Consider the following 70,498-nt stretch of genomic DNA (forward strand, 5'->3'; position numbering starts at 1 on the left):
AAATGTTAGGGTAGTGTCAAGCCCAGGTACTGGTTATTTAACCCACAAGCTGTCACCAGTGAAGGAGCAAATGATAAAAAAAAAACGAAGAAACAAACAAACCAAAAAAACAGAAGCAGCTCATCTGCTTATTTAGTGTCTCCTGTGCTTCCTTTGTTTTAAAAGGACTTGACATTTCTGTATTGTTTTCCTTGTATCTCTATTTGAAACAGGCTTGAGTGCAGCAGACCGCCGCACTGCAGGAGCCCTTTGTTCCTGTGTGCTCTGGGCTGCTGTGTTCAGGTGAGCTGCTGAGGTCCTCAAAGTTTTCCCTGATGCAGGCACAGGTGTTCATTACAGGGAAAAGGAGCAAGGAAGCCACTAGTTAGCTTACTGCAGCTGGCTTCTGCCTTTAGGCAGTTTTATAGATGAGAAGGTAAAGGCATTTGAAGTTGAAATCCAGGCCTTATTCTGTATGGTACATTTTTTGATTAAATTCATATTATCTTACAGTAAATAAATCTTAGATATAACCACTATATCTGAAATCTACTATATGTGCATGTATATGTTATATATGAGGTTTACTGGAGAAAAACATGCAACATAAAGATATTCCTGCAGACATGTCGTGGAGTTTAAATGAAAATAAAATGTGTAATTTGATGACTGATAACTGTTACAGCTGATCATTAGAGCAATCTACATATATATAATACATACAAATACACAGACACACATAGAGTAGACACACACACACACACACACACACACACACACACTCACTCACTATGTGTGTGACTATAGAATGTATTGACCCCCTTGGAATTTGTATTTGTTTTTGTTTTCACATTTTGATATGTTACAAACTGAAATGTTGATGCATTTTCTACTTTCATTTACACAACCTACTCTTCACTTTGAAGAGGCAAGATAATTCTTATTGTGAAACAACAGTTAATGAAGTATGTGTGTTTAGAGAAGTAGACACCCCCTAGGTGTTAACCTTGGGAGTCAGTATTATGTAGACCCATGTTTGGCAGAAATTACAGCTGTGAATCTCTACCAGGTTTGCACAACTGGATTGTGCAATAGATGCCCTTTTCTTCTTCGCAAAATTGTTCAAGATCTGTCAAGGTAAATGGTGATCATTGGTTGACAGAAAATTGTAAGTATTCCCATAGATTTTCAAACAGATTCAAGTCCAGAATTTGACTGGGCCACTCTAGGACATTCATTTGCTTATTTTAAGCCACTGCAGTGTCAATTTGACTGTGTGCTCGAGGTCATTATCCTGCTGTAAGGTAAATCTCCAGCCCAATCTTAGGTCTTTTGCAGACTGAAACAGGTTTTCCTCAAGGACTTTTCTATACTTTGCTCCATTCATTTATCTTCTAGCCTGACAAGTGCCCCAGGCCCTGTTGCTGCAAAGCATCCCCATTACATGATGTTGCAACCATCATGCTTCACAGGAGGGATGGTGTTCTTTGTGTGATACACTGTATTGGGTTTGCACCATACATAAAGCTTTGCATTTACGCCAAATGGTAAATGTGTTGTTTAACTGGACCACAGAATATTTTACCACATCTGTTTGCAAAACATGGGCTTTTTTCAGATATTGCTTCCTGCTTACCACTCTTCCATACAGGCCATATTTGTACTTGGAGCTATATTTTAACACATGGGTATTTTCTCCCATCCCAGCCATGGAATGGTGTAGGTCTTTCAGAGTTGTCATTAACCTCTTTGTGGCTTCTCTGACCATTGCCATTCTTACCTTGCTGCTCATTATGAGAGGACAGCTCATACTGCAGATTTTGGGTGGTGCCGTATACTTTCCACCTTTTAATGATGGACTTGACTGTGTTCCAAGGAATACTCAATGTCTTTCAAACCTTTCTATACCCCTCCATTTGTCTGTGCCTTTCCACAACTTTATCCTATAACATTTTGTTTGAAAGCTTCTTGGTGTTGCTTCTTGGTGGGAATAGTTTTGCTTGAATGCACTACCCAACAAACCCTAAGAAACACCTCTCTGGAATCTTTACCTTGTGCACCATAGAGGGCCTGATACTGTCTTAAAGAAGGCTGATATTTATATCATTGCATGGAAGTGCTGTTGAAAAATAAAAATAAAGTCCTCTAGTCTGTTATATCAATTAACATTCCAGTATATTGAGAATATGCATATAGACTAGAACTAATGGTAAATTAGAATTAGAAGGCTTTGTTGCATACCTTATTCAGTATTTCTTTTTTTTTTCTTGGAGGAATCTGAACGTAATCTGTGATAATAAAATGAATTGAAGCAGTTTTAATTTAATTTTAAATGTATTCAGTTTAAAAGTACTTTTATGCAATGTTTTTACAACACTAGAATTAATATTATATTGATACTAGATATTTCCATATGATTAATTGCTTTTTCAGATCAGCTACTTTGCCACCTGTGCTTGTTTGAACAACAAACAGGAGTTTCCCTACTTTCAGAAAATTGTGCCCAGTGATTTTTTCCAGGTTTGAGAACTGGTCAAGCTTGTAAAACATTTTGGCTGGTCATGGGTGGGCGCCATTGCCACAGATGATGATTATGGCCTCTATGGCATTCAGGCCTTTGCACAGCAGCTGGAGAAATGTGTCTGTCCTTTTATGAAACAGTACCAAAGCATTGATAAATATTTACTGTAATAGGGGCATTGGGAAAAGGCAGAGCATTAATGAAATGGCAATGGAATGTGAGATGTCTAAATAAACACTTTATAATGAATAATTTTAGAGTAAAGGAAATATACATGAAAGAATAACAACAGCACTTTCTCATCTTCACAAGCAATGTAGTTAACATTTACAATACACTTTCATGTCCAGGGCTATACTATATCCCCATCCCACACACAATACTCATCTGGGGAGTATCTGCCATGAAAATGAAAACAAGAAGGTTCATGAAGAGAATACAGAACATATACAAACATATGTATCAATGTATATTTTATTTTAAAAGAATGAACAATCTGACAATTGTTCTAGTAACTCCTGATCAATAAAGTAATAACATGACAATTAGACAATTCCAGTAACAAAATTAAACTGTGACACATTCAGTAGGTGCAAAATGCAGAAAATGTGTAAGGACCTTTATTACAATTTAATTAGAATGTTATCGTTGGGGACATAGTTTCCATAAGCAAAGGAATGCAATGAATACAACATTACACAAAGTGAATTTATAAGTTACTTCTGAGCTGTTCTCCCCATGAGGGATTTCTTGGTGTTTTTCTCTGGATGAAGCAGAATAATGTAACACTTTGGAGCAAAGATCGCGATGAGGAGACCGAAGCTTGAAGCCAAGATGGCAAATATCTCGACAGCGTCCGAGTATTTCCCTGGAGAGCTGGCATACGCTGGAATGAAAGCGATCCAAACTGCACAGAAGATGAGCATGCTGAAAGTGATGAACTTGGCTTCATTAAAGTTATCTGGCAAATGTCTTGCTAGGAAAGCCAACAGAAAGCACACACTGGCTAGCAAGCCTATGTACCCAAGCAGGCAGCTAAATCCAGTGATGGATCCAACATTACACTCAAAAATGATTTTTGAGTTTTGATACTCTGTGTTTTTGAAAGGCACAGGGGATGCTGTGCTCAGCCATATGATACAGATCACAGCTTGGATTACTGTAAATACAAAGACAGTGCCTCTCTGTTGGGCAGCTCCAAACCATTTCATGACATTGTTATCAGGTAGTGTAGCTTTAAATGCCATTATGACAACAATAGTTTTGACGAGAATACAAGAGATACACAAAACAAAGCTGATTCCAAACATTACATGTCTCAGCATACAAGTCAAGTGCAGTGGCTGGCCAATAAAGAGCAACGAGCAAAGAAAGCAGAGAATCAATGAAAGCAGCAGGAGGAAGCTCAATTCTGAGTTGTTGGCTTTTACAACTGGGGTGTTCCTGTAGTAAATGAACACGGCTAAAACTGTAGTAGAAATACACGACCCGAACAGTGAGATTGTTGTCAGGGAAATTCCCAGAGGCTCCTCAAAGGAGAGAAACTCAATGTCCTTCAGCACACACTGGTCCCTTCTAGGGTTGGACCAGAAATCTGATGGACATTTGACACAATCAATGGAACCTGAAAGCAAGAAGAAGTTAATCAGTTATTGAGAATTCACACACTTTGAAAACAATCAAGTCAAGATCTAGAAATGAAAGAAAAACATCTGACAGAGAAACAAAAACAGAAGATAATATAAAATAGGGTTATAAGAACCAATTGTAAGCAGGGATGAAAATGAAAATGTATAAACAACAATTACAGAAAGTAGAGCTGTTTTCAGGTCACATGGAAACTTAATATTCCATATAAATCATTGAAAAGCAAGGCCTTTTTAAATATGCTGGTTTATGATTACCACAAGTAAACTTTATGAAAAAAAACCCACATCAGATTTAAATTAATCTGAAAAGATATACTGTCTTACCAGTGTGGTTGCTGATTTCTCCCTCTGCACAAGGTATACAGTCGAAACAGCAGAGTGGCTCCCCTTTCCTGGCTGCCTTTCTGGTACCAGGCAGACAGCTTTCACTGCACACAGACCTGGGAGGCTAGAGAAGTCAAAAACACACATTCCTGTGATGTTGCATAATGTAAATAAGAATTATATTTTCTCAATAAGCATTTTTTTTTGTATTTATTTTTGTCCCTGCAGTGATCTTTCTAGCATGATATAATTTTCCACTGACATCAATCGATAGAGTTGTGGGTGAAGATATCTGCATTGGATGGATATTAAATGAAAATCAGGAATATATAATTTGTCAGTTAATGTTATTAATTTCAGTTAAATGCATGACTGTGTCTGGCATGATATATATAATTTTCTACTGACATCAAGTGATACAGTTGTATGTAAAGATAAATGCATAGATTGGATATGAAATATAACATTTTCATCAGAAATTAATATCACTTAAATCCTTGACTTACAGTGTTTGAATCGAAATTCCAAAATATTTTGTCCTCATGGAGTGTAAGTTCCTGTCCAGCAGGAGCCGACTCATCGAACAGACCGATTGTTTCTATTTTCACAGAGCCGTCGTCAGCCCTTTGCCAGTTCATCACATCATAGATTGCCAGAGCGTCTCCATTCTCATCAAAGGACACCCTGTCTCCATAGTGAGTAGTGAAGTTCACTCTCTTCAGGTAGTGCAGAAGCTTTGAAATACAAATCAACAATGCAATTTAAGGGAATGTGTTGGAATAATTTAACTGAATGGAAGTGAGCATAAACAATTAGTCCTGTCATATACTGTAATATGTCATTCATTTATATATTCAAATAATTATCTTGATGCTATGTTCTTTCATATTTAATTGGAATTGCTAACATGGGAACATTTTTTCCTGAGTTATTTTTTTACCAAACTACAAAGGCATGAGCTTTGATTGCATTTACTATTAGCAGATTGCGTATTGGTTTAATTGTTATTGCAAATCACAACATGAATGTAACAATGTGTACATTATTTAGTAGTGGCCTGTTGCTTTGTAAAACATATAACAAGCTATGTATTTTCAGTTAGCTTCTTATAAACACATTGGAAGCTTAGAGTACAAATGTATTTGTTTTCTTTAAATACTAAGAAAAACTAAGCCATGAGTTATAGTAGCAGATTCAAGTGCATAATTGATATATTAAAATTCATGGAAGGATGTCAAAAATTCTTTGTGAACATAAACACTTCATAAATATGTTAGTCCATCTTCACATTTACCAATCAATGGACAGTGTTTCTCACCTGCCAGGGCTGCACACGTGTGATGTCTGCACAGGAGTTATTTTCAAAGGGCCCTTTTCCTGATTCACAAGACATCAGGTAATGAAGGGAATGTGCTAAGGCGTACACTGCTTTATAAACATTGTAAGATGTCCTCAAATCTGACACGTCACTATATGCAGTCTGTGTACTCTTGATATCCTCTGATCCTGTACATATTCTACTCCTTACCGGATCAGATGAACTGTTATTATTCATTTTCTCAGGGAATTTACAACTGAACATATCCTCCCAGAACTGGCTGACTAAATTGTTGTTGGCGTCAGTGACAGGATGGACCTGTAGGAGAAATTCTTTCAGCCCTTGGATTTCTCCTCTTCGAATGGCAATTCCTATTGTGCCACCAAATGAGCTGTATGTCTCCTCATTGAGTAAACCATTGACAGTGGTCCAGGATTCACTGGCAATCCACTGCTTGCCTCTAATGTTTTGGCGTCTAATTTCCTGAATTAAAAGAATAATTTGCTCTTCTACCAAAAACACAACAATTACTCTTGCAGTTGACTTTTTGATGGTGTTGACAATTTGCAATACTCTAGCCTTTGCATTGACACTGGGTAGAGTTTCTGAGAACGCTATGCAGCCAAACTTATTAAACTCCTCAATAAAACTCTTAATAGCATATTGACCATAGTCACTATCACTTGCTATGGCCCCCACCCATGTCCATCCATAGTGCTTGATAATTTGAATCATTGCTTTGACTTGGAAAGCATCACTTGGAACGGTCCTGAAGAAAGAAGGGAAGTCTCTTCTGTTGCTTAAACAAGAGCACGTGGCATAATAGCTGACCTGGAAATTACAAACAAACACAAACACAGAGAAAATGTGAATTATTTTTTTATAAACAAATGCGTAATCAATAAGTCATAGCTTACATAATTGTTTACTGTACCGAAGGAACATGGAAAATGCCCAGCATTCTCGATATTGCAACAGCGTTAGTTGATCCAGGATCCCCAACAATGCCTAAGACTGGGGGTGTCCCTGTACAGCTGTAGTCAGTGAAAGTGTCGCCCACTCCGCTGATCAGGGCTGTGGCTGCTCGGTACGCCACGGCCACGTTGAAACAATTGTCATAGAGCCTGTAGCCCAGAGTGATGTTAGGAAGGAGGACAAGGTCTCTGTTGATTTCCTCTATAGCAAAAACCATGGTCTGTGCCCACTGGAAAGCTGAAAAATAAAAGCTGAAATAAAATAGAGGTACCATTAGAAAATGTAGAGGAGCTTATCTGAAATAAAATACCTTGAATGTAATGCGGAATATAATGCATCAATGGACTCTATAGATAAAGGGAATATAATCTCATACGAGTTATTTAATCCTCATACCTTACTTCTTACTTCTGGTTTTAAAGTAAATTATTTAGTAGCAGTACATACCATTCAGTGATTGTAACTCACCCCTCACATTTCAGCTGGTCTGGTTTTGAAGTGAATGTCAATTCAGGATGTAATGTATTTAAATGCACTTCAAATAATCCCCCCAAAACAATATCACCTTTCTTGTACAGTGCATTCAATTGAAATTTGTCTTGAATTTCACAAATTGGCAATTCAGATGAAATAACTAAATAATCCAAACTCAGTAATAAAGAAAGAAACAGAATGATGTTCATAGTGGCTGAATACATAACCCTGCTTGTCCTAATGTAAGATATCGCTTCTATTTAGACAATCTTATCCTCAGAGAGTGCTTTGCTAAGCAATATTATCAATATGACGTTATGTGACATCCCACAGCTAAAGCAAGTAGAGAACTACTGACACTAGATGCATTTTAACATGAATGATCAGATAAGCATCTGATAAGCACAACCCCCAAATTTAGCACGCTGAGCGATTTATTTGTTATCAGATGTTTAACTTTTTGTAATTGTCTGACAATGCACTTAAGTGTTCATCATTTCTGGAGAGGCATTTCTGAATATTAGATACTGCTCAACAAAAAGAAAGCATACTCAAAAAATACTTGTTCTCAGTTTATTTTACTGTGTGTGTACAAAATCTGACCTGTGTTTATGTATTTTCTTCTATTTTGCGTACTATCTACAATAGGTGCCATATACCCATTATGCTTTCAAGAGAGTGGCAATATTAAAAATAACTAAGTATTTGTCTGCTGTAAGAAATAGTATCATTACACATAGCCAAATAGTAGGACAGAAAATATCAAGTTTTAATAATCCCTATTTCATTTTCAGAAAATAACATAATACATAATATACATGCTTTGCTATTGTGGTTCCTGTGTAAGATATCATTTCACAGCTCTTTGATATTAGGGAATGAGACATGCCATGTTAATCACTTATTAATTTATTCATTCTTTTTAGCTGTCTGACTATGCTGAACAAGTGAAAGTGTGCAGTGAATGCTTTTACCACATTTTTTTAGTTTGGGTTGAGTGGAACGCAGACAGTACAAAGCAACACAGAGAACCCAGACATTTAATTATTCTTAATTCCAAAAGACTAAAGTAGATATAGCTGAAATAATTAAATCCACATTTGTCCATACTACTCTTCCATTTTTCAAGATCACACTACACCCCCCATCCCACAGATAATGTTAACTTGTATCTTGAAAGTGAAAACAGGACAATTCATGAGTAGTATATATAGAATATATAAGAACATGGGTATATTTTATTTTAAAAAGCTGAACAATCTGACAATTAATTGACAATTAACTCCTGATCATTGAAGTGAGAGCATAACATAACAGAGAATTAAAAAAATAGAATAAACCTGTGACATATTTGCACAGTTAAGAAGATGTGTAGGGGCTTTATGACCAATGTATTAGTTGATTACACTAGTTTTATCTAAAGTAATAGCTATTAAAAGGACTTGCAAAGAAAATATGAGGATATATAGTTCAAAACAATGCAGTAAATACAAGATTAAAGAAAGTCATGTTTAAGTTACTTCTTAGGAGCTGCTCTCCCCATGAGGGCTTTCTTGGTGTTTTTTTCTGGGTGAAGCAGAATAATGTAACATTTTGGAGCAAAGATTGCGATCAGGAGACCGAAGCTTGAAGCCAAGATGGCAAATATCTCGACAGCGTCCGAGTATTTCCCTGGAGAGCTGACATACGCTGGAATGAAAGCAATCCAAACTGCACAGAAGATGAGCATGCTGAAAGTGATGAACTTGGCTTCATTAAAGTTATCTGGCAAATGTCTTGCTAGGAAAGCCATCAGAAAGCACACACTGGCTAGCAAGCCTATGTACCCAAGCAGGCAGCTAAATCCAGTGATGGATCCAACATTACACTCAAAAATGATTTTTGAGTTTTGATACTCTGTGTTTTTGAAAGGCACAGGGGATGCTGTGCTCAGCCATATGATACAGATCACAGCTTGGATTACTGTAAATACAAAGACAGTGCCTCTCTGTTGGGCAGCTCCAAACCATTTCATGACATTGTTATCAGGAAGTGTGGCATTAAATGCCATTATGACAACAATAGTTTTGACGAGAATACAAGAGATACACAAAACAAAGCTGATCCCAAACACAACATGTCTCAGCATACAAGTCAAGTGCAGTGGCTGGCCAATAAAGAGCAACGAGCAAAGAAAGCAGAGAATCAATGAAAGCAGCAGGAGGAAGCTCAATTCTGAGTTGTTGGCTTTTACAACTGGGGTGTTCCTGTAGTAAATGAACACGGCTAAAACTGCAGCTGAAACACACGCCCCAAATAATGAGATTGTTGTCAAGGAAATTCCCAGAGGCTCTTCATAGGAGAGAAACTCGATGTCCTTCAGCACACACTGGTCTCTTCTTGGGTTGGACCAGAAATCTGGTGGACATTCGACACACTCAATGGAATCTGAGAGAAGAAGGAAGTTAATCAGCCACAAAATTATTGACCTCCTAAGTTTGAGTATTCATATACTTTGAAAACATGCAAATAAAAATATAGAAAAGAAAAGTGCATCTGACAGAGAATCAATAACAGAAGATCATTTAAAGTAGAGATATAAGAACACATTTTAGGCAGGAATTAAATAAAAATGAAAAAAGGAAGAGGAATATATATATATATATATATATATATATATATATATATATATATATATATATATATATATATATATATACAATTACAGAAAATAGAAGAGATTTGAGATATTCCATTTCAATAATTCAAAATCAAGACCTAAATATGCTGGTATATGATTACCATTTTATGAAAGAAAAAAAAAACCATCAGATTTAACTGAATTCTATCTGAACACAGCTGTCTTACCAGTGTGGTTGCTGATTTCTCCCTCTGCACAAGGCATACAGTCGAAACAGCAGAGTGGCTCCCCTTTCCTGGCTGCCTTTCTGGTACCAGGCAGACAGCTTTCACTGCACACAGACCTGGGGGGCTAGAGAAGTCAAAAACACACATTCCTGTGATATTGTATAATGTAAATAAGAATTATATTTTCTCAATAAGCATTTTTTATAATGTATTTATTTTTGTCCCTGCAGTGATCTTTCTAGCATGATATAATATTCCACTGACATCAATCAGTAGAGTTGTAGGTGAAAATACATTGGATGGATATTAAATGAAAAGAAGGAATATATAACTTGTCAATTAATTTTCTTAATTTCACTTAAATACATGACTGTATGTGTGTGGCATGATATACATAATTATCTACTGATATCAAGTTATACAGTTGTAGGTAAAGATAAATGCATAGATTGGATATTAAATATACAATTTTCATCAGAAACTAATATCACTTAAATGCTTGACTTACAGTGTTTGAATTGAAATTCCAAAAGATCTTGTCCTCTTGGAGTGTAAGTTCCTGTCCAGCAGGAGCCGACTCATCGAACAGACCGATTGTTTCTATTTTCACAGAGCCGTCGTCGGCCCTCTGCCAGTTCATCACATCATAGATTGCCAGAGCATCTCCATTCTCATCAAAGGACACCCTGTCTCCATACTGAGTAGTGAAGTTCACTCTCTTCAGGAAATGCAGGAGCTTTAGATAAAACTGAACAGTGCAATTTAAGAGAATATGGAATAATTTAACTGAATGGAAGTGAGTGTTTGAAAGCAATTAGTACTGTTTGTACTATAATTAAACAGTATTTTTTTTTTACTCTATATTTTCAAGTTATTATGATTGTATGGACTTTTTTCTTCTGCAATTTGAACTAACATTAAATTGAGCATGTGAAAACAATTAGTCCTGTTTATATAACAATTATACAAAAATATGTGAATAATGTACTTTATATATCCAATTATAATGGTTTTAATGGATCTTTCTTTTCTGTTTTCTAAAACCATTAATATTTAATAGGAATTTTTCTTGTAAATCTCAACATGAACGTAAACATAAACACTTAATACACATTAGTCTGTGTTTCTCACCTGCCAGGGCTCCACACTTGTGATTTCCACACAGGAGTTATTTTCAAAGGGCCCTTTTCCTGATTCACAGGACATCAGATCATGAAGGGAATGTGCCAAAGCGTACACTGCTTTATAAACATTGTATGTTGTCCTCAAATCTGACACGTCACTATATGCAGTCTGTGTACTCTCGATATCCTCTGATCCGGTACATATTTTGCTCCTTACCAGAACAGAAGAGCTCTTAGTATGAAATTTCTCTGGGAATTTGCAATTAAACATTTCTTCCCAGAACTGATTGATTAAAGTGTTGTTGGGGTCAAAGACAGGTCGAACCTGGAGTAGAAACTCTTTCAGCCCTGGGATTTCTCCTCTGCGAACAGCAATTCCTATTGTGCCACCAAATGAGCTGAACGTTTCCTCATTGAGTATTCCATTGGCAGTGGTCCAGGATTCACTGGCAATCCACTGTCTGTCTCTGATGTTTTGCCGAACAATTTCTTCAACAAATTTAATAATTTGAGCTTCTACTAAAAACACAACAATAACTCTTGCAGTTGACTTTTTGATGGTGTTGACAATTTGCAATATTCTAGCCTTTGCATTGACACTAGGTAGAGTTTCTGAGAATGAAATGCAGCCAAACTTATCTAACTCCTCAGTAAAACTCTTAATAGCATATTGTCCATAGTCATCCTCACTAGCTATGGCCCCCACCCAGGTCCATCCATAGTGCTTGATAATTTGAATCATGGCTTTGACTTGGAAAGCATCGCTTGGAACGGTCCTGAAGAAAGAAGGGAACTCTTTTCTGTTGCTTAAACAAGAGCATGTGGCATAATAGCTGACCTGGAAATAAAACACAAACACACACACACAGAAAATGCTAATAAAAAAGTAAAATAGCATAATCAATAGGAAAAGTAGCATACATAAATATTTACTGTACCAGAGACATCTGGAAAATGCCAAGCATTCTTGATATGGCAATAGAATTAGTTGACCCAGGATCCCCAACAATGCCTAAGACTGGGGGTGTCCCTGTACAGCTGTAGTCAGTGAAAGTGTTACCCACTCCGCTGATCAGGGCTGTGGCTGCACGAAATGCCACAGCCAGGTTGACACAGTTGTCATACAGCCTGTAGCCCAGAGTGATGTTAGGAAGAAGGGCAGGGTCTCTGTTTATTTCTTCTATTGCAAAAACCATGGTTTGAGCCCACTGGAATCCTACAAAATTAAAACTTTCAGAGGACAATCAAATATTAGTAAAATATGATGAAGATAATTATAAATCAGTTGCCTTTCAACAAAGAAAGAGATCACCCTCTCTATTACATTAATATTAAACTTAGCAGTTGTATGAGCAATTTGCCATTGAGTTCTACAGTTTTCTTCAGTACTCACCTCTCACACTGCCATTGTGCTGGTTTGGAAGTAAAAGGCAGGTCTGGAAATATTGTACTAAAGTGTATTGGAACTATCCCTCCTAAAATAATATCCCCGTATTTATATAAACCATCCAGTACAAATATGTCTTGAATCTTACATTTAGGTTCTTCTTCTGCGATAATGTTTAAAACTAAACTTAGTAATATTACATTCAGAATAAGTTTCATGTTTGCAGAATAGAAAACCTCACATATACTGAAGTCTAAGAAAATGCTTCAATATATACAATGTGTAAGTCCTTGGAGATTCCTCCGTACAGTGACATGTCATTATTGCTGCAGATGTATCCTGGCAAAAAATGTATGAAACAAATGAAAGGAGTCTGATATCTGTAAGATTGTATTGTAAGAGCAAATTTAATTGATTATGATAATGATTATTCCCCGTTTTCCACTGAACCAAATAGGCTTGTATTATCCAGCCAACAATAAAGATACTTTAAGCTGTAGAGATGTGTATGGTACATATAGTAAGGCATAGTTCACTACTGATTAACATTCACTTAATTTTCAACTCTTTTCTAAAATGTGAATTTTCAAGTACTTGCATTCAGCACAACTTATAATAAATGTACAGTAAAACAACCTTCATGAGTAAGAGGAATAATTAGACAATCATGCCCTAACAAAACCACACTGCCCTATTTCAGATTTCTTTCCCCAGAAATATCCAATTTTGTTTAATAAAATAAAAATAAGTTTAACTTAAACATGAAATAAACAGGAATACGTAATCACCGACTATGTCACCCACTGTCAGGACTGTCCTTGCTTGAACTACATATATCAGCACATTAAATGTACTAGGGAAAAAGGCACTCTGTCTATCACTAACATATTTAACATAAAATACAATCTGTTCACTGACTTTTGATTCCCAGGCTTTTTCGTAAATGTGATATCCTCGTTGTCACGGTTACCTCGTGGGAGGACCGTAAAGCTGTTAGAGACAGGACCCAAGCGCAGAGCTACTGCAATGAGCAGACAGGAACCAAGGAGAATCCAAAGGCGAGGTCGAGGTCACAGGCAAAAGGTCGAAATCCAGGAGGTCAAGAGAAACAGATACAGAACAGAAAGAGAGAGAGATAGAGATAGAGACAAGGACAGGGCATAAAGCGAAAAAGGAAGGACAAGGAGCGAGAGAGAGAGAGAGAGAGACAGGGTTAAAGGGCAAGGAACAAGGAACCAGGAGAACAAGGAACCAGGAGAACAAGGAACCAGAGGCAGTGCCATGGAAGCATCAGGCGGCAGAGCCGTAGACACAGGCTCCTGGACTGTCGAGGGCGGAGCCGGCGACTGCTCGGGCTTGGCGGCAGCGGTGGCGAAGGTGGCGACCGCTGGGCACTCGGGCTGGGCGGCGACGGTGAAGGCGGCGACCGCTGGGCACTCGGGCTGGGCGGCGGCGGCCGGGATCGGGACCGGAACCATTTGTTCAGCGGCGGCCGGGATCGGGACCTGGACCTGGATCGGGATCTCTGGTGCGGCGGCGGTGGCGGCCGGGTTCGAGACCTGGATCAGGACCTCTAGTTCGGCGGCGGCGGCGGCCGGGTTCAGGATCAGGATCGGGACGTCTGGTTCGTCGGCGGCGGCCGGGTTCGGGACCTGGATCTGGACCTCTGGTTCGGCGGCGGTGGTCGGGTTCGGGACCGGGATCTGGACCTCTGGTTCGGCGGCGACGGCCGGGTTCGGGATCTGGATTGGGACCTCTGGTTTGGCGGCGGCGACTGCTCGGGCTTGGCGGCAGCGGTGGCGAAGGTGGCGACCGCTGGGCACTCGGGCTGGGCGGCGACGGTGAAGGCGGCGACCGCTGGGCACTCGGGCTGGGCGGCGGCGGCCGGGATCGGGACCGGAACCATTTGTTCAGCGGCGGCCGGGATCGGGACCTGGACCTGGATCGGGATCTCTGGTGCGGCGGCGGTGGCGGCCGGGTTCGAGACCTGGATCAGGACCTCTAGTTCGGCGGCGGCGGCGGCCGGGTTCAGGATCAGGATCGGGACGTCTGGTTCGTCGGCGGCGGCCGGGTTCGGGACCTGGATCTGGACCTCTGGTTCGGCGGCGGTGGTCGGGTTCGGGACCGGGATCTGGACCTCTGGTTCGGCGGCGACGGCCGGGTTCGGGATCTGGATTGGGACCTCTGGTTTGGCGGCGGCGACTGCTCGGGCTTGGCGGCAGCGGTGGCGAAGGTGGCGACCGCTGGGCACTCGGGCTGGGCGGCGACGGTGAAGGCGGCGACCGCTGGGCACTCGGGCTGGGCGGCGGCGGCCGGGATCGGGACCGGAACCATTTGTTCAGCGGCGGCCGGGATCGGGACCTGGACCTGGATCGGGATCTCTGGTGCGGCGGCGGTGGCGGCCGGGTTCGAGACCTGGATCAGGACCTCTAGTTCGGCGGCGGCGGCGGCCGGGTTCAGGATCAGGATCGGGACGTCTGGTTCGTCGGCGGCGGCCGGGTTCGGGACCTGGATCTGGACCTCTGGTTCGGCGGCGGTGGTCGGGTTCGGGACCGGGATCTGGACCTCTGGTTCGGCGGCGACGGCCGGGTTCGGGATCTGGATTGGGACCTCTGGTTTGGCGGCGGCGACTGCTCGGGCTTGGCGGCAGCGGTGGCGAAGGTGGCGACCGCTGGGCACTCGGGCTGGGCGGCGACGGTGAAGGCGGCGACCGCTGGGCACTCGGGCTGGGCGGCGGCGGCCGGGATCGGGACCGGAACCATTTGTTCAGCGGCGGCCGGGATCGGGACCTGGACCTGGATCGGGATCTCTGGTGCGGCGGCGGTGGCGGCCGGGTTCGAGACCTGGATCAGGACCTCTAGTTCGGCGGCGGCGGCGGCCGGGTTCAGGATCAGGATCGGGACGTCTGGTTCGTCGGCGGCGGCCGGGTTCGGGACCTGGATCTGGACCTCTGGTTCGGCGGCGGTGGTCGGGTTCGGGACCGGGATCTGGACCTCTGGTTCGGCGGCGACGGCCGGGTTCGGGATCTGGATTGGGACCTCTGGTTTGGCGGCGGCGACTGCTCGGGCTTGGCGGCAGCATAAGAACAGAAGTAATAAATATAACCAAGGACCAGTCACGTCTACCACAAGGGATCTGGTTGGGTTTGGACTTGTTAAGTCCAAAACAAAAAATGTCCCTTAGAGCGACCTCATCAAAAGGCGTCTGGTTGGCTAGAACGCAGAATTCCTTAATATATTCCACTAAGAAACGGTCTCCCTGGTGTAACCCAAGGAGGAGCTCTGCTGGGTCCATGTTTGGCAAAGTGTTCTGTCACGGTTACCTCGTGGGAGGACCGTAAAGCTGTTAGAGACAGGACCCAAGTGCAGAGCTACTGCAATGAGCAGACAGGAACCAAGGAGAATCCAAAGGCGAGGTCGAGGTCACAGGCAAAAGGTCGAAATCCAGGAGGTCAAGAGAAACAGATACAGAACAGAAAGAGAGAGAGATAGAGATAGAGACAAGGACAGGGCATAAAGCGAAAGAGGAAGGACAAGGAGGATTTTCCGGTATAACAAGGTCAAGGATGAATGCACATGTGTCGTATTTTCATGATCGGAAAAAGTTGGAAGGTTTCAGAGAACGGACCTATATTGTCATAACATTAAAATGACAAAATATACATTAATGTGTCAAAATGATGTCATTGTGGGACAATTTTGATTTTTGTGGATTATGAATTTACTAGATGCACATGCAAAGGGTCTTGTCTTCGCGCATTGCACGTCTATTAGGAAAAATACAATATATGATTAAAACATATTTTTAGAGGAGATTGTTCTGTATTTCACTGCTGGTATAATTGTGTTCTTATATAATTTACTTGCGTTGTACCTTGTCCTTTAGACATATTATGATGCTTAAACTCAGGACAGTTCTTTCAGTCTTCTGAGGAACAGAGAAGAAGACTAAGTAGATATGTAACATGTGAGTGCCTGTTTCTTGCACTATACTCACAATAATGTTCATAGGAAAATCATTCCCTCATTTCATTAATGTGTTTCGGAATATCCAAAATATATTTATTCTGGTTAGTTACATCTGTAAACCCTTCTGCTGTATGTATGTATGTATGCAGTAATAAATAATTGGCAACACAAACTTAGCAGACTGCCTGTGGTCGGCACAACAAAATGCTAGTTTGCGAATGCAATCCCGGTTATTTGAAAAAGGAAGCACTGCCCAAGGGGGAGGGGTTTCTGTGCACTTCCGTATGAACCCAATCGAAAACATCGCTCGCATTAGAAAGGTACCATGAAATGTCCCTGCCAGGACTCAGACATCAATTCATTTTGAATGGCCATGAGGAATTGAATTACGATTGGCTCTCTATTCCCACCCTGCTATTGGCTGCTGGAATCACCTTCTGTTTTAAATGTTTTTGGTGGATTCTGCTACATCATTTGACTGCTAGTGGGTTGACAAAGATTATAAATGGCCATTTTAGACAAAAGTAGTTAATTATATACATTTGTAATCATGCCAAAATCAATAATCAATCATTATCCTTCATTAAACTACATTGAATATAACAGTTAGTTAATTTTAATAACTGATCAGTACATGTGTGTGGTTGGCATTACCGAACTTTCAAGGCTATCACCACTATATTACCTGTAGTAGTAACTAAAATTATTTTAATTTAATCTAATTTAATCAGTTTTGTGATACAATGCTTAAGTTGGATATGGCTCAGACAGTAACGTCACTGCACTAGGCCACAGAAGACCTGGGTTTGAGTCCCACCATGGCCAGAACTGAGAAGTATGTTAAACATGATATATCCCTACAGATGTGTTTTTTTAGGCAGCACTGTGTAGTAGTGGTTAGGGCTCTGGACTCATAACTGGAAGGTTGTGGCTTCAAATCCCAGGTACAGTGATGTTGTACACTTGAGCAAGGTACTTCACTTAGATTGCTCCAGTAAAATGGCCAGCTGTATAAATAGGTACAAATGTAGGTTGCCCTGGATAAGAGTGTCTGCTAAATGACAAATAATGTAATTTAACTGTAATAGCTATATTTAACATATAGTAAATAATAATAACTATATATTAATAGGATCAAAAATCATTAACTATAACTGACAGAAAACCCATGTCTAAAAAATAAACACTATTTGAGTTTATGTAATTGAGTTGTTTATTTCAGTATTGTTTTTGTTTTTTAGTTTCAAAATGAAATTTTCATATAGCCTATGATTTAATCTGTTGTAATGTGAATGTTGATAAGTTTATATAAGTTGATAAGACTTTATGTGTGCATCTTCCTGTTTTTTATGAAAAGTTTAATGGAAACAAGTTTCAATATTAATTTTTTTTAACCCCTCGCAGTGTGCATCTGTTTTAGTGTGTATGTACAGATGTGCACAATAAGTAAATGTTCTTACATGCTTCGTTCATAGCAGGCAGAGTGAATTTGAGCTGCTGTAGGAGTGAGGGAGGTGCTCTGGTGTTGTGCGTTCAGGAGAGCACCATCCTCAGGGGCTGCAGTGATCCAGGCCCAGGTGTCAGTCACATGGAAAGGGAACCAACAGAGAAACCTGTTGCATGTACCATTGAAATAGTGCAGTGACTACTTTTACCAGGTTCTTTACTCTGGTGTGAGAAGATTGATGATTTACAGAGAAATGGAGAATTCACATTTTGAAATAAGATTTTTTAAATTTAATTTACAAAGCAGTAAAGTTAATAGAAATAACAGCAAATGCACTTTCACAAATTGTCTGGCTGACCTTTATAATATACTGGAAATTCCAATATCACATGACTTTCCTAATCAGACACAAAATGCTCTCCTGGGCAATCTTTCATTTCTTGGAAAATTAAAAAAAGCTAACAAGTTGAAACAGTGTAGAAGCAACTCACTATCAGTGAAGTAGCAGGTAACATCAATAATAGAAAGAACCCTGCACAAAATTAACATGTACAAGATTTCCAAACTAGAAAAAGGTATAAATGGATGGATAGTTCCCTGCATTATTCTACATTTTAGGTAATCGATAAAGGGCCTTTTTCTGTAATCAATGCATGAGGAGAGATCACATTATATAACCTGTTATAGAACATCCAACAAAAACAATGTTATGGAAAGTGAATGTATAAGTTACTAATTAGGAGCTGTTCTCCCCATGAGGGATTTCTTGGTGTTTTTTTCTGGGTGAAGCAGAATAATGTAACATTTTGGAACAAAAATTGCAATAAGGAGGCCGAAACTTGAAGCCAAGATGGCAAATATCTCGACAGCGTCCGAGTATTTCCCCGGAGAGCTGACATACGCTGGAATGAAAGCGATCCAAACTGCACAGAAGATGAGCATGCTGAAAGTGATGAACTTGGCTTCATTAAAGTTATCTGGCAGATTTCTTGCCAGGAAAGCCATCAGAAAGCACACACTGGCTAGCAAGCCTATGTAACCAAGCAGGCAGCTAAATCCAGTGATGGATCCAACGTTACACTCAAAAATGATTTTTGAGTTTTGATATTCTGTGTTTTTGAAAGGCACAGGGGATGCTGTGCTCAGCCATATGATACAGATCACAGCTTGGATTACTGTAAATACAAAGACAGTGCCTCTCTGTTGGGCAGCTCCAAACCATTTCATGACATTGTTATCAGGAAGTGTGGCTTTAAATGCCATTATGACAACAATAGTTTTGACGAGAATACAAGAGATACACAAAACAAAGCTGATCCCAAACACAACATGTCTCAGCATACAAGTCAAGTGCAGTGGCTGGCCAATAAAGAGCAACGAGCAAAGAAAGCAGAGAATCAATGAAAGCAGCAGGAGGAAGCTCAATTCTGAGTTGTTGGCTTTAACAACTGGGGTGTTCCTGTAGTAAATGAACACGGCTAAAACTGCAGCTGAAACACACGCCCCAAATAATGAGATTGTTGTCAGGGAAATTCCCAGAGGCTCCTCATAGGAGAGAAACTCAATGTCCTTCAGCACACACTGGTCTCTTCTTGGGTTGGACCAGAAATCTGGTGGACATTCGACACACACAATAGAATCTGAGAGAAAGATGTTAATCAACCAGTAAGAAGACTGACATTTTAAGTATGAGCATTCATAAACATTTGGAGAAAAAAAAAGTATTTGATCCCCTGCTGATTTTGTACGTTTGCCCACTGACAAATAAATGATCAGTCTATAATTTTAATGGTAGGTGTATTTTAACAGTGAGAGACAGAATAACAACAAAAAAATCCAGAAAAACGCATTTCAAAAAAGTTATAAATTGATTTGCATGTAAATGAGGGAAATAAGTATTTGACCCCTTCGACTTAGTACTTGGTGGCAAAACCCTCGTTGGCAATCACAGAGGTCAGACGTTTCTTGTAGTTGTCCACCAGCTTTGCACACATCTCAGGAGGGATTTTGTCCCACTCCTCTTTGCAGATCCTCTCCAAGTCATGAAGGTTTCGAGGCTGACATTTGGCAACTCGAACCTTCAGCTCCCTCCACAGATTTTCTATGGGATTAAGGTCTGGAGACTGGCTAGGCCACTCCAGGACCCTAATGTGCTTCTTTTTGAGCCACTCCTTTGTTGCCTTGGCTGTGTGTTTTGGGTCATTGTCATGCTGGAATACCCATCCACGACCCATTTTCAATGCCCTGGCTGAGGGAAGGAGGTTCTCACCCAAGATTTGACGGTACATAGCCCCGTCCATCGTCCCTTTGATGCGGTGCAATTGTCCTGTCCCCTTAGCAGAAAAACACCCCCAAAGCATAATGTTTCCACCTCCATGTTTGACAGTGGGGATGGTGATCTTGGGGTCATTCCTCCTCCTCCAAACAGGGCGAGTTGAGTTGATGCCAAAGAGCTTGATTTTGGTCTCATCTGACCACAACACTTTCACCCAGTTCTCCTCTGAATCATTCAGATGTTCATTGGCAAACTTCAGACGGGCCTGTACATGTGCTTTCTTGAGCAGGGGGGCCTTGCGGGCGCTGCAGGATTTCACTCCTTCACGGCGTAGTGTGTTACCAATTGTTTTCTTGGTGACTATGGTCCCAGCTGCCTTGAGATCATTAACAAGATCCTCCCGTGTAGTTCAGGGCTGATTCCTCACCGTTCTCATGATCATTGAAACTCCACGAGGTGAGATCTTGCATGGAGCCCCAGACCGAGGGAGACTGACAGTTATTTTGTGTTTCTTCCATTTGCGAATAATCGCACCGACTGTTGTCACCTTCTCACCAAGCTGCTTGGCGATGGTCTTGTAGCCCATTCCAGCCTTGTGTAGGTCTACAATCTTGTCCCTGACATCCTTGGACAGCTCTTTGGTCTTGGCCATGGTGGAGAGTTTGGAATCTGATTGATTGATTGCTTCTGTGGACAGGTGTCTTTTATACATGTAATGAGCTGAGATTAGGAGCACTCCCTTTAAGAGAGTGCTCCTAATCTCAGCTCGTTACCTGTATAAAAGACACCTGGGAGCCAGAAACCTTGCTGATTGATACTATTATCACTATTAAAATACACCTACCATTAAAATTATAGACTGATCATTTATTTGTCAGTGGGCAAACGTACAAAATCAGCAGGGGATCAAATACTTTTTTCCCTCACTGTATATAAAGAAAATTAATTTCCCATTCATTTTAACTCTGTATGACAGAATATTCCATAAAAAAAATCTAAGTTTAAAGTTTTATCTGAAGTAATGTGGTCCCATCTTACCAGTGTAGTTGCTGATTTCTCCCACTGCACAAGGTATACAGTCGAAACAGCAGAGTGGCTCCCCTTTTCTGGCTGCCTTTCTGGTACCAGGCAGACAGCTTTCACTGCACACAGACCTGGGGGGCTAGAGAAAGTGCAATATACACATTTCTGTGATGTTGCATAACGTAAGTAACAGTTACATTTCTATGCATTTATTAGTGTTCCTGCAGTGAAATGTGTCTGGCATGATATACATAATTTTCAACTGACATCAAGTGATACAGTTGTAGGTAAGATACATGCATAGATTGGATTTGAAATATAATTTCTTCATCAGAAATTAATATCACTTAAATCCTTGACTTACAGTGTTTGAATCGAAATTCCAAAATATTTTGTCCTCATGGAGTGTAAGTTCCTGTCCAGCAGGAGCCGACTCATCGAACAGACCGATTGTTTCTATTTTCACAGAGCTGTCGTTGTCCCTCTGCCAGTTCATCACATCATAGATTGCTGGAGTGTCCCCATTTTCATCAAAGAACACCCTGTCTCCATACTGAGTAGTGAAGTTCACTCTCTTCAGGTAATGCAGAAGCTTGAGATACAAACCAAAAATGCAATTTAAGGGAATGTATTGGAATAATTAAACTGAATGGAAGTGAGCATAAACAATTAGTCCTGTCATATAAAGTAGTATATCATTAATTTACATATTCAAATCATTATCTTGATGCTATGTTCTTTCATATTTAATTGGAATAGCTGAAAAGGGAACATTTTTCCCCAGTTATTTTTTTACCAAACTAAAGAGAAAAGATTTTGTACTGCATTTACTACTAGCAGATTGCGTATTGGTTTAATTGTTATTGCTAATCATAACATGAATGTAACAATGTGTACATTATTTAGTAGTGGCCTGTTGACATGTTGCTTTGTAAAACATATACCAAGCTATGTATTTTCAGTTAGCTTCTTATAAACACATTTGAAGATCAGAGTACAAATGTATTTGTTTTCTTTAAATACTAAGAAAAACTAAGCCATGAGTTATAGTAGCAGATTCAAGTGCATAATTGATATATTAAAATTCATGGAAGGATGTCGAAAATTCTTTGTGAACATAAACACTTCATAAATATGTTTGTCCATCTTCACATTTACCAATCAATGGACAGTGTTTCTCACCTGCCAGGGCTGCACACGTGTGATGTCTGCACAGGAGTTATTTTCAAAGGGCCCTTTTCCTGATTCACAAGACATCAGGTAATGAAGGGAATGTGCTAAGGCGTACACTGCTTTATAAACATTGTAAGATGTCCTCAAATCTGACACGTCACTATATGCAGTCTGTGTACTCTTGATATCCTCTGATCCTGTACATATTCTACTCCTAACCGGATCAGATGAACTGTTATTATTCATTTTCTCAGGGAATTTACAACTGAACATATCCTCCCAGAACTGGCTGACTAAATTGTTGTTGGCGTCAGTGACAGGATGGACCTGTAGGAGAAATTCTTTCAGCCCTTGGATTTCTCCTCTTCGAATGGCAATTCCTATTGTGCCACCAAATGAGCTGTATGTCTCCTCATTGAGTAAACCATTGACAGTGGTCCAACATTCACTGGCAATCCACTGCTTGCCTCTAATGTTTTGGCGTCTAATTTCCTGAATGAAAAGAATAATTTGCTCTTCTACCAAAAACACAACAATTACTCTTGCAGTTGACTTTTTGATGGTGTTGACAATTTGCAATACTCTAGCCTTTGCATTGACACTGGGTAGAGTTTCTGAGAACGCTATGCAGCCAAACTTATTAAACTCCTCAATAAAACTCTTAATAGCATATTGACCATAGTCATTATCACTAGCTATGGCCCCCACCCATGTCCATCCATAGTGCTTGATAATTTGAATCATTGCTTTGACTTGGAAAACATCACTTGGAATGGTCCTGAAGAAAGAAGGGAAGTCTCTTCTGTTGCTTAAACAAGAGCACGTGGCATAATAGCTGACCTGGAAATTACAAATAAACACAAACACACAGAAAATGTGATTTTTTTTTTATAAACAAATGCGTAATCAATAAGAGTCATAGCTTACATAATTGTTTACTGTACCGAAGGAACATGGAAAATGCCCAGCATTCTTGATATTGCAACAGCGTTAGTTGATCCAGGATCCCCAACAATGCCTAAGACTGGGGGTGTCCCTGTACAGCTGTAGTCAGTGAAAGTGTCGCCCGCTCCGCTGATCAGGGCTGTGGCTGCCCGATACGCCACGGCCACGTTGAAACAATTGTCATAGAGCCTGTAGCCCAGAGTGATGTTAGGAAGGAGGACAAGGTCTCTGTTGATTTCCTCTATAGCAAAAACCATGGTCTGTGCCCACTGGAAAGCTGAAAAATAAAAGCTGAAATAAAATAGAGGTACCATTAGAAAATGTAGAGGAGCTTATCTGAAATAAAATACCTTGAATGTTAATGCGGAATATAATGCATCAATGGACTCTATAGATAAAGGGAATATAATCTCATACGAGTTATTTAATCCTCATACCTTACTTCTGGTTTTAAAGTAAATTATTTAGTAGCAGTACATACCATTCAGTGATTGTAACTCACCCCTCACATTTCAGCTGGTCTGGTTTTGAAGTGAATGTCAATTCAGGATGTAATGTATTTAAATGCACTTCAAATAATCCCCCCAAAACAATATCACCTTTCTTGTACAGTGCATTCAATTGAAATTTGTCTTGAATTTCACAAATTGACAATTCAAATGAAATAACTAAATAATCCAAACTCAGTAATAAAGAAAGACACAGAATGATGTTCATAGTGGCTGAATACATAACCCTGCTTGTTCTAATGTAAGATTTCGCTGCTATATAGACAATCTTATCCTCAGAGAGTGCTTTGCTAAGCAATATTGTCAATATGACGCTTTGTGACATCCCACAGCTAAAGCAAGTAGAGAACTACTGACACTAGATGCATTTTAACATGAATGATCAGATAAGCATCTGATAAGCACAACCCCCAAATTTAGCACGCTGAGCGATTTATTTGTTATCAGATGTTTAACTTTTTGTCATTGTCTGACAATGCACTTAAGTTAAGATACTGCTCAACAAAAGGAAATACTTGTTATTAGTTTATTTTACTGTGTGTGTACAAAATCTGACCTGTGTTTTTGTATTTTATTCTATTTTGCATACTATCTACAATAGGTGCCATATACCCATTACACCATGTAACACATTTTTTTTTTTTTTTTGGTTCCTGGGTAGTAAGTGTTATTTCCTATTTGCTTATGCCTCAAATGTATAGAAAATGGCTATTATTCCCCACAAACTATGCTTTTGTGACCAGGACAGTGATATTTTGAAATTTACCTATTTTCCAGAACATTCCAGATAGATTCAGTGCTGAGTAAACCTGGAGTAGCTTCTAGAACTTTTCAGTAATATAAATAGTAGTATAAATGCAGGGGCCTTAAGCCCACCAGTTCAGTTTAGTTCCAGCTGCCTAAGTGGATACATATCTGCATTTTTCTGAGATGGAATCAAGAGGCTGCAAGCATTAAGCAGATGCATTTTGCTATGTATGTGGACAAGAGCTAAGATGTGTGAGGCCTACAAGGCATATTTTGGCATGCCTGTCGGGATCATGACAAACCCTGGGCACCTCATTTCATCTGCGAGCACTTCAAAAAAACTCTGGAAGGTAAGATGGACAATTGTTGCTCGGAATTTTATGTTATCAAATTTGTTAATTTTTTTTTAATTGTAAAAGTTTTTAATTTTAAAATGCTTTACAATTTTCAATGTTATTGAAAAAATGTATATCATATGAAAAATGTTGCGAGAATCTCTTACACATTAGTCATGGGTGAAATAAATGTATTTTTGTAGGATGGTACAGAGGGGAAAAGAGAGCCATGAAGTTCGCTATCCCAAGAATTCGGTGGGAACCCACTGACCACTCAAGCAACTGCTACTGCATGGTGGACCCTTCCAAACGTCGGACTGGCAAGAATGCACCTGCTATCATGTATCCAGACCTTCCTTCTTCCATCAACCCGGTGCGACACTGCCATGAGCTGCCCGTACCCACTCCTCCGGAGAGAGAGCAGCTGTCTTTAGAAGAGAACAGCAAGTCAGAGAACGAGGAAGACGTTGTAGTTCCATATGACAATTTCAGAGGTGGAGCTGAGGAGAGAAACCCATACTACCCCAACCAAAAATACCTCAACGACTTGATTAGAGATCTTGGTCTCACCAAGTCCAATGCCGAGCTTTTGACGTCTAGGCTCAAGCAATGGAACTTATTGGATGAAAGTGTGCAAGTCGCAGATCAGAGGAAGCCTTTTTCCAGCTTCTTCACCCGTCAAAATGGGCTCTGCTTCTGCCACAATGTGACCAGTCGATTCGAGGCAATCAGAATTGCCTGTAACCAGAATGAGTATTGCCTCTTCATTGACAGCTCATCCAGGAGCCTCAAAGCCGTGCTGCTCCATAATGGTAACAAGTACCCGTCTCTTCCCCTGGCTCACTCGGTGCACCTCAAAGAGGATTATAACAGCATCAAGACCTTGCTGGACGCCTTGAAGTATGATGAGTACGGCTGGGAGGTCATAGGAGACTTCAAAATGGTAGCATTCCTGATGGGTCTCCAAGGCATTTTTTCAAAGTTTCCCTGCTATCTTTGCCTTTGGGACAGCAGGGACACCAAGGCACACTACCACAGGCAGGACTGTCCACAGCGGACCGAGTTCTCTGTGAGGAGGAACAACGTTGAGTGGGAGCCACTGGTGGACCCACGGAAGGTGCTGATGCCACCATTGCACATCACATTGGGCCTTATGAAACAATTTGTCAGAGCTCTAGATAAGGAGTCAGCAGCCTTCAAGTACCTTCAAGACTTCTTCCCTAAGCTGTCTGAGGCAAAGGTCTTCTTCGGACCACAGATAAAGAAGACCCTGAAGTGCAATGAATTCCCCAAGAAGCTCACTAGTAAGGAGAAAGCAGCTTGGAACAGCTCAGTTGCAGTGGGTTGGGGCTTCCTGGGCAATCACAAGGCCGAAAACTATGTGGAGCTGATTGAGACTCTGGTTAAGAACTACGGCACAATGGGCTGTAGGATGTCCCTCAAAGTCCATTTCCTTGATGCTCATCTTGATAAATTCAAGGAGTACATGGGAGCATACTCAGAGGAGCAAGGCGAGCTTCCACCAGGATATACTGGACTTTGAACACCACTACCAAGGACAGTAGAACGAGAACATGATAGGAGACTACATTTGGGGGCTGATTCGTGAAAGTGATTTACAGTATAATCGTAAATCTCAAAAAAACGACTTACTTCTAAATCTTTTGTAGTCATTTTTGTATTACTTTAGTATAAATCTTTCAAGTTGGAAGCACTGCCCAAGGGGGAGGGGTTACAGTAAAGACCAGCAATCTGAATATTTACGAATAAGAAGAATCAATTCCAACCAGTATTGATTGAGTGTATATGTATAAACCATTTAATTCATATAATGTATGGCTATGAACTTGGCCTCTTAGAGCAGGGGTTCCCAACCCTGGTCCTGGAGGATCCCATACCCTGCTGGCTTTTTTTCCAACTGAACTCACAATTACTTAATTGAACCTTAAGTAACAATCTGCTTAGTTTTGAATTTTTAAATTGTGTAATAAGAGAGTTGGTTCTTTAATAAATTATTTATACAATTCTATACTTAACTTAAAACCCCTACTGTTTACAATAATTAAAAAGCTCTGATTTAGGAAATTATTCGTTAAATTAAGGGTTCAATTCATGAATTGAGAGCTCGGTTGTAACAAAAACCAGCAGGGTATAGGGTCCTCCAGCACGAGGGATGGTTAACATTGCTTTAGACATATTATGATTTGACTCAGGACCATTCGTTTAGTCTGCTGAAAAAGAGGAGAAGAGGACAAATTAGATGTGTAACATTTGTCTGTTTTGCACCTAAGAAACAATAGACATAAAACAGAGAAGAGGAAAATCAATCCCTCCTTTCATGGTTTCATTAATATGGTTTGCAATATCCAAAATATACTTATTCTGATTAGTTACATCTGTACATCCTTCTGCTGTATGTTCACAGTAATGATCAAGTGGCAGCACAAACTTAACAGACTGCCTGTGGTCGGCACAACAAAATCTACATGCCTGACACCATCTGTGTGATCTAAATTTGTTGCACATAGGCCCAGCAACCATCGGCCACCATTCTAACCTTATTTAGTCATATAGAGAGTGAAGAAATCTCTACCTGCCACATGTGTCTCACCTCATTTGGGCTAATTTGTTCCTACAGAGCTGAAGGCTGTGAGGCTGCTAGTAAAGACTGCCTGATTGAAACTGATGTAACAGCCCTGCAATACACTGCTGTAGCGTGTTTCTGAATATATACCTGATTTTGCTTTGTGACTGTTGTTTCTGAAACAACATTACAAAACATGGTTATTAGGGTTAGTTCCAGGAACAACAACCAAACATTTTACCTCTATTTATATGTTACCACTTGGCCACATGTGGTAAAAAATATAATATTTCATTCCATATTTATGCAGATGATACTCAGTTATCTTTCAAGTCGGAAGCACTGCCCAAGGGGGAGGGGTGGAACCGTAGGAAACCAATCAAAATGTAACTCTATCAAAGCTGCCATTAGCCCCTGCGCTCGTCACTCAGAACTCTCTGTCTCTTGTCTATGCACAAGACCCTTCGTTATTATTAACAATTATTAATCGGTTGGTTGTCTTGTTCACCACCGTTTACTGTGTCTGTGTCTCTATTTGTACTGTATTAGTTATTATTGATAGCTAATCTGACGCAGTTCCGTCCGTGCCCTGGGGCTCCAGTTGCGCTTTCAGTTTCAATTTCGGCTACAAATACAGCATTTTAAAAATAATAATCGTATTAATATAGTGCCATATATTATCCATTTGCTTGCTGTGTTGGTATTTTGTTCACAGGGCTTTTTCCTCCACAGCAGGAGCGCTAGCAGCAGCAGTAAAACCCGAGGCCCGGCTGCCCAGCCCAGCGTCACCCAGTATCACCCAGTCTCACCCAGTGTCCCCGGAAACCCTGGCACACATGGTGTGGTTAAGCCTATGGGCCACGTGGCACTTGCTTCCAGCACCTGGTGCTTGGAATACACAGAATTCTGTCCGGCAACAACAAGGTTGCATCTGGATAGGTCAGCTCAGGCTCTGAACAGCAGGATGGACGAAATCTGTGCTCTGCTGGCCGCACAGGCAGCACAGGTTGCACAACAGGTGCCGACCCCCCACACCATGACCCAGGCCACAGCCCTGGCAACAGCCCCGCCCCTCCTACCGATCTCCACCAGCGTCTCACTGGCAGGCAGGCACCTCCCCCAGCCCGACGCCCTGGCCCCCATCCCTGAGGCATTCCAGCAGCCTCTGGCCCACCCTTCCACACCTCAGCACCTCTCAAATTGGCAACTCCACACCCAAGACTCTTGGGTACTCCAACTTATATCAGTTGGCTACTCCCTGCAGTTTTTAACACGAGGAGTGGAGTGGACACAAGTGAGGGACCTGTTGCAGTGTGCAGTGCTTTGTGTCAAAATCACCGCTTTCCTGGAGAAGTGAGCAATCCGCAAAGTACCCCCTCCGGGGCAGCACGAGGGATTCTATTCCCCATACTTCCTTTTGCCCAAAAGTGATGGCAGTTTCTGCCCCATCTTGGATCTGAGGTGCCTGAATTGCCACCTCAAGTTGTTGCGCTTCAAGATGCTCAACCTGATTCACCACGGTGGATCTCAAAGATGCTTACTTTTACATCCCCAATGTGCAGGCGCACAGGAAGTTTTTCCGCTTTGCCTTCAAGGTCTGAGCGTTTGAGTTTGCTGTTCTCTCCTTCGAGTCCTCAGCGGTAAACACGTGAGCAGGCTCTCATGTTCTGCTGTGTATATAGTTCATTTGTCAACACAGTAGAGCTAATGTTGCCCTGCGTTACCCAGTCTAATTAGCAGGCATCAACTTCTCCTGTGTTCCATGGGTGGTGCATGAGTTCGTTCCCGTACCCCGTGGTGTATATTGTTAGTTTGTACAAAATCTAAGTTGTCAGCACAGTGGAGCTCTTCCACTCTGTACTATTCAGTTGAGTTGGATGCTCCTGTGTTGTGTGCCAGCAGCATGAAGGTCTTGCTGTCACACAATATGTATATATTGTATATTGTTGTTCAGCTCGGCTACTCTTTTGACTAGCCGGCTGTGTATTATATTGTATTTTTTCAGTGGATCTGTGGCCCCATTCCTATTGGATCAGGGATCCACTGCCATGATAATGCGCGCAGGCTGCACAAGTTGCTTGATTGCCCGCGCCAGATTAGATTACGGCCTCGCTCTTAGCTGCACTAGTAGAGCAGCCTGCCTTGCTATTGTAAGCGGAGGCTGTAAGAGTTAACCTATATATATATATATATGTATATGCTGATTCTAGACAGTTCCCGATAGAGTGTGACTGTGGTCCTCGCTCCTGGGCTGCTCAGGTGTGGTCCTAAGGGGCCCCTGATATTACTGTCTGGAGTTGTGTTGCTTTATCAGCTCGCTGCCTCCTCCCTTGCGATGGTTTTGTTTTACAGTAAGCCCTCCCCTTTGGCCAGTTCTTCTGACTTGAAAAATAATGATAGGTTGTGAATACAACCCCAGTTATTTGAAAAAGGAAGCACTGCCCAAAGGTTGCAATGTTGTGCAGGAGTCCTAGCTCTCGGCAAAAGAGGACAAACCTGCGCTGACATCACGTTTTATAGATCAGGAAGTGGGAAGGGACCTGTTCTGAGTGACATGTGCAGGGGCCAATGGCAGCTTTCAGAGAGTGACGTTTTCAATCGGGTTCCTATGGAAGTGTGCAGAAACCCCTCCCCCTTGGGCAGTGCTTCCTTTTTCAGATAACCTAGGTTGCATTCGCAACCTATCGTTATATGTACCAATTAAACCCAGCGATTGTAGTACTCTGGCCAATCTCACAAACTGTCTAACAGATATGAAGTGCTGGTTGTCACAAAATTTTCTGCAGTTGAACAATAACAAATCCTAAATAGTTGTATTTGGCCCAGCAAATTCCACTAACATCTTGCAACATATATTAAACTGGTAGTAAGAAGGTAAATCCAGAGGTAAATAGGGTTGTACAGTCATGTTTTTATCAATTGAGAAACATAAAATAACATCCTTTTTATCTGCATAAAAGTCATTCATGCTTTTATTTCTTCTTGCCTGGACTATTACAATGCACTTTATTTTGATCTTAAACAGAAAACCGTCTCCTGTCTGCAGTTTGTGCAGAATGCGGCTGTGAGGCTTCTATTTAAAACAAATAAATGAGAACATATCACCCAAATCTTATATTCCTTACATTGGTTACCAGTTAGTTTTAGAATTGATTTTAAGATATTACTCATTACTTTTAAGGCATTGTGGGGTCTTGCCCCTAATTATATCACAAAATGTTAAATACCTTATGAGCTGTTACGCACCCTAAGATCCTAAAAAACACTTTTAATCAGTTGATTTATCAAATTTACATTCTGTTGTTTAAATCTGTCAGTTTGTTTAATTAATTAATTATATTATTTTTAATTTAATCGTATTATTATATTTGTATTATTCTAAAAATCACAGTCATGTACAGAAGTTTGTATCTCTGTTCTAAAAAGTGCTAAAGTTATTATTATTATTATTATTATTATTATTATTATTATTATTATTATTATTATTATAACGATACAATTATGTTAATAAAATGTTTGGATAGTGTCAACCCTAGGTTATTTGACTCGTATTTGACCCATGAACAGTTAAGGAACAATGATTAATAAAACATATAAGATAATTGGTGTGTGTTGTATTTCCTTTTTAATGACTTGACAGTTCTGTATTTTTGTCCTTGTTTCTCTATTTGCGACAGGCTTGAGTGCAGCAGACCGCCCCACTGCAGGAGCCCTTTGTTCCTGTGTGCTCTGGGCTGCTGTGTTTAGGTGAGCTGCTGAGGTCCTCAGAGTTTTCCCTGATGCAGGCCCAGGTGTTCATTACAGGGAAAAGGAGCAAGGAAGCCACTAGTTAGCTTACTGCAGCTGGCTTCTGCCTTTAGGCAGTTTTATAGATGAGAAGGTAAAGGCATTTGAAGTTGAGATGCTGGTTCAATAACCTGTATATTTTAGGGCACATGAGTTCAAATGACGGTAATAGTTTCCATAGTAAATTAACATTATCTTTTAATAAATTAGTCTTAGATAGTTAGATTAGATACATCCCCAAATCTAATATTTCTGACTAGCACTATATGTGCATGTATATATACTATAGGGGTCTTACCGGAGACAAATGTGGACCATAAATGTAATTCTGTGGACATGTTATGGAGTTAATAAAACTACAATGTATGATTTGATGACAGATCACTGATACAGCTGATTGTCAGTGCAATGCATAGGCGTACTTTTAGAGGGGCATGGGCGGTTGTGTCCACCCCAATATTGAGAGAATGGCACATTGTCCCCCCCAAAAATGTGTGCCTGCCTCCATAGGCATAAGGGACACATCCCTCCCAATTCGGAAACCAAACCAACAGCACTTGTGCAATGGACAGAGCAATGATTGTACCTTATTTTGGGACTCAATATATTCCCGTCACTTTTATCTAGCTATCAATATATTATATATGCATATATAAATAAGATACATAAATACATTATTATTAATATTATTATTATGAAGAAGAATATGTATGTACATATATATGTATGCGTGTGTGTGTGTGTGTATATATATATATATATATATATATATATATATATATATGTATATGTATATAGATATATATATCATTAGTTTTTATATATTTTTGGATATTTTGTGCAGCATTGAATAATTACAGTGACATTACTACTACTGCATATACTGTGCTGTACAGTACTGTATACTGTAGATATTACTGTATAGTTAAAGGGCCATGAAGAGCCATGACATTAAAATTATCGGCCTTCACTTGGCACAACATAGGGCAAAGATGAAAGCTCCACCTTGTGCACCATACAGGGCATGAAACCATCACACACAAGACTGATATTTATACCACGGCATGGAAGTTGTCTGAAAAAAAAATATTTCTATTATATCAATTAACATTCCAGTGTATTCAAAATAAGCATACAGACTGGAACAAACTGTAAGACCTCTATAGTGTCACAAGACCTTCTGGCATGCCTTATCGGTAGCCTTTCTTGATGTCTCTGGAGAGAATTGTACATGGTCTATGATTCTAAAATCCATTCAAGCAGTTTTAATTTCATTTGAAATCTCAGACTTGCAGGCAACATGATGTTCCGGTATATAAGCAGCCTGCAGCTCGCTATCGTCATAGCAGACATGCCTGTTACACAGTCTGTGGCAAAGTTTGTTGTTAATCTTCCTTTAGCTGTGATTTTAATTGTAGCTGTCCCAGGGTTTAAGACAAATGATATATGTAAACTGCAAGGGAACTTTAATATTCCAGTATTAGAGAAAAGTGGAGACATTTTGATAGGTGGATTGTTTCCCGTGCATTTCATTGCTCCTGAATCTAACCACTTGTACGTTTCTCAGCCCCAGTACAGTAATTGTAATGGGTAAGTAACCCTGTGTTCTTAGAAGCACAGTACCCTAGGTTATACTGTAAAAGTATATTGTGGTTATTGATTTTTAGTTGCATTGTATCTTTCATTCACTATCATTTTGTTTTTCATTGCTGTTTGTTCAAAATATATGTAATGATGTACTTATTAACACTTTAAATTATATTACAGTATGATAATTTTAGATAAATTTCAATCATATTCCTTGCCAGAACCCTCTCAGCCACCACGTTAATACCATGTCTGATAGGTTTGACTACAGGGCTTTCCGTTGGGTCCAGACCATGGTATTTGCGATTGAAGAAATCAACAGCAACACCTCCCTGCTTCCTGGGGTCACCCTGGGCTATAAGATTGCTGACAGCTGTGATAACATTCACAATGGACTGAGAGGGGCCCTGTCTTTGGTGAATGGCAGGGACGATGAAGCCTTCAGCCCCCAATGCCACAGGAGCTCTCCTCTGCCTGCCATCATCGGCTTGGCTTCCTCTTCTCCCACCCGAGCCGTCGCTCACACCGTCGGGCCATTCAGCATTCCACTGGTAAGGAAGAGCCAAAATCATGGTGGTGTGGTAGTTTTATAATTTATTGATTTATAATATGATGCAATTTGATCTACTCATTGACTGAATATGTAATATATTTTAAAATAGGACTACTACTACTTCTACTACTACTTCTATTAACACTATTTAATAACAACAACAATAATAATTATAATACAATGTTTAATTGCAATTTAATGTCATATCTCCTGAAAATTATTTGATTAGTTACTTTGAGAAGAGATTCTGTGAATGTTACAGCTTAGCAATACAAAATGCTCATTAAAATTAATAATAATAACAATCATCATCATCATCATAATCATAGCAATTAATTGTATAATTATCATAATATTAGTAGATGTAGAAGTAGTGGTGGGTGCTTCAGTTTATTTCAGCAATAGCCCAAGACAAAATGAAATGCAAACAGCCCTCACTAATATAGATCTCGGAGAGAAGAGGTGAATGTGCATTATGGTGATGAAGTGGTGTAGCTTCAAGAGAAATAGAGGACTGGTTTGTTTGGCCCCAAAGACATTACTGTTCATTACTGGAAACACAAACAGTGAAAGTTATTACCATTCAATAATAGAGGTCACCATGCCAAGCAGAATTAGGCATTAGGAAGAAGGTCTAAGAACATCTTATAATGCTTCTCATTTACTCATGTCTTGGGATAAGCTATTTCAAATATAAACAAACAGGCCAACACAGCGCGATGGATCAAATAATGCCCTACTGGTAACTTTTACATTCAGACAGCTGTTATGTAGATATTTTTCACATTCTTTTACCTTAATATTATGGCAAAAATATGTTTCCATTCAGCAATTTTTCATTAATTACAATATAAGCATTATAATAATAATAAGGCATAATTTATAGGGGGGTGTTGACATGTACACTTTTTAAAAATATTGCAGGTCATTCCCCCTGTTTTTTAAGATGGGGATAAAATTTCACTGAATTTCCATGCCACATTTGAAATAAAAGTTCCTCCCCTGATAATAATCACAATGATAATAATATTGATAATAATATTAATACAAAAAATAATAATTATAATAATTGTAATGTGACAATGAATAATATGAAGTTTAAAAATGTGATGTATTTTACTACACTAGTATATAATTTCTTATGTGCAGGTAGTTCAGCATGATTAATTTGCTTTTTTCAGATCAGCTACTTTGCCACCTGTGCTTGTTTAAACAACAAACAGGAGTTTCCCTCCTTTCTGAGGACTGTGCCCAGTGATTTGTTCCAGGTCCGAGGGCTGGTCCAGCTTGTGAACCATTTTGGCTGGACATGGGTGGGCGCCATTGCCACAGATGACGATTATGGCCTCTATGGCATTCAGGCCTTTGCACAGCAATTGGAGGAAAGTGGGGGGTGTCTGTCCTTCTACGAAACAATACCTAAAACTTATTCAGCGAAAAAAGTCAAACTGATCGTGGAGATCATCAAATTTTCGACTGCAAAAGTTATCATAGTCTTCATGACAGAAGGGAGGTTTCTCGAGATCCTACAGGAAGTAGTACAGCAGAATATTACCAGTAGGCAATGGGTTGCCAGTGAGGCCTGGGTGACAGCCACATTACTTTCCACACAGGAGTTCCACACAACTTTAGGTGGAACTATTGGCTTTGCGTTTCGCAGTGCACAAATACCAGGGCTTAGGGAATTCCTGCTGAGGATAAGGCCTTCTCCCAGCCCAGAGTCGGTATTTGTTAACATGTTTTGGGAAAAGCTGTTTGACTGCAAGCTTAATTTCCCTGGGGCCAACACAAACTATCTCCCTCCCAACTCCCACGTCTGCACGGGCTCAGAAGACTTAATGGAAACTAACAATATTTACTCAGATGTTTCTCAGTTAAGAGTTTCCTACAATGTGTACAAGGCTGTCTATGCCATTGCACATGCTTTGCACAAGCTGCTAGATTGTGAACGCGAAGTACCGACACAGGGGATTAAAACATGTAGAGCTGTCTTTCCTTTTGAGCCACAGCTGGTAAAAACTTTTCTGACCTTGATGTACTGACTGTATATGCCATTGTATTAAACATCAGTCCACCTTATTGTTTTAATTATTATTTTTTGAATTGCAAAAAGAAGCCCCATATCTGTGCCCAGACCCATATCTATCTATCTATCTATCTATCTATCTATCTATCTATCTATCTATCTATCTATCTATCTGTACTTGCATGTCTTATATTAAATGTTGGAATATTGGAAACCTAACTGAAATTGAAGAAAAAGCACAATGAAAAATATGAATATTATAAATAAGTTACTATGATATTTTGGGTATTCCATGTTTACAGTTCAAATAGTAATAAAAATGTTATATGGCTGTGTACTTGTAAAATATTTGTAATGATAACATATATATATATATATATATATATATATATATATAATTATGTCTTTACAGCTGCTATCCTACTTGAAAAAAGTCAAATTTATAAACCAGTTTGGAGAAAGGGTAAACTTTGATCAAAATGGAGAACCAGTACCTTTATATGACATTATAAACTGGCAGAAAGATGACAGTGGATATATCAGATTTAAAAAAGTGGGCAGTTTCGATGGCTCGGCACCAGAAGGAAAACAACTGCAGATAAAGGAAGGCTCGATTGTATGGAATGGTGGACAGACTCAGGTAAGGATAGATAAAGTACAGTACAGTCTTTAAAGTACAGAATACACAATATGCATACAGTACTATTACACCTCAGGGGAAACGTCCTTAAGCATTTGCAGGCCACAATGTTTCTGATGAGTAATTTCTTCTGGAAGGATTTCTGTTCTGAAGGATTTTAATTTCAGTTTTTTTATGATTTCAATTCATTCCACTTGTCCTCATGATCAATGCTGAATTGGCATGGCACAGTATCTTGTAGTTTTATCAATACATTCATGTCATAAATTGTATTTGAACATGAGTAGTCAGCTAGGATGCTGCCAGTTTAAGTTATCAGTAAGAGAGCTCCTCATAAGGTGTCTGAAAAACTCAGGATTAAAACCACACAAGGTTTTATATAACCTGCTCATTGGCATTGCTACACTATGCACACAGACTCTTGTCACTAGAGAACATTTTACTGTCTCCCCAGTTCCATTTGTGGACAAAGGACCTCATCTATAATATACCTAGACAGAAGGTCACCCATTTTGCAATTCCCAATGGTATACAAATTTTCAAGCTTAATGCTTACATTAGCAGTCACACATTGAACTGATAATAATAATAATAATAATAATAATAATAATAATAATGTAATAATAATAATAATAATAATAATAATAATAATAATAATAATAATAATAATAAAACTAAGAAACAAACAACAAGAAAAAACAGTAGTTTCTGTTTCCTTAGAGACCTTCTACACAGGCAAATAAATGAACTTTTTTTTTTCATCTGCAGATCTCATCAGATTTTTTAACGTTTTGTTCATGTAATTTAGGAAAAGAAACAAAACAAGTTTTTAACTACATTTTTAACTTTAATACTGACATGATGGTACACTTTTGCCTTTTGGTCCCTCAACACAAACAAACCTGCCATTGTCACAGTATTCTGTTTTGTAAGTTGTAATACCTAGCACATAAAACAAAAGTCAGGAGCTTCTTCTTCAGATTGTACAGACTACAACTGTTTGCAGGGATTTAACCTCAGTGGTTTCTCACAACTCTTAACACACACACACCATCTGTTTTTGAACGGCACCACAGGAGACACTGCATTGGCCAGTACTTGCGCACTGATTGTAAAGGTATTTTTCTCATTTTGGGTGAATGTGCTTCTTAGCAGGAGTGACTGGCATGCTGTTATTTGCAGCTTTGCTAGTCATGATTTTTGGCTTGGATTGAGAAGGGACAGCAATTACTGCCAAAGGCACAACTCAGTGAAAACATAACTGTCCACTTCACTGACTGTTTCAATCATGTGCTCTGATCATCTGTGCTTGGTATGAGACATAAAAGTAAAATAAGGCAAACAGACAAAATTAGCATGTAATCCTGACTGTACAGTTGGTCAGCAACTCACCAAGATCAGATTTTTTGATATATAGAACAAAGTGTCTGTTAAATGTGTAAAATATCAAATCTTATGTCCTACATTGGCAAGTGTTGATTCTACCATAGATTGTGGGTGATGCATTGATAGCTGCATGATTGAAATGCATTCACAATAACCCAATTATGTTTTAAATCATGATTCCAAAAGGGCCATAATCACTGTTGGAGGGTAGGGAAAGTAAAATCTGATTAAGATTGTGCTTTCGAGGAACAGACAAGTGCAAGGTACTCTGTGAGTATTAGCCTGTCAAAATAAATGACAGGAGTTTAACTTCATTCTGCCCTTTTTCAGGTGCCAAAGTCAGTGTGCAGTGAGAGCTGTCCTTTCGGGACAAGAATAGCCTCTCGTGTCGGGGAGCCTCTGTGCTGTTTTGACTGCCGACCTTGTGCAGATGGTGAAATCAGCAACAAGACTGGTAACAGAAATCTAACACTGTACCCTGCTTTTGATGCACACAGTAGTATAGCTAAAACAGACTGGCCACTGCTATGTTTTGGGCATTTCCCCTATCGAGGTCTTCACATAGAGGCATAAACAAGCTCACTGATGTTTAATCTTGGCTTTTTTTTGCAGGCTCCACTGAATGTATCAAGTGCCCTCCAGATTACTGGTCAGATAAACAGAGGATACGGTGCGTGGCAAGGGTGGTGGAGTTTCTGTCTTTCCAGGATACTCTGGGAATTATTTTGGTGATCTTATCCTTTCTGGGAGTCTCTGTAACCCTAGCCGTTTTTGTCACCTTCTATAACTTCAGGAGCACACCTTTAGTAAGGGCCAACAACTCTGAGCTCAGCTTCCTCCTGTTGGCCGCCCTGGTGCTGTGCTTCCTGTGTGCACTCACGTTCTTGGGCGAGCCCTCGGAGTGGACCTGTATGGCTCGGCAGGCAGCGTTTGCAATCAGCTTCGTTCTTTGCATCTCTTGTATTCTTGTGAAAACCATTGTCGTGCTGGTGGCTTTCAGTGCAACACTGCCTGGGTCTAATGCTATTAAACTCTTTGGGCCTTTGCAACAGCGAGGGATCATTATTATTTGCACTGCTATTCAGGTGCTGCTGTGCACTGTGTGGCTTGCTGTGGCTCCCCCATTTCCATTCAAAAACACCATGTACCAGGGGGGAAAGATTATCCTTGAATGTAAAGTGGGATCCGCTTTAGCCTTCTATTCAGTTTTGGGTTACATAGGGTTTCTTTCTTGTATTTGCTTTGCACTGGCTTTTTTGGGCCGCAAACTGCCAGGCAGCTTTAATGAAGCCAAATTCATCACCTTCAGCATGCTTATCTTTTTTGCAGTGTGGATTTCTTTTATACCAGCTTATCAAAGTTCTCCTGGAAAATATACTGTGGCAGTAGAAATATTTGCTATCTTCTCCTCCAGTTTTGGACTGCTTGTCTGTATATTTGTTCCTAAGTGTTATATTATTCTTCTGAGACCTGAGAAGAACACCAAAAAATGTGTTATGAGCCAGACATTGATTGCTTTGAAGTATAAATAAATATGTAAGCCATAAAACGTCTCTTTTAATTGAGTATTTTACCTCGACTTTTACACTGGTTTACTCCTAATGGGAAGTACAATTGAACTCATGGCTTAATGTATGTAACAACACAGAGCTTTTTTTTAGTTACTCTCTTGAAAAAATGTCTTGAACATGAATGCAATGCTGTCAAAATAACACAGTCAAGAGAAGACAATCTTATATCATTATACACTCACTAATAGGTGATTTATTAAATTTTTTAAGTGGAAAATATTGTCCAAAAACAGCCACAGAAAAGTAAACACATAAACAGATAACTAAAGAAAAAGTTGAGTGTCTCCAAATAAATCGCAATAACTGATGTCTTTGTAACAGAACGTGGACTCACTGATATATATATATATATATATATATATATATATATATATATATATATATATATATATATATATATATATATATATATAATAAGTAGGCTAAAGCATGTCATTTTTCTATATCTACAATAATTTGAAAACACATAAAAGAAAGAGCACAGGATTTCCTGTATATACACTGGTGGAGGCTGCCCTCTGCTGGGTTGTTAGTGTCTCACACACTTCAGGAACAGACACTCTGAGCATAGAAGGCCTTCATTTGCCTCATGACTTGTGTATTTTAATAACATGTTGTGAAATGTTCTTTGATCTAATGTAAAACAAGGACCCTGAAGAGGATCTCAGGGGATCTCATATTATATAATGTATCTTTCCAACCAGGCACACTGGAGGCAAGGCACAAACATATCCATGCATTCCATTTGATACTGAAGCAAGAACACTTAAATCACAGGGCGGCATAAGGAAGCAGAGAGAGAGCAACATTAGTATTCATTGAAGTCTAAATGAAGGGTAATAATTACCAAGTAAATACATTTGAAAACCACATTAACAGACTTTAATGCTACAGAAACTCCTCCTTACAAAAAATAAATGAAAGAAAAAGTTTTTAAAGTCTTGTTTTATCATCATCTAAATAACTTTATTATTTATTTTTCAGACGAAATAACTGCAAGGACTCATAATATCCACCCTCACAACAATAATGTTTTAATTATTTCACACATCAGAGTAGAGGACCACACGTAATATACAGGACAGAAAATGTATAATTTGCATGTATTTGAAAAGGCTTTGCGCATTCATTGAAAGTTCTCAACTAGAAGAATGAGAGTGCCCTTTAAAATCTGTGATTGTGCGTGTGTGAGTGTGTGTGACAAGTAACAGTGGATTTTATGTTCACCAGCATACAAGGGAGCAAAATTGTATCCAGTTTAACTCTGCCATCTGCTGACTTGATTGAATAATGCATTTCAAACTGACAGTTTTGTGCTTTTAGAAAAAAACAATGTATATTTTCATTGCAGAGACAATTGATTGAATACACAGTGGTCTGTTAATTGTTACCAGTGGATGCATACAAGAGTCAGAAGTCCAAATGGTGATGATTGTTTTAGGAGAAGTGTCAAAGAGATTTGGAGGGCATTTTACCCATCATGTGTTTCTTTGTATTCTTCTCTGGCTTCAGTAATATAATGTAACACTTAGGAGCAAAAATGCAAAGGATCAGACCAAAACTTGAGGCTAAAATAGCAAATATCTCCACGGCTACTGTGAACTTGCCAGGAGAGCTGATATAAGCTGGGATAAAGGTGATCCAGACTGCACAGAATATGAGCATGCTGAATGTGATGAATTTGGCTTCATTGAAATTATCAGGCAGATTACGAGCCAGGAAAGCCAGCACAAAGCACATGGCAGAGAGGAATCCAATATACCCTAACACAGCCCAGAATGCACCTGCAGATCCCAGGTCACACTCCAGAATGATTCTGTCTTTGTAGTATTTCATATTTTGATTTGGAAATGGGGGGGATAGAAGCAGCCACAGGGTGCAAATTAAAGCCTGAATGAATGTGAAAACAAAAACACTTAACCTCTGCTGTGTGGGCCCAAACCATTTCATAATATTATTGCCTGGCAGTGTAGCCCTGAAGGCCATTAACACCACTATTGTTTTCCCCAGAACACAAGAGATGCACAGGACAAATGTGATGCCAAATGCTGTGTGGCGCAACATACAGGACCACTCAGAGGGCTGGCCAATGAAAGTAAGTGAGCAAAGGAAACACAGAGTTAATGAGAAGAGCAAGAGGAAACTGAGCTCAGAGTTATTGGCTCTTACTATGGGTGTATTTCTGAAGGTAAAGAACACCAAACTGACAGCAACACTTACACACACTCCACTTACTGAAAAAACAACTAAAATGATTCCCAGGACTTCTTTGAATGACAAGAATTCAATTGGCTTTGGGATGCATTCATCTTTCTGAGCATTTGGCCAGTATTTTAGAGGACATGTAATGCAATCCGTGGAATCTAGAAAAAAAAAAAGGTTTAATTATATCTATATGACTGGCTTCAGCTTATTGTCTCATTGTAGCTTATCTTATCTTAATGTCACTGATTTACTATATGTTACCCAATGAAATATAGCTGAATTTAAAAACAAGATCTACTGAATATAATACTGTCTTCGGGTAAGAAAAATACCAATGATCAGTGTGTTGTATTAACCTGTTCTTTAAGCTTGAGTTTCAGATTTTTATTGGGGGCTTGCAAACAACAATATGCAAAACCAGCTTGGACCTTTGAATTTCAACACATATTTTTTTATTGCAATATGTAATTATTAATTATTTTTAATGCAATTTATCCACTTATGGCTTATCCATACTCAGGTGCATACACCTAAATATATATAAAAAAAAATACACACACATGTACTGTATATATTAACATAGTATTTACATACCTGTAGTGTTGCTGATCTCTCCTTCAGCACATGGTACACAATCGAAACAGCAGACAGGCCTTCCATTCTGAACAGCCTTACGAGTGCCTGGGGGACAGCTCTCACTGCACACTGATTGAGGAATCTGGAGAATGCAAAACTATCACACTCATTTTGAAGGGGGGGTAGGGGGGGTTAAATTTCAAAATTTCAATACATTTGACTGTATCATTTCTGTGAACGTCTGCAAACATTTAACCTTTTATGGTAAACTGTTAAATTTGCACTGAAGATTAAATATGTTCAAACCATATAATAAAGCATACATTGATGAGCTGCTTTAACATTGGAAAACCATATTTTACATGTTTTTTTATGACAATAAAAAATCATACCATATAACTAAATATATATGCATTATACAATTTCGCAAACTTTGCTATTTTTCACCTTTTTGCAAGGAGAAATGTTCATGTATCTTGCGAAGCAAAATGTTATTAAAATGTAATGCTAAGTGCCAATGCCTAATTCCACACTGGCTAACTTTGATTATATGCTGTCAGGGGCGGTCCAGATATTTGTATCAGATATCAGATTTAAAAAAATACTAACTGCACTATAACATGAAACTGAATAATTAGCACAGCACAATACAAATGATTAACCACACATTCATACAAATTAAATAATGCACAGAATAAAAGTAAAGTACCACTCGCCATAGTAGGGAAGTACACATTTGTTTTAACTGCAGATTTCTCAAATGATGAAATCAACTTTGAATTCTGCATAACTTTATACATGGTAGACAGTTAATGGTAGCTAGTGTTTATAGTTCAGGTTTATTGGGTCTTAGATGCGCCTGGATCATTTTCCTTTGGGCACAGATGATGCAGAATGCAGCCTTTCGGAAACCCCAGTAATACTGTCTGGATTGTCTTATGTGTGTTGGGATGTGTTCATTAACCATACACAGCACCAAATGTAACCAATTAATATGGTATCATGTCCATTTCTATATCCTGTATAAGAAGAGTGACTTCTTACTAATAATTTTGCAGATACACCTATGACAAAATGCATATCAGCGATATGTTAAAGATTGTATAGTTTTTGTACAATCAAAAAAATACCTTGTCAAAGTTTCATTTTCTATCCTGGACAAATGACTTTGCAGGAGTAATACCTCACCTTACTCTGGCCTCCTGTCCAGGTGATGTTTTTTCCCTTCATCCTGAATGTCTGCCCCTCTGGTGCTGACGCATCATAGAAGCCCACTGTTACAAACTCAGATTTTCCTTCTCCATTGAGCTGCCAGTTCACCAGTTCATAAATGGCTACTGGATCCCCATTTGCATCGAAGTATACCCGGTCACCTCTCCTGGTTGTGAAGTTCACAGTGCTCAGCTGCTGCCGTACCTGTCATATGACGTCAAACAGCTGGTTAGGTAGCTGGTGTCATTAACTGTTTGCAATAGTTGAAATATTGATAAATACTTACATTACGTTATAAAAAAAAAATCTTGACAGTTCATAGTGTTAATATATACTGCATATGTGTACATTAATGTACATGCATAGCATTAAATTAAACAGGTAAGTTGAAGTAACATTTTCAGAAAAATCATTTTTTATATATATATATATATTATCTCATTATGAAAACAAGTAAAATATCAGCAAAATGTACAATGTATTACCTGCCATGGGTCAATTTGTATATTTTTATCGCAGTGATTATTGGAGTATTTGCATAACAGATTGTGAATAGAATGAGCTACAGCATAGACAGCCTTGTATACCATATTGGAGATCCTTAGCTGGGAGGTATCTGTATAAGGGTTTTGCAGATCATGTAAATTCTCAGTCCCCTTACAGGCTTTCTTATTTGAAGAGACTGTGTTTCCTGGAAAGCTACAATTGAATGCATCCTCCCAAAACTCTGTCAAGAGAGGACTGCTAGAAATCTGTGCTTGATCAATATTCACCAGAAACTCTTTCAACCCGGAAATAATGGATTTTGGTATAGCAAATCCGATTGCTCCGCTTAATTGGCTGTAACGGAGTACCTCTGGAGCAGTCAGCCAGGACTCTGTGCCAATCCACTGAAATACAGGAATATCCTGACTGGATAATTCTCGAAGCAGAACATGCATATCCCCTGTTGCTAGAAAAGTTACAATAACCTTTGCTGTTGATTTCTTTATGACATCCACAACTTTGAGAATTTTCTCCCTTGGGTTGGTTCTATAAAATGCCACAGAGTACTCAATGCAGATGCCCTCAGCCTGGGCTGCCTCCAAGAATGTTGCCATCCCAAAGTTTCCATAATCATTGTCGCTTCTTATTGCTCCAATCCACGTCCACCCAAAGTATTTGACCAGTTGTGCCAGAGCTCTGGCCTGATAAAAATCACTGGGCAATGTTCTGAAAAAAGTTGGGTACTCACGTCTGTTACTCAAACAAGCGCAAGTGGCAAAGTGACTAACCTATGTTTTGTAAAGAAAACAAAAATGATATCAAGACGAAAGCAGGCCGATTCCTCAGTGTTAGAATCTGACATTTAGCAAGTCTGTGACTAGTTACACACATTACCACTGCTTGGTGACTATTTATAAATTGCAATGCAATCAAAACAATTGTCAGCACTTTATAATTAATGACACAAAGAGAATACATTAGAATTGATATAATTACTTGTATTATTGTGAGATTAAAACAAAACAAAGTGTAAACATATAAAGTAACATGAACTTGATATATTTAAAGCTCACCAGTGGGATTTTAAAGGGTCCAACAACCCTTGAAATGGCTATTGTAGGAGTAGATCCAGACTCGCCCACAATGGCTGGGACAAAGGATGGTTTGGTGCAAGATGTATTGGAGGAGAATTCTGCTTCCTGTCCATTCAATAGGTCAAATGCAGCTCTCAAAGCCATTGGTATTGCAGCACAAGAGTCATAGATGCTGTAGCCCAGTGTAACACCAGGAAGAATCTCTGAACTGTTGTTTATTTCGTCAATGGCAAAGATCATCGTCCGAGAAAATCGAAGCTCCCTCAAATCTAAACTAAATTTAAATATTAAGGTAAAGGGAGTGGGAGAGACATACAAATTAATTAAATCTTAACATTTATTTTTCTGTGATGTTATACAAGCTTCCTAAAAGCTGTTGCCTACAAGGATGCATTAAACAATACACAAAAGTAGTGTATTTCTTTACTAACCTTTTACATTGTACCGGATCAGGTCTGAGTCTGTAGGTGTGCTTTACAGCATCTATTTCATTGTGGATTGAAATGATCGCCCCAATAACAAAGTCTCCATCTTTTGAAAACTGCTTTAAACCATGAGTTCCCTGTAGACTGCATGTAGACTCTGCATGGGTCAGACATAGCACCAAGAACACCACTAAAAGCAACATCACAGAATATTGGAATAATAATTTCTCTTCAGCTTTTGTAGTGTAGGATCTGGAGCTTGAAGTGGGGGTGTACAGTGTGGGTAGTGCATGCTAAAGAAAAAGGGTGGGTCCAAAAGTGATTTAGTATTTCTCCAGGGAAACTACCCCTCTGTGACACACGGGATATGAATGTGTTGTTTTCTCAAGTCATGAATAAATCCCCTTTAAAGGCTGTGACACTGTGATAATTGACAGTACCATGCACAACAATTGAACATTTAATTTGCAATGAAGGCAAAGTCTTAGCTCAAAGCATGTGATAGTATATCAGCAATGAGTGATTAACTCATTTAATCTTTAAGCTATACAGTTGTGCATTGTGTGTATGTGCAAATAAAACTGCATGAATCATTCATAAAGAGTATTCATAGATAGAGTCTTCTGATTTTATATTGTATTAAATCCATTATTAATAAAGCATATTTCCATCACCAGGACCAGTCACAGGATTCCCGAGCTGAAACAGCAAAGCATTGCATTCAGTGCAGATTCAAGGCATCGTTTTAGCTCCAATCCAACAAGTGAAAGAATGTATAAACCATCCAGCCACAGAATGTTATAACACATTCATTGTTGATGGATTTCAGAATTCAAATTAAATGTTTTTTAATGCTTTTAATCTAAGACAGAGAAATGAATTACGATTTGAAAAGTCTTTAAATGACAGAATAGGTTCCTTGTACTCTATTACTCCACCAGCCTCTCTTTCACTGCTGCATACTGTTTTATTGCAGATTCTAACAGTCGTATTGATGCATTCATGGTCATTCCTTTAATGTATTTCTCACTTCTCTCTGCAAGTAACTCTACATGCATGACAGTGTTTATTGTACCAAACTGAATGTGCCATATCACACAAAGCATGTTTGAGTTCTGGAGGATAAAGGAACAGCCAGAAATATACAGTGTTGTGCTCACTTTCTACAAATAAACTGAGATCATACTGACTTTTTAACCATCTTGGAGATGTAACTGCCTGAGTGATTGTATCATTGAAGGTTGCAATAAAAAATAATATTAATCAGGTATAAATAATAATCATGTATTGAAGGTATCTGTGGTTGACACAATGCATTAGTACCTTCAGAAGCCAGCCACTAAGCTCCCCCAAGGCATGGCATCATTGACTGACAAACTGCGATTCACACTGTGGTGCATCGGGGTGGCATGAGCTCTGGATGCCATCATGTGGAAAAATGTATTGAATAAACAAGTTCACAATTGAACACATTATCTTGATTTTCTCATTCAAAACATTCTGTTTCAAATAATCCCTTGAGGTGAAATACAGCATATCTTTTATGTTTTGTTTCTTCTATTTTTGCTATAAGACGGTTGAAAGGCATGCAAATTATTTTCTAATTAGATTCATTCTCATCTAGTAAAAAGATATGGTACTGTACATGCACACCTGAAAAACAATGCTTTTAAAATGAAAACATGACCTACTGTATCATCCTCTAGATGTATTTAATTGAAGGCAGTACATTAGATATATTTCTGGAATCGTATTGCATGTTTGTGTAAAACAATGACCACTCTACTGTGCTTATGATTAAAACTCAAAAAGCAGTCAAAATAAAATAAACAGCCTAGATTGTTGTTATTGTCAAACTTTCCACAGGCCTGCTATATTGTTATTTAATATATCACATAAGAAACTGCATTTTTTCCAATATATTAATGTCTCTGAAACACATTTATCAATTTTTAAAATAAAACACTTATTAGATTAGGAAGATCATATATCTTATGAAGCAGGTCAATTTAATGCCTTCAAAAAACAGATGGTCAGAGTTGAAGATGGTGATCATTTTGAAGATTTTTTTTTTCAAATAAATAATTAATTTAATTATGATACACACCTGTTTCCAGAAAATAAGTCACAGAAATTTGGAGGGCATTTTCCCCATCATGTGTTTCTTTGTATTCTTCTGTGGCTTCAGTAATATAATGTAACACTTGGGAGCAAAAATACAAAGTATCAGAGCAAAACTTGAGGCTAAAATAGCAAATATCTCCACAGCTACTGTGAACTTGCCAGGAGAGCTGATATAAGCTGGGATGAAGGTGATCCAGACTGCACAGAATATGAGCATGCTGAATGTGATGAATTTGGCTTCATTGAAGTTATCGGGCAGTTTACGAGCCAGAAAAGCCAACACAAAGCACATGGCAGAGAGGAATCCAATATACCCTAACACAGCCCAGAATGCACCTGCAGATCCCAGGTCACACTCCAGAATGATTCTGTCTTTATAGTATTTCATATTTTGATTTGGAAAAGGGGGGGATAGAATTAGCCACAGGGTGCAAATTAAAGCCTGAATTAATGTGAAAGTAAAAACACTGAACCTCTGCTGTGTGGGCCCAAACCATTTCATAATATTATTGCCTGGCAGTGTAGCCCTGAAGGCCATTAACACCACTATTGTTTTCCCCAGAACACAAGAGATGCACAGGACAAATGTGATGCCAAATGCTGTGTGGCGCAACATACAGGACCACTCAGAGGGCTGGCCAATGAAAGTAAGTGAGCAAAGGAAACACAGAGTTAATGAGAAGAGCAAGAGGAAACTGAGCTCAGAGTTATTGGCTCTTACTATGGGTGTATTTCTGAAGGTAAAGAACACCAAACCGACAGCAACACTTACACACGCTCCACTTACTGAAAAAACAACTAAAATGATTCCCAGGACTTCTTTGAATGACAAGAATTCAATTGACTTTGGGATGCATTCATCTTTCTGAGCATTTGGCCAGTATTTTAGAGGACATGTAATGCAATCCGAGGAATCTAGAAAAAAACAACAAGAATACTTATTGATAATATTATTACACTTTGAAGCTGAATATGAAATATAATTTCTGTACCATAATTTTGCACTTGCTTGCTTGTTTGTTTTGATTTATATATATCTTGAAGGATTTGAAGTTTAACGTGCAATATTAGTGGGGTTCTGGAAACTACAGAAGGAATTTAACAGCTTTCCAGAATCATGGGCAATTGAAATACTTTTAAAACCTGTAGTGTTGCTGATCTCTCCTTCACCACATGGTACGCAGTCAAAGCAGCAGACAGGCCTTCCCTTCTGAACAGCCTTACGAGTGCCTGGGGGACAGCTCTCACTGCACACTGATTGAGGAATCTGCAAAAGAATGAAAAAGGTAACAATTAAATGTGTTTTTTAGACTGCTTTGCAAGTGATTTCTCGGAAACCCATATGCTAAAATGCATATCACTGACATTGTATTGTATTGTATTGTATAATTCCTGGAAATGTTTCATTTCCTGAAATAATGACTTTGCAGGAGTAATACCTCACCTTACTCTGGCCTCCTGTCCAGGTGATGTTTTTTCCCTTCATCCTGAATGTCTGCCCCTCTGGTGCCGACGCATCATAGAAGCCCACTGTTACAAACTCAGATTTTCCTTCTCCATTGAGCTGCCAGTTCACCAGTTCATAAATGGCTACTGGATCCCCATTTGCATCGAAGTATACCCAGTCACCTCTCCTGGTTGTGAAGTTCACAGTGTTCAGCTGCTCCAGTACCTACCAATTGAAGTCAAACAACAGGTTAGATGTCTGGTGTCATGAACTATTTGTAGTTCTGGTAGTGAAATCTGGTCAAGGAAACTAATCTTTAGGAATCAAAACAATACCCTGATTTACAAATGTTTCTGATGTTTAGTAATGTATGCATTTTTTGTCAACATTTCTTGTAAATATGTAGAATGAAAATAAAACAAATACAAATATGAATATCAAAATAAATGTTTTATAGTTTCTTACCTGCCATGGTTCAATTTGCATAATTCTATCACAGTGATTTAAGGGGGCTTTGGAGTTGTTACATAACAGATTGTGAATAGAATGAGCTACAGCATAGACAGCCTTGTATACCATATTGGAGATCCTTAGCTGAGATGTGTCTGTATAAACACTTTGCAGATCATGTAAATTCTCAGTCCCCTTACAGGCTTTCTTTTTTGAAGAGACTGTGTTTCCTGGAAAGCTACAATTGAATGCATCCTCCCAGAACTCTGTCAAGAGAGGACTGCTAGAAATCTGTGCTTGATCAATATTCACCAGAAACTCTTTCAACCCTGGAATAACAGATTTTGGGATACCAAATCCGATTGCTCCACTTAAGAAGCTGTACTGAAGAAATTGTGGACCAGTTACCCAGGACTCAGTGCCAATCCACTGAAGTGCAGGAATGTCCTGACTGGATAATTCTCGAAGCAGGACAAGCAAATCCCCTGGTGCTAGGAAAGCTACAATAACCTTTGCTGTTGATTTCTTTATGACATCCACAACTTTGAGAATCTTCTCCCTTGGATTGGTTCTATAAAATGCCACAGAGTACTCAATGCAGATGCCGTCTGCCTGGGCTGTCTCCAAGAATGTTGCCATCCCAAAGTTTCCATAATCATTGTCGCTTCTTATTGCTCCAATCCACGTCCATCCAAAGTATTTGACCAGCTGTGCCAGAGCTGTGGCCTGATAAAAATCACTGGGCAATGTTCTGAAAAATGTTGGGTACTCACGTCTGTTACTTAAACAAGTGCAAGTGGCAAAGTGACTCACCTATTTGTTTTAATGAAACCAAAAAATATAATATGAGAAAATATAAAGAATCCAGTGTTAGAATTTGACATTTGACAAGTCTGTGACTAGATGACTATTCATAGGATGGAATACAACCAAAACAATTTGCAGTGCTTTATAATTACTTATGCACAGATAAATTAGCATTAACATCATGAGTTATATAATTGTGAGATTAAAACAAAACAAAGTGTAAACATATAAAGTAACATGAACTTGATATATTTAAAGCTCACCAGTGGGATTTTAAAGGGTCCAACAACCCTTGAAATGGCTATTGTAGGAGTAGATCCAGACTCGCCCACAATGGCTGGGACAAAGGATGGTTTGGTGCAAGATGTATTGGAGGAGAATTCTGCTTCCTGTCCATTCAATAGGTCAAATGCAGCTCTCAAAGCCATTGGAATTGCAGCACAAGAGTCATAGATGCTGTAGCCCAGTGTAACACCAGGAAGAATCTCTGAACTGTTGTTTATTTCGTCAATGGCAAAGATCATCGTCCGAGAAAATCGAAGCTCCCTCAAATCTAAACTAAATTTAAATATTAAGGTAAAGGGAGTGTGAGAGACATACAAATTAATTAAATCTTAACATTTATTTTTCTGTGATGTTATACAAGCTTTCTAAAAGCTGTTGCCTACAAGGATGCATTAAACAATACACAAAAGTAGTGTATTTCTTTACTAACCTTTTACATTGTACCGGATCAGGTCTGAGTCTGTAGGTGTGCTTTACAGCATCTATTTCATTGTGGATTGAAATGATCGCCCCAATAACAAAGTCTCCATCTTTTGAAAACTGTTTCAAACCATGAGTTCCCTGTAGTCTGCATGTAGTCTCTGCTTGGGTCAGACATAGCACCATGAACACCACTAAAAGCAACATCACAGAATATCAGGATAACAATATCTCTTCTGCTTATGTAGTGTAGCATTTGGAGCCTCAAGGGAGGGTGTACAGTGTGGGCAGTGCATGCAAAAGAAAAATAGTGAATTAAAAAAGTGGCATGATTGATTCAGCTCCTCTCAAGGGAAACTACCCCTCTGTGGCACATGAAGTATGAATGTGTTGTTTTCTCAGTTCATGAATGAATCCCTTTTTAAAGCTTCACAACACGTCTTGGCAATTGAACATTTAACTTGCAATGAAGTCTAATTTTTATTGAACAATGTAATGCTTTTTGTTGGCAATTCTTCGGTTGAATTGAAGCATGTGATTATATATCAACATAGGTGACAGACTTTAGTGTGCTATGCGGTTCAAGCTCTAGAAATGAGAAAACCCTTTGGATCTTTAAGCTATACAGTTGTGCAGTGTGTGTACACAAAGTGGAAATGAAACTGCAGGAATTGTTCATGAAGTGCATTCACTGACAGAGTCCTATGATTTTACATTGTATTACATCTCCATAATTAATATACCATATTTCTATCACCATTAGAAGTCACAGGAGTCCTGATCTCCTTAGTTCCTACCCAACGAGTGACAGTATATTAACCATATATCTAAAACCACAGAATGTTATAACACATTAATGTTGAAGAACTTCAGAATTCAAAATAAATGTTTAATTGATTTTAATGATAGGTTCCGTGTACTCTATTACTCCACCAGCCTCTCTTTTGTGGTTTCAATCTGTTTTCTTGCAGATTCTAACAGTCTTATTGATGCATTCATGGATATTCTTTTAATGTATTGCTGACTTCTCTCTGCAAGTAACTGTACTTGCATGCCAGACTTTATTGTACCAAACTGAATGTGCCATATCACACAGATCGCATGTTTGAGGTTAAAGCAAGAAGGAACAGCCCTAGATATACAATGGCCACTAGTGTTGCTGGGGAGGGGCGAGGGGTGCGACCCCTAATTGGGGGGGTGGGGGGGATAATCTACCAATCGTAATTGGTTTTGAATGTTGTGGTTTTTTTTTTTTTAACAATTAACAATTTGTTAATTCATAGCCCCTTTCGAAGACCAACCTATTAATAGACATTGTTTTCACTTCACATTTTTCAGTTTTGCCAGTGAACGAGACTAAATGATCAGATATGAAGCGTTCTGCGATTTAATTTCACTGTGTAAATCAGCTGAGTCCCTTGCAGCATAGTACAAAGAGGATTTATCAACAGAGTTTCCTACACAGTTACTTTCAGTCAGAACCACATTGAAAGACGAAATACAGCAGATAGCTGGTGGTACAATTATATCTCTGAGCTTTTATTTTTGAAACAACACTAGTGTTTTGGATGTTGCAGTGGCACTGAAACTCTTTTTAACTATACCAGTTACTGTGGCGAGTGCAGAAAGGTTGTTTTTGAAACTAAAATTGACACACAAAAAACTACCTAAGACTTCAATGTCCCAGGAGAGACTATCAGCACTGTTAACTTAAGTTTGAATTGATAGGGAGAAATTTTACTCTTTCAATAAACAGGTGGACAAGGAATACTCAGGACTCAATTTAACTGTTATAATACCAAAATAGTTTATTCAGCTACAACGAAGCACTCCAGAGATGGTCAGTTGACAAGACACATCTAAAGTTCTTCTACAGAACATACTATCACATACAACTCCCTTTGGTTGCTGGGCAACTAGATGACATCAATGAGGAACCCCAAACTTTATCACACACTTCTCCTTTGTCTTATGTTCTCTCTATGGCCTTGGATGAAAATGTTTTTCTAAAAATCAGTTACACAGAACTACTGCACCTGTCCTCTCCGGAGCAATACACAAAGCTTAAATTCATACATGGGTTACACAATCTTACTGCAACAATGGTGCAAATATAATATATTTGGCATTCAGACAGGGCACTGTCCCACATCAGAATATTGAGAGTGACCAGGCAAGGCCCCCCCTTGTGCCTAAACTCTCACTCCGCCCCAGACAATGACATTTGCAGTATTTCTCCTTACTTTCCACAAATAAATTCAGATCACACTGAATTCATCTCTGAGCCATATTGAAGCTGGGACTAGCAGGCTAACCAGCACCGACTCCAATGCTGCTAGTATGTGTATCTCTGTAAATAGCAGCATGGCTTTGCACTAGCTCCGGGGAACCAAGATAGTTTTTACTGCTAAAATTTTGCTTCATTATAAATATCACAGTTTCAGTGAGCTTTACCAACCTTCCAAAATCCCCCTTTTCTAATATTTAAATTTGAGAACAGTGCCTTGATGGTCAATTTGTGAACTACATTATTTGAATAAAGATTTGTTTATAATTGTATTTATGGTTTATATTTGTTTATGATTAATCTGAGCAATAGTACTGGTAGGTGGTTGAAAACATGCAACTATCTTGAAGGTTACAATTATGTTTCAATGACAGGAGAAATTAAAAATAAATAAATAAAATATAGATCATGTATTGAAGGTTTGTCTCCATGGTTGACTAGATGCATTAGTACCTTCAGCAGCCAGCCACAAAGCTCCCCCAAGGCATGTGTCACGTTTCCCTCAGGGGCTCGGGAACAGGGGATCCAAGTGCAGTGCTGGATCGCAGGATGTTCAGACAGACGTGGGTTGGGTACCGGCGGATCAGGACAATGGAGGCTAAGCAGAGACGTGGTCGTGGTCACGGGCGATGCTCGGCGGAACAAGGGCTCGGCGGAACAAGGGCTCGGCGGAACAAGGGCTCGGCGGAACAAGGTTAGGAGTGGCAAGACTTCGCCCCGACTGAGGGAAGTGAGGGGATTATAAAGGGAAACAGGAACCAGGCTTTGGAGGTGCAGGGCGAATAGGAACAGAGAGATAGAACAGGAGTGCACATGGGTGACTGGAATGTTAATTGAGTGACGTGAGCAGGGAGAAGGCAGGGAAATGGCGGCCCCTAGTGGGGACAGAGGGGGGGTGCTAGGGGACCATGACAGCATGGCATCATGGAATGACTTCCAACTAAAAAAACAGGGATTCACACTATGATGCATAAGGTTGGCAAGAGTACTGAATTTCATTGTGTGGAATAATTTAATTAATAAACAATTTCACGATTGAAAGAATTATCTTGATTTTCTCATGTTTGTGTAAGACAATGACCACTTTACTGAGTTTATGATTAAAACCCCAAAATCAGTCAAAACAATACAAATCAGTCTATCTTGTTGTTATTTTCAAACAGGTCTGGTATATTTAGTATATCACATAAGAAACTGGCATTTTACAAGTACAGTAATGTCTCTGAAACACATTTGTAGCGTAAGGTACACTTATTAATTTCAATTAAAGAAGTGAATTTATAGTATCACCTTATCACGAATCCTGGAATCTTGTAGAACTCAATTTCTGTAATAATTGGACGCAGACACCAATTCCAAAGATATAAATTGTCAAATTTATTCAAAAACAAAGACTAAATGTAGCACTACACTAATTATACAAAAGGGAAAAACTAATTAAAATTCAACTCTAGATCAACAAATCAAAGACAAATCACTTCCGTGACCAAATCAAAGACCATGGGATCGCATATGATAACACACAAATCGTTAAACAAAAAAGGTTATAAACACATTGACTACAATACCGGTTAGTAAGACGAAGGTGAGACTCTCATTAGTATTGTTAGTCAGACATTAAATAACTACGCAGGTTAGTATTTATGTCAGGTAACTTCTCGTTATATATATATCAGTCTCATTCACGTTTAGGTGCCGAGAAAGATCCTATCATTACTTGTTACCACAATTTCCCTTAACTGATTATTATTCAATGATTAAGGATAGGCAGGGCCACCTATAATCTGGTGTCTATTAACTTGTGTCAATTTCAGACTAAACAGTTAAACAGGAATGAGAAGATATTTCTCTGCGTTGACAGATTTTATTTCTAAAATTATCAACAAAACAGTTTAATGCAACACATATTTATATTTAAGAAAACTAAATGATATTACACATTCTAGAGTTATGAATCACAGATTAACATTTCTAATTGATTTCTCAAATGTCATGAATCATGAACTCCAAACTGTTAAACTTATCTGAACTTCGTCGCAGAGAGGCCTCTCTGTCTTCGGGCTCAGATAACAGCACACGGCGCGAGGTCCGTGTGGTTTGGAACAAAGGCAGTCCGGTTCGGCTTTGTCCAAGAACTTCCACTCAGTCGATGCACCTGGAAGTTGGGGTTTCGCGAAACAGAGTCTTTTCCAAACAGATTTTCCACTGGTTTGAAGGCTCCAAAGTTGTGCACAAAATCTTCTTGGCAAGCAGGGTCTCTCACCGTACTTATTTGAAGACAAAGTCTTTCAGGAAAGCAGGGCCCTGTTTGGTTCCAAGGGTTGAGTTTCTTAAGACTCAAATAGCTATTAAATGACTGACACTTTCGTATACAGTCGACTTAGTCAATTGTCCAGCTGTAAAACTCCACTGATCAGGTGGGCACAGGCGGGCAGCGCAGTCTGTAAAGTTCTTTATTTAATAAAGTCCTTTAAAATAATTCTTCGTACGGCTCAATCTCCTTCTCCCAGTTTAACTCTTCTGTTGCCGGCAAAGACTTAGTTGGTTTCTGGTTCCGGTTCGGGCAACAGAGCTACAGGTTGAGCTGTGGCAGCGAGTTACTGGTTCAGGTGAGAGAGAGAGAGAGAGAGAGAGAGAGAGAGAGAGAGAGACCGTGCGCTGTCCTTTATACGCCTGTCAGATCAATAGGTGATTGGTTCTTGAGTTTGTGAGATTGGATTTCGGTTTCAGCCCCCAGTGTCCTATTGGAGGGGGGCTTGATTTATGACTAATGTCAATCCATGCCATCTTTTGGAAATGCCGGTTGGCCCGGGTTCGTAGCTCTGTGTCTGGATTTCGACTCTCGTCCATTTCAAAGTTTTTATTACCTACAGGCCCCCTTCCCCAGACATCTCACAGCAGGATTCCAAACTATTTGGCCTATTCTCGGTGCCATCCACCCAAGACTGTCACTTTGATGTAAACCAGTTCCCAGCTGATGAGTTAAGGAAATCTGATAACTTTGGGGGGGAGAGGTCTTCTTTAGATCAGTGCTTCAGCTCAGAGCTAAAATGCTCTTATCAAAATACACCCAACATAATGCTACACATTTAACAACTTTAAAATGCCAATTTAAATAGAATAGGAAAATCTTGAAGAAAATACTTTTAAAAATATATCTAATGATGATACAGATCTGTTTCCAGAAAATATTTCAAAGAGATCTGGAGGGAATTTTACCCATCATGTGTTTCTTTGTATTCTTCTGTGGCTTCAGTAATATAATGTAACACTTGGGAGCAAAAATACAAAGTATCAGACCAAAACTTGAGGCTAAAATAGCAAATATTTCTACAGCTACTGTGAACTTGCCAGGAGAGCTGATATAAGCTGGGATAAAGGTGATCCAGACTGCACAGAATATGAGCATGCTGAATGTGATGAATTTGGCTTCATTGAAGTTATCAGGCAGTTTACGAGCCAGGAAAGCCAGCACAAAGCACATGGCAGAGAGGAATCCAATATACCCTAACACAGCCCAGAATGCACCTGCAGATCCCAGGTCACACTCCAGAATGATTCTGTCTTTATAGTATTTCATATTTTGATTTGGAAAAGGGGGGGATAGAATTAGCCACAGGGTGCAAATTAAAACCTGAATGAATGTAAAAGCAAAAACACTGAACCTCTGCTGTGTGGGCCCAAACCATTTCATAATATTATTGCCTGGCAGTGTAGCCCTGAAGGCCATTAACACCACTATTGTTTTCCCCAGAACACAAGAGATGCACAGGACAAATGTGATGCCAAATGCTGTGTGGCGCAACATACAGGACCACTCAGAGGGCTGGCCAATGAAAGTAAGTGAGCAAAGGAAACACAGAGTTAATGAGAAGAGCAAGAGGAAACTGAGCTCAGAGTTATTGGCTCTTACTATGGGTGTATTTCTGAAGGTAAAGAACACCAAACCAACAGCAACACTTACACATGCTCCACTTACTGAAAATACAATTAAAATGATTCCCAGGACTTCTTTGAATGACAAGAATTCAATTAGCTTTGGGATGCATTCATCCTTCTGAGCATTTGGCCAGTATTCTAGAGGACATGTAATGCAATCCATTGAATCTAGAAAAAAAAAAAAAAATATATATATATATATATAGATAGATAGATAGATAGATAGATAGATAGATAGATAGATAATATTATTACACCCTGAAGTTGAAATATGACACATTTTCTGTATCTTAAATTTGCACAAAGAAAATCACTTGCTATAAATTATCCAGTGAAAACGTTTTTATATACCATTTTGTTAAAACCATTCCCTATGGTGGAAATATCTTACATATAACTATTATAGAAAATGCCTTTTTCAAACCTGTAGTGTTGCTGATCTCTCCTTCAGCACATGATACGCAGTCAAAGCAGCAGACTGGCCTTCCCTTCTGAACAGCCTTACGAGTGCCTGGGGGACAGCTCTCACTGCACACTGATTGAGGAATCTGCAAAAGAATGAGAAAGGTAACTTTTCAATTAAAATGACTGCTTCAGAATTGTTTATTGGAAACCCCTCTACTGTCCAGTACTGTATTTATGTGATTTAATCAAGTTGAAGATCGGATAAATGTAGTAAAGTAGGGAATATCATATCAAAGTTTAATTTCATATCTGAGAAATATGACTTTGCAGGAGTAATACCTCACCTTACTCTGGCCTCCTGTCCAGGTGATGTTTTTTCCCTTCATCCTGAATGTCTGCCCCTCTGGTGCCGACGCATCATAGAAGCCCACTGTTACAAACTCAGATTTTCCTTCTCCATTGAGCTGCCAGTTCACCAGTTCATAAATGGCTACTGGATCCCCATTTGCATCGAAGTATACCCAGTCACCTCTCCTGGTTGTGAAGTTCACAGTGTTCAGCTGCTCCAGTACCTACCAATTGAAGTCGAACAACAGGTTAGATGTCTGGTGTCATGAACTATTTGTAGTTCTGGTAGTGAAATCTGGTCAAGGAAACTAATCTTTAGGAATCAAAAAAATACCCTGACTTACAAATGTTTCTGATGTTTAGTAATGTATGCATTTTTGTCAACATTTCTTGTAAATATGTAGAATAAAAATAAAACAAATACAAATATGTATATCAAAATAAATGTTTTATAGTTTCTTACCTGCCATGGTTCAATTTGCATAATTCTATCACAGTGATTTAAGGGGGCTTTGGAGTTGTTACATAACAGATTGTGAATAGAATGAGCTACAGCATAGACAGCCTTGTATACCATATTGGAAACCCTTAGCTGGGAGGTATCTGTATAAGGGTTTTGCAGATCATGCAAGTTCTCTGTCCCCTTACAGGCTTTCTTTTTTGAAGAGACTGTGTTTCCTGGAAAGCTACAATTGAATGCATCCTCCCAGAACTCTGTCAAGAGGGGATTCACCGAGATCTCAGCTGGGGTGAGATTAACCAGAAATTCTTTCAACCCTGGAATAACAGATTTTGGGATACCAAATCCTATTACTCCATTTAAAAAGCTGTACTGAAGAAATTGTGGATCAGTAACCCAGCATTCAGTGCCAATCCACTGAAGTGCAGGAATGTCCTGACTGGATAATTCTCGAAGCAGGATAACCATATCTCCTGTTGCTATAAAAGCTACAATAACCTTTGCTGTTGATTTCTTTATGACATCCACAACTTTGAGAATCTTCTCCCTTGGGTTGGTTCTATAAAATGACACAGAGTACTCAATGCAGATGCCGTCTGCCTGGGCTGTCTCCAAGAATGTTGCCATCCCAAAGTTTCCATAATCATTGTCGCTTCTTATCAATCCAATCCACGTCCACCCAAAGTATCTGACCAGTTTTGCCAGAGCTGTAGCCTGATAATAATCACTGGGCAATGTTCTGTAAAATGTTGGGTACTCACGTCTGTTACTCAGACAAGCGCAAGTGGCATAATGACTTACCTGTAATTTTAAAATTTACACAATTTGTTACAATTATTTTAATAATAATGCAAATGTTAACAAAATAAATATTAAATTCCAGAATCTCATGAAAAACAGACTCCTTTCTGTGATAACAGTGTCATATGAAAACAAGTTTCTTTGTGTTAAGTGCACCTTTTGTAATTAATCAAAATTGTTAGTCCTGCCTTTGTGGATTTTACAAATCAAGCTCACTGCAGGAATCAATCAAGATACTGTACATCCTAGAAACAAAATACAACCAAAGCTTACCATTGGAATTCTGAAGGGTCCAACAATCCTTGAAATGGCTATTGAAGGTGTGGACCCAGACTCACCCACAATGGCTGGGACAAAGGATGGTTTGGTGCAAGACGTATTGGAGGAGAACTCTGGTTCCTGGCCATTCACCAGGTCAAATGCAGCTTTCAAAGCCAATGGTATTGCAGCACAAGAGTCATAGATGCTGTAACCCAGAGTAACACCTGGAAGAATCTCTGAGCTGTTGTTAATTTCTTCGATGGCAAAAATCATAGTCCGGGCAAAACGAAGCTCCCTTAAATCTAAACTATGAAACAGTAACATTTGGTAAAAATACATATATTTATATTTGTATGCCAACAATATACTCTCAAACAATGGAAAAATACAGTAATTTATTTTTACTAACCTTGTACATTGTACAGGACCAGGGACATGACTGTAGGTGTGCTTCATGGCATCAATATTGTTGTGAATTGTAAAAATCCCTCCAATTAATAAATCTCCATCCTTTGAAAACTGTGCTATGCCGGAAGATCCATGTAGTCTACATATAGACTCTGCATGGTTAACCAATAGCACCAACACAAGCAACATCCCAAACTGTTAGAATGTGGTATTACAGTCTCTCCATTGCTTATATAGTGAGGAATCAATAACCTCAAGGAGAGCTTAGAATATACATAGGGCACAATTCACAACACTGTAGTTACAGATTTAGATTGTCCCAGGTGATTATAAGGCAGTTCCAAACAACATTTTAATGTCATGAAATATCCCTGTTTGCTGCTTGTAAAACAATAATAATGAAATCAATAAATAGCATGCTTTTTTAATACTGAACATTTGACTGGAAAATGAATGCAGTTATTTTTATTAAACATTAAATTGCTTAAGAATTGTGAGCCTTTTGGACTAATGGATGTGTAAGATTTATTCATTATCATAGCGGATATACCTTTTAAGAGTGTTTAAAGATTTCTAACATTTCAGCACTGGAAAATGAATACAACAACCACAAACACAATCATACAGACATAAAAACTTTGGAAAGTACATTTCATTGCATTCCTGCAATTTAATGAGTGAAACACAAAGGGAAAGCAATAGTCATTACTATGGTCTAGAGCAAATGCAGAGCAAAAGGTTTTTCTCCTGTTACTGTTACTGTACTGTTCTACTGTAGAACGCACAGCTATAGTGCCTTTCTTTCTGAGCCATTTAAGAACAGTGATTGACAGGCCAGCATATTGCCATATTGGGAGAAGTTGTGCAAATCATGCAGTTTAAAAAGCAATGGGTTTGAATTACGTTTTATGCAGCTAAAGTAGACCATTTACTGATACATAGAAAATTTTAAACCTCTCAACAAACAATACGTATGTAATGGGCAGCTGCCTTGGTAGAAGAACCATTGGGTGATGACCCAGCGTGTCTGAGTATTATTACATCTGTCAGTAGTGTTTTTCTATATACTACATTTTTAGATAAGATTGTAACTTAAAATACATTGAAAAGCATGCCCCTTAGTTTATGTTTGGTGGTGTTTGGGAGTTGGTTTGGCTATATGTTAGGCTTAGTATTATAAAATGCCAAATGATATCCTCACCTGACACCATGAACTAGTGTCTTCAGCAAACAGCAGCTGGGTTCCCCCTAGACATGATGACTTTGAATGGCTTCCAACTAAACAAACAGGGAATCACACTACAGTGCATCAAGATGAGAAGTGTACCTTTTCCAGATTATGAATTGAAAGTCACCATGTGGAAAAATGAAATGAATAAATGCTGTCCATGTTTTTCTTGATTTCCCAAGCAGAACTGGATTCAAAAAAATACATGGAGCTTAATTCACAGTCTGTGTGTATATTTACAGATGTGGGCGATGCCATTCTTTTATTTTTCTGGTAAACTCTTGCATGTTTTCAAGCAGCTGTAACCTGCTGATGATGGTTTATGACATTACAAATCCCTTCAATGTACAGATCTTTCCTCCAAGGCAAATCTAATCCATAATCTTGGTTATTTAATTATTTAGTCATCAAGAGATTTTGACCTTTATCTTTTATAGTATGATTAATTGTATGACACCCGAGTCACCCAGTGTCCCCGGAAACCCCAGCACACACAGTGTGGTTAAGCCTAAGGCGCTCCACTTGTCGCGGCCATTGCAGTTGTTGTGTGCCCTTTGGTGCAAACACTGACCAGCACCCCTCCTACATGTGTGCACATGAACGACAGGGAAGAGCAGCTGAGAAACGCCCACGGGCTCCCTCCCCCTCTATTCTGAGTCATCGCTTGCCACCTCCCCGCCACACCGTCAGTGACGGATGTCAGGCTCCGCGGACAGGGAGCACGATGAGGTCATCCTTGCTCTGAACAGCAGGATGGACCAAATCTGTGCTCTGCTGTCTGCACAGGCAGCACAGCATGTGCCACCCACCCCCCACACCATGACGCACCACCTCCGGCTCATACCGCGCCGCTGGAGTCTGAGGGGAGTCTACCTGCACCATCTCCAGATGAGAGCAGTACACAGGCCACCTGGCCGCCGTCAGCTCTGTCTGTCCCAGGCAAGACATGTTACTGAGGTATATAGGTCCCGCCTCATGGATGCCCCCATCTTGCCAGGCATCACTTTTGGCCCCTCTGTGGAGGAAATGCTCTCGCGTACCCTCCGAGAGAGAGTAGTCCCTGCAGCTGGCCCGGATTTACCCCATTACAGCACAGGCAGCCTGCGGCAGCTTGCCGATGGTGGGGCCCCCCAAACGCAGCTCCCAAGCCACAGCCCAGGCCACAGCCCCGGCCTCCTGCCGATCTATACCAGCGTCTCACTGGCAGGCAGCCCCCCTAGGCTAGCCGCCCTGGCCCCCAGCCGCCCACGGCAGCTCCTGGTAGGAGGAGGCCTGGCCCGACTCCACCTCCCAAACCACCTGAGCCCCGTCACTGAAGCATTCCAATAGCCTCTGGCCCATCCTCACACCCCCCAGCAACTCTCAAATTGACAACTCCGCAACCAAAATTCTTGGGTGCTCCAAGTGCATGGACGTCGTGTCAGCCCCCGTTGTCAGGGGGTCCGCGTCTAGATGACTGGCTGGTTTGTTCTCACTCGAGGAAGCAGTTTCAGAACCACACAAATCTGATTTTAGGCCATTTCTCCGAATTGGGCCTCTGGGTCAATCGAGAGACGAGCCGCCTCATGCCAACTCAGCCGGCACAGTTCCTCGGACTGCACCTCGATTCCATTGCCATGCTCGCCACGCTGGCACCAGAGAGAGTTGCCTCCATATACATGTGTCTCCCTCTTCCAACTGAGAGCTCGTGTCAGGGTGTCCCTTTGCCAGAAGTTTCATGCCCTCCTAGCGACTGCATCACAGACCATCCCCCTCTGCAGCTGCAGTGGTGGTTCAGGTCTCTCAAGATGCACCCTCACCGCAATCAAGCAAGCTGAGTCACAGTCATTCTGGCGTACTGGAAGTCACCTCCCTGACTAAGGGCTTTCTCCCCTGATCGCTCAGTTTGGACGGGCGGCCAGCTCTAGGAAGAGTCCTGGTGGTTCCAAACTTCTTCCATTTGTTAATGATGGAGGCCACTGTGTTCATTGGGACCTTCAATGCTGCAGAATTTTTTCTTTACCCTTCCCCAGATCTGTGCCTCGATACAATCCTGTCTCAGAGAACTACAGACAATTCCTTGGACTTCATGGCTTGGTTTGTGCTCTGACATGCACTGTTAACTGTGGGACCTTATATAGACAGGTGTGTGCCTTTCCAAATCATGTCCAATCAACTGAATTTACCACAGGTGGACTCCAATCAATTTGTAGAAACGTCTCAAGGATGATCAGTGGAAACAGGATGCACCTAAGCTCAATTTTGAGTGTCATGGCGAAGGCTGTGAATACTTATGTACATGTGCTTTTTTTGTTTTTTATTTTTAATAAATTTGCAAAGATTACAAACAAACTTCTTTCACGTTGTCATTATGGGGTATTGTTTGTAGAATTGTGAGGAAAATAATGAATTTAATCAATTTTGGAATAAGGCTGTAACATAACAAAATGTGGAAAAAGTGAAGCGCTTGTGAATACTTTCCGGATGCACTGTAAAATAATTTCAACTTATGTTTAGCTGAATATGAAAATCAGCCATCAACTTTGATATATCTCTACTCCAGAGGCAGTTGGTCTGATTAGACATCTGAGGCATGGCTTCACTAAGAATTAATGGTTTAATTTGAATTTAAAACTTTAAAATAAAAATAATATTATAATGCATATTCAGTTTTTTTTAATCCGTTGAAAGAAAAAGAAAATGAACATATTATTTGTATAACTTCCCTATAAGCGCTGTAGTGACAATATTGAAAACAGACTCGTCAAACTGGAAGCGCAATGCCAGAGAGCTGAACAGAACATTCCGTGAGGCCAGAAACAGTATGTGGGGTTACCATGGCATTGGAGCACTCTCAGTAGTCCTGTTGATACTGTAACCACAGCCATACCATTTGGCCCGCAGCAGCCTCTGTATTCCATAACTCCCTGTACAGCTAAAGGGGGAGTGGAGTTGAAATTGAATGTGGTAATTTTGTGGTTAAGAATATCATATTTCTATGTATTTCTTTTACAATTTAGAAATGAATTTCATACATATAGACATTCTGAGTGAGCTAAAACAGGCCTGTGAAGAGAAACATGTCATTGTGAGACAGGGCAGAATAAAACCTCTGCTGGACATTTATAAGAAAGATGGGAAACAAACAAGGCAGTTTTAGGTGTCCTGATATGGGGTAAATAAATGGCTGACCGGTAGCACCATGACCAAAAATGTATACTGCTGGTCATGTTTGTTTGTAAACAAAAATAATCAGTTTGGATGAGTGATGGTCACTGCGACAGTAAATGTCTGTCTCAATTCGATCTTCACTACAAATAAGGTAGAATCGATTTATGTAAGCTTTAGTTCAGTTTCTTTATAGATCATTTTATTTGCTCCTCGTTTTAAAGGTGATTTTATTATTAATGTGCCATAGTTCCCCTTACCTGGGGGATTCTTAATGTGGACTGGGATGTACGATGAACCTGCATGAGAAAGGGTGACCTGAGGCTCCCCTTGTCACTTAAATAATAACGAGAATGGCGTAGTCAGTGCTTGGTTATTCAGTGATGTGGGTAGTGGGGTTTCCTCCAATCAGTGTAGTGCTTCATTGCTGACAATTCCTGATTTGAACTAAGGCATATAGTAATATATCAGCAAAGCTTTGCAGTGTGTGTAAGTTTAAATCAATTACAAATAATCGTTCATATTATTTTATTTTGTATTAAATCTCCATAGTTAATTCAGCATATTTCTATCACCAGGACAAATCATGGAAGGCCAGAGTAGATACAGCAAAGCATTCAAAACCAGTTTTAATTTATTTAATTACTACCAACAAGTGACAATATATTTACTAACCATCCATCTAGAACCATAGAATTATATAACACATTCATGTTGAAGGATTCCAGAATTCAAAATGCATTTTCCAATTATTTTAATCATAAAAGATTTGCATAAAAATATTTGCTTCATTATAGATATCAGGGTTTCAGTAAGATTTGCCAACCCTCCAACTCCCCTTTTCTGTTTATTTATTATTATTATTATTATTATTATTATTATTATTATTATTATTATTATTATTATTATTATTATTATTATTATTTTAATAACAGTTCCTTGATGGTCAAATTGCAAACAAAATGATCTTTACACAAATGTATATTTGTTTGTGATTAAACTGAGTGATTGTATCGATAGCTGGCTGAATACATGTATATTCAGTTATCTTGAAGGTTGCAATGATATTTTAATGACAGGAGAAATATTATGTTTCTGACAATGGCCATACTACTGACATTTTTGATGAAAACCCCAAAGTAGTAAAACATACAGGTTAGATTTCAAACTTTCAAAATATTGTTATTAAATATATCACATAAGAAACTGTCTTTTTACAAATGATATCTCCTTGATTCCTCTTTTTTAAGTCAGAGATTTGGAGGGCATTTTACCCATCATGTGTTTCGTTGTATTCTTCTGTGGCTTCAGTAATAATGTAAGGAGCAAAAATTCAAAGGATCAGACCAAAACTAAAATAGCAAATATTTTTACGGCTACTGTAAACTTGCCACGGGAGCTGATATAAGCTTGGATAAAGGTGACCCAGACTGCACAGAATATGAGCATGCTGAATGTGATGAATTTGGCCTCATTGAAGTTATCAGGAAGATTTCGAGCCAGAAAAGCTAGCACAAAGCACATGGCAGAGAGGAATCCAATATACCCTAACACAGCCCAGAATGCACCTGCAGATCCCAGGTCACACTCCAGAATGAAAACCCCACTGCTGATCCTACTGCTGATCCTACATCACACTCTAGAATGATTTTTTGTTAATTTCAATTGAAGCGACCCAAAATCGAAATTAAAAAACAATAATATTTTGTGAATATAAATATATTTAGAGAGAGAGAGAGAGAGAGAGAGAGAGATGCAACATAAACTCTAATTTACCAAAATATGTTATGAAGAATGTGTAGTCCTTTCTACAATGTGAACTGAATTGCCAGAAAAAATCTCAAACAATGGGAAAATATGGCCATTTCTCTTTACTAACCTTGTACATTGTACAGGACCAGGGACATGACTGTAGGAGTGCTTCATGGCAACAACATTGTTGTGAAGTGTATAAATCCCTCCAATTACAAAGTCTCATTCTTTCGAAAACTGTGCTATGCCAAGAGATTCTTGTAGTCTACATATAGAATCTGCATGGCTCACCAATAGCACCAACACAAGCAACATCCCAAACTGTTAGAAGGTGGTATTACAGTCTCACCATTGCTTAAATAGTGAGGGATCAATAACCTCAAGAGCAGCTTAGAGTATACAGTGAGGGAAAAAAGTATTTGATCCCCTGCTGATTTTGTACGTTTGCCCACTGACAAAGAAATGATCAGTCTATAATTTTAATGGTAGGTGTATTTTAACAGTGAGAGACAGAATAACAACAAAAAAATCCAGAAAAATGCATTTCAAAAAAGTTATAAATTGATTTGCATGTTAATGAGGGAAATAAGTATTTGATCCCCTATCAATCAGCAAGATTTCTGGCTCCCAGGTGTCTTTTATACAGGTAACGAGCTGAGATTAGGAGCACTCTCTTAAAGGGAGTGCTCCTAATCTCAGCTCGTTACCTGTTTAAAAGACACCTGTCCACAGAAGCAATCAATCAATCAGATTCCAAACTCTCCACCATGGCCAAGACCAAAGAGCTGTCCAAGGATGTTTTTCTGATAAGGGGACAGGACAACTGCACCACATCAAAGGGACGATGGATGGGGCCATGTATTGTCAAAACTTGGGTGAGAACCTCCTTCCCTCAGCCAGGGCATTGAAAATGGGTCGTGGATGGGTATTCCAGCATGACAATGACCCAAAACACACAGCCAAGGCAACAAAGGAGTGGCTCAAGAAGAAGCACATTAAAGTCCTGGAGTGGCCTAGCCAGTCTCCAGATCTTAATCCCATAGAAAATCTGTGGAGGGAGCTGAAGGTTCGAGTTGCCAAACGTCAGCCTTGAAACCTTCATGACTTGTAGAGGATCTGCAAAGAGGAGTGGGACAAAATCCCTCCTGAGATGTGTGCAAACCTGGTGGCAAACTACAAGAATCGTATGACCTCTGTGATTGCCAACAAGGGTTTTGCCACCAAGTACTAAGTCGAAGGGGTCAAATAGGGGGTACTTATTTCCCTCATTAACATGCAAATCAATTTATAACTTTTTTGAAATGCGTTTTTCTGGATTTTTTTGTTATTATTCTGTCTCTCACTCTTAAAATACACCTACCATTAAAATTATAGACTGATCATTTATTTGTCAGTGGGCAAATGTAAAAAATCAGCAGGGGATCAAATACTTTTTTCCCTCACTGTATATAGGACACAATCACAACACTGGAGTTACTGATTTAGATTGTATATATCAAGTAATTATAAGGGAGTTTCAAACAACATTTTAATGCCATGAAATTTGCCTGTTTGCTTGTGATATAATTAAATCAATACATAGCCTGTTTTATTAATGCTTAATATTCTACTGGAAAATCAAGTTACTTATTTGAATTAAACATTCAATTGCTTGATAGCCTTTTGGATTGAATGATGCGTAAGATTGATTAATTGTCAAGCAGATTAACCCTTTAAGAGGGTTCAAAGACTTTCAATACTGGACAATGAATACAGAAAAAACAACAACACACAAACAGATCTCATAGAGTAAATTTCCTTGCAATGAGTGAACACAAGGGGAAAGCAATAGTCATGACTATGGTCTAGAGCGAATGTTTGCAAGCAGTTTTACACAAGTAAGTAAGGTTTCACTCCTGTTACTGTACTGTACTCCTGTCTCCTGTTTCTTACTGAGCAGTTTCAGACCAGTGATTGACAGGCCAGCATACTGCAATATTGGGAGTAGCTGTACAAATGAGCCAATGTAAAAAAACAATGGGTTTGAACTATGTTAGAGGCAGCTGAAGTAGACCAACTGATACATAGAACATTTGTTTTGTTATCTGTGGCAGGATTTCAATGACCTTTATATATATTTCAGTGTCAAGACAATAAGGCATTAGTATTCACCCTACTGCAAAGTATGGAATAATAAATTTCAAAACCACATTTTTATAATAAATATAACCAACATTATATATTGTATTGATAGACATCTGTACACAGTAAAATAGTAAACCTCTCTGCATACAATACCTGTGTAATGGGCAGCTGCATTGCCAGAAGAACCATTAGGTGCTGACCCAGAATGTCTGAGTACTCTATTCATGCAATTCCCTTTTTGTAGTTAAGACTTGCTTAAAAGTATATTATGAATGTATTATTTTGTCTGTCAGTTGTATTTTTCTTTAAATTATGTTTTTAGATTTTAAAATACATTGAAAATAATGTCCATTATTTTGCACACTTTATGTTTTGGAGTTGGTTATATGTTATTATAGAATGCCATGGCTTCATCTAAATATTCAGTCATTGTTGTGTTAGTGCTTGCAATGCAAAAAGATAAACAAATACATTTAAATATCAATCATTTATTGAAGATATCCCCACCTGACTGACTTGCATGAACTAGTCTCTTACGCAGACAGCAGCTGGGTTCCCCCTAGGCATGAGGGATGGCTTTGAATGGCTTTCAACTAAACAAACAGGGAATCACACTACAGTGCATCGGGTGAGAAGTGTACCTTTTCCAGATTAAGAATTGAAATTTGCCATTTGGAAAAACTTAATTAATAAATGCTGCCTATGCTTGCATGTTTTCCTCGATTTCTCCTGCAGAAAATTATTTTCAAATAATTAAATGGAGCCCAATTTACTGTGTGTGCATATTGTATATTTACAGAAGAGGGCAATGACACTCTTTTATTTTTCTGTCATGGTTCAACCCTTGATTGTTTTCAGGCAGCTCTAACATGCTGATGATGGTTTAAATGGAGGCATCCAAGGCACATCCAGTGCTGAAAAGTGATCTGTATGTTTTGTATTTCTGCTGCCTCAGAATTAGGTAATAATATATATTTAAATCTAAAGAGCTTCATGACATTTCAAATCCCTTCAATGCACAGATCTTTCCTTCAAGGCAAATGTGAACCACAATCTTGGTAATTTATTTTTTTAAGAAGTTTTGACCATTATTTTTATTGTTTAAATAAGATTAATTATACTTAACCAAAAAACTGTATTTTAGTATTATATTTTAAATAACAGCCACATCCACAATTACCTTTCTGAGCACATCAGTAAACAAAACATATAATGGTTTATGTTTTCATTGATTTAGTTGTTTATGTATTAATCTCAAAGAACCATTTGAAAGTTTCTGGATTCGGAAACAGTTTAGGACATGTATATTTTTCATAATTTTTTTCCCCTATGCAAAGATATCATTTTCGATGTTCCGAAATACATAATGATTAATCTTTTCTCACTAATTACAAATGTGATCTATGCAGCTTAAGTGTTAAAATGTACAACATAACTGCATTTTCAAGAACCTACAGCATTAGGATTATAAAATAAAATATACTATTCAAATTAACTAAAATAATAATAATCATTGCCCAGCGATGGACTGGCGCATCCTGGGTGTATTCCTGCCCTATGCCTGCCGGGATCGGCTCTGGCTTCCCCACGACCCTCACCAGGATAAGCAGTTTCGAAGATGGATGGATGGATGGAATAATAATCATCAGTAGTAGCAGAGAAGTGTGATTAAATTGCATCTCTCTTTTTGGTATTCACCTTCCCCATTAGGTGCTGTTTTGTATTTTTTTCTGGTTTCAGTAAAATAATGTAACATTTCTGAGCAAAGATGCTCAGAAGAAGGCCAAAACTAGATGCAAGAATTGCAAATATTTCTACAGCTACAGTGTATTTTCCTGGGGAGCTGACATAGGCAGGTATAAATGCAATCCACACAGCACAGAAGATGAGCATACTGAATGTAATGTATTTAGCCTCATTAAAATTATCTGGCAGTTTCCGTGCTAAGAAAGCAAGAACAAAGCACAGAGAAGCCAAAACCCCAATGTAACCCAGTACACACCAGAAAGCCAGATCAGAACCTATGCTACATTCTAGAATGATCCTTGATCTTTGATACGCAGTGTTTTTCAAAGGGAAAGGAGGGGCAGAAATCAGCCATATAGCACAGATGATTATTTGAATGAAAGTACAGAAGAAAATGATGATCTTTTGTTGCCTGGGCCCAAGCCATTTCATGACATTACTGCCAGGCCGGGTGGCTCTGAATGCAGCCAAAACGACCAGTGTTTTACCAAGAATACAAGAGATGCACAGAGAGAAAGCCACACTAAAGGCAGTGTGCCGGAACATACAAGACCAAAATGTCGGTTCTCCTATAAATGTGACAGAACACAGGAAACACAGAGTCAGCGACAGCAGGATGAAGAAGCTGAGCTCAGAGTTGTTGACACGGACTAAGGGAGTGTTTCTGTGGTGCAGGAAAACTGCAAGCACGCCGATCGTAAGGCAAGCTCCCAGTATAGCAATCACTGTCAGTGTGATCCCCATTTCATCATAGCCGAGGTATTCCACTTCTTTTGGGATGCATTTTGTCCTCTCAGCATTTGACCAATAATCTGCAGCACATGCTATGCAATCTATTGAATCTGAGAGACAGAAATATACAGTTATAACATATAGGGTAATTTGTAACACCTACAGTTCTACAGTCT

The 70,498-nt window shown here is 39.2% G+C and overlaps 8 protein-coding genes across 8 annotated transcripts in view; 1 reads left to right on the forward strand and 7 right to left on the reverse strand.

The window, feature by feature from the left end:
• Positions 1-3,216: 3,216 nt before the first annotated feature.
• Positions 3,217-7,449, reverse strand: LOC136753397 (extracellular calcium-sensing receptor-like). The gene is made up of 6 exons (XM_066709471.1): positions 7,235-7,449; positions 6,726-7,017; positions 5,792-6,622; positions 4,980-5,207; positions 4,474-4,597; positions 3,217-4,124 (listed from the first exon to the last, which is right to left on the reverse strand). Exons 1-6 carry the CDS (start codon positions 7,447-7,449, stop codon positions 3,217-3,219), a joined length of 2,598 nt encoding a protein of 865 aa, XP_066565568.1.
• Positions 7,450-8,756: 1,307 nt separating this feature from the next.
• On the reverse strand, positions 8,757-12,741 carry LOC136753398 (extracellular calcium-sensing receptor-like). The gene is made up of 6 exons (XM_066709472.1): positions 12,605-12,741; positions 12,150-12,441; positions 11,219-12,049; positions 10,596-10,823; positions 10,088-10,211; positions 8,757-9,667 (listed from the first exon to the last, which is right to left on the reverse strand). The coding sequence occupies exons 2-6, from the start codon at positions 12,405-12,407 to the stop codon at positions 8,757-8,759; spliced, it is 2,352 nt and encodes a 783-aa protein (XP_066565569.1). The 5' UTR covers positions 12,408-12,441; positions 12,605-12,741.
• A 6,004-nt stretch (positions 12,742-18,745) lies between these two features.
• LOC136753872 (extracellular calcium-sensing receptor-like) lies at positions 18,746-23,701 on the reverse strand. The gene is made up of 5 exons (XM_066710255.1): positions 23,429-23,701; positions 22,494-23,324; positions 21,676-21,903; positions 21,327-21,450; positions 18,746-19,623 (listed from the first exon to the last, which is right to left on the reverse strand). The coding sequence occupies exons 1-5, from the start codon at positions 23,684-23,686 to the stop codon at positions 18,746-18,748; spliced, it is 2,319 nt and encodes a 772-aa protein (XP_066566352.1). The 5' UTR covers positions 23,687-23,701.
• Positions 23,702-32,690: 8,989 nt separating this feature from the next.
• olfcu1 (olfactory receptor C family, u1) lies at positions 32,691-39,114 on the forward strand. Its single transcript, XM_066710256.1, has 7 exons — positions 32,691-32,767; positions 33,237-33,528; positions 34,712-35,241; positions 35,323-35,485; positions 36,008-36,172; positions 37,913-38,036; positions 38,195-39,114. Exons 1-7 carry the CDS (start codon positions 32,691-32,693, stop codon positions 39,112-39,114), a joined length of 2,271 nt encoding a protein of 756 aa, XP_066566353.1.
• A 1,488-nt stretch (positions 39,115-40,602) lies between these two features.
• Positions 40,603-44,981, reverse strand: LOC136754116 (extracellular calcium-sensing receptor-like). The gene is made up of 5 exons (XM_066710447.1): positions 44,706-44,981; positions 43,632-44,420; positions 43,123-43,350; positions 41,953-42,076; positions 40,603-41,516 (listed from the first exon to the last, which is right to left on the reverse strand). Exons 1-5 carry the CDS (start codon positions 44,964-44,966, stop codon positions 40,603-40,605), a joined length of 2,316 nt encoding a protein of 771 aa, XP_066566544.1. The 5' UTR covers positions 44,967-44,981.
• Positions 44,982-47,276: 2,295 nt separating this feature from the next.
• LOC136754117 (extracellular calcium-sensing receptor-like) lies at positions 47,277-50,518 on the reverse strand. Its single transcript, XM_066710448.1, has 5 exons — positions 50,243-50,518; positions 49,188-49,985; positions 48,720-48,947; positions 48,419-48,542; positions 47,277-48,190 (listed from the first exon to the last, which is right to left on the reverse strand). Exons 1-5 carry the CDS (start codon positions 50,501-50,503, stop codon positions 47,277-47,279), a joined length of 2,325 nt encoding a protein of 774 aa, XP_066566545.1. The 5' UTR covers positions 50,504-50,518.
• A 5,646-nt stretch (positions 50,519-56,164) lies between these two features.
• On the reverse strand, positions 56,165-59,656 carry LOC136754118 (extracellular calcium-sensing receptor-like). The gene is made up of 6 exons (XM_066710449.1): positions 59,595-59,656; positions 59,198-59,492; positions 58,127-58,924; positions 57,660-57,887; positions 57,335-57,458; positions 56,165-57,078 (listed from the first exon to the last, which is right to left on the reverse strand). Exons 1-6 carry the CDS (start codon positions 59,639-59,641, stop codon positions 56,165-56,167), a joined length of 2,406 nt encoding a protein of 801 aa, XP_066566546.1. The 5' UTR covers positions 59,642-59,656.
• Positions 59,657-69,414: 9,758 nt separating this feature from the next.
• The window catches only part of LOC136753875 (extracellular calcium-sensing receptor-like), a 3,757-nt gene continuing 2,673 nt past the window's right edge, over positions 69,415-70,498 (reverse strand). Inside the window, exon 6 of the mRNA XM_066710257.1 lies at positions 69,415-70,432. Within this exon, the coding sequence (XP_066566354.1) occupies positions 69,513-70,432 (920 nt within the window). The 3' untranslated portion in view covers positions 69,415-69,512. The remainder of the gene's footprint in view (positions 70,433-70,498) is intronic.

The sequence above is a fragment of the Amia ocellicauda genome, chromosome 7 (assembly GCF_036373705.1).
Source record: "Amia ocellicauda isolate fAmiCal2 chromosome 7, fAmiCal2.hap1, whole genome shotgun sequence".
Classification (NCBI taxonomy): Eukaryota; Metazoa; Chordata; class Actinopteri; order Amiiformes; family Amiidae; genus Amia; species Amia ocellicauda.

Excerpts from the sequence above, each read along its gene's own strand:
- LOC136753397 (XM_066709471.1), bottom strand. The coding sequence starts at position 7,449 with ATGAACATCATTCTGTTTCTTTCTTTATTACTGAGTTTGGATTATTTA. Across the intron at positions 7,018-7,234 it reads GACCAGCTGAAATGTGAGGG|CTTTTATTTTTCAGCTTTCC; the intron begins GTGAGTTACAAT and ends ATTTTATTTCAG. Across the intron at positions 5,208-5,791 it reads CACGTGTGCAGCCCTGGCAG|CTTCTGCACTACCTGAAGAG; the intron begins GTGAGAAACACT and ends TGTATTTCAAAG.
- LOC136753398 (XM_066709472.1), bottom strand. The coding sequence starts at position 12,407 with ATGGTTTTTGCAATAGAAGAAATAAACAGAGACCCTGCCCTTCTTCCT. Across the intron at positions 12,050-12,149 it reads GCATTTTCCAGATGTCTCTG|GTCAGCTATTATGCCACATG; the intron begins GTACAGTAAATA and ends TTTTATTTCCAG. Across the intron at positions 9,668-10,087 it reads AGAAATCAGCAACCACACTG|ATTCCATTGAGTGTGTCGAA; the intron begins GTAAGACAGCTG and ends TTCTTCTCTCAG.
- LOC136753872 (XM_066710255.1), bottom strand. The coding sequence starts at position 23,686 with ATGGTTTTTGCTATAGAGGAAATCAACAGAGACCTTGTCCTCCTTCCT. Across the intron at positions 23,325-23,428 it reads GCATTTTCCATGTTCCTTCG|GTCAGCTATTATGCCACGTG; the intron begins GTACAGTAAACA and ends TGTAATTTCCAG. Across the intron at positions 21,904-22,493 it reads CACGTGTGCAGCCCTGGCAG|CTTCTGCATTACCTGAAGAG; the intron begins GTGAGAAACACT and ends TTGTATCTCAAG.
- olfcu1 (XM_066710256.1), top strand. The coding sequence starts at position 32,691 with ATGATGTTCCGGTATATAAGCAGCCTGCAGCTCGCTATCGTCATAGCA. Across the intron at positions 32,768-33,236 it reads GTTACACAGTCTGTGGCAAA|GTTTGACTACAGGGCTTTCC; the intron begins GTTTGTTGTTAA and ends CATGTCTGATAG. Across the intron at positions 33,529-34,711 it reads GGCCATTCAGCATTCCACTG|ATCAGCTACTTTGCCACCTG; the intron begins GTAAGGAAGAGC and ends TGCTTTTTTCAG.
- LOC136754116 (XM_066710447.1), bottom strand. The coding sequence starts at position 44,966 with ATGATCTTTGCCATTGACGAAATAAACAACAGTTCAGAGATTCTTCCT. Across the intron at positions 43,351-43,631 it reads TACAAATTGACCCATGGCAG|GTACGGCAGCAGCTGAGCAC; the intron begins GTAATACATTGT and ends GTCATATGACAG. Across the intron at positions 42,077-43,122 it reads GGACAGGAGGCCAGAGTAAG|ATTCCTCAATCAGTGTGCAG; the intron begins GTGAGGTATTAC and ends TGCATTCTCCAG.
- LOC136754117 (XM_066710448.1), bottom strand. The coding sequence starts at position 50,503 with ATGATCTTTGCCATTGACGAAATAAACAACAGTTCAGAGATTCTTCCT. Across the intron at positions 48,948-49,187 it reads TGCAAATTGAACCATGGCAG|GTACTGGAGCAGCTGAACAC; the intron begins GTAAGAAACTAT and ends TTCAATTGGTAG. Across the intron at positions 48,191-48,418 it reads AGAGATCAGCAACACTACAG|ATTCCTCGGATTGCATTACA; the intron begins GTTTTAAAAGTA and ends GTTTTTTTCTAG.
- LOC136754118 (XM_066710449.1), bottom strand. The coding sequence starts at position 59,641 with ATGAAGCACACCTACAGTCATGTCCCTGGTCCTGTACAATGTACAAG. Across the intron at positions 57,459-57,659 it reads GGACAGGAGGCCAGAGTAAG|ATTCCTCAATCAGTGTGCAG; the intron begins GTGAGGTATTAC and ends ATTCTTTTGCAG. Across the intron at positions 57,079-57,334 it reads AGAGATCAGCAACACTACAG|ATTCAATGGATTGCATTACA; the intron begins GTTTGAAAAAGG and ends TTTTTTTTCTAG.